The 62404-nt window shown below is 43.0% G+C and overlaps 2 protein-coding genes across 5 annotated transcripts; one reads left to right on the top strand and one right to left on the bottom strand.

The window, feature by feature from the left end:
• The first annotated feature begins 21568 nt into the window (after positions 1-21568).
• Positions 21569-41740, top strand: PCNX4 (pecanex 4). 4 transcript variants are annotated; one of them, XM_087747978.1, is made up of 14 exons: positions 21569-21993; positions 22497-22768; positions 24747-24799; positions 25496-26222; positions 27868-28047; positions 28139-28653; positions 29492-29592; positions 29741-29863; positions 30121-30484; positions 33193-33296; positions 33743-34779; positions 35349-35535; positions 36349-39268; positions 41204-41740. In XM_087747978.1, exons 4-13 carry the CDS (start codon positions 25534-25536, stop codon positions 36598-36600), a joined length of 3552 nt encoding a protein of 1183 aa, XP_087604104.1. In that variant the 5' UTR covers positions 21569-21993; positions 22497-22768; positions 24747-24799; positions 25496-25533; the 3' UTR covers positions 36601-39268; positions 41204-41740. The 4 variants fall into 4 exon arrangements, with proteins under 4 accessions (XP_087604104.1, XP_087604102.1, XP_087604106.1 ...); XM_087747976.1 differs by lacking the exon at positions 22497-22768; XM_087747980.1 differs by lacking the exon at positions 22497-22768 and having other exon boundaries at positions 21571-21993; positions 28514-28653.
• On the bottom strand, positions 40798-61836 carry DHRS7 (dehydrogenase/reductase 7). The gene is made up of 7 exons (XM_087747984.1): positions 61619-61836; positions 56540-56692; positions 50377-50483; positions 49132-49371; positions 43440-43562; positions 41751-41966; positions 40798-41005 (listed from the first exon to the last, which is right to left on the bottom strand). The coding sequence occupies exons 1-7, from the start codon at positions 61752-61754 to the stop codon at positions 40970-40972; spliced, it is 1011 nt and encodes a 336-aa protein (XP_087604110.1). The 5' UTR covers positions 61755-61836; the 3' UTR covers positions 40798-40969.
• Positions 61837-62404: the final 568 nt, after the last annotated feature.

Below are 62404 nucleotides of genomic sequence, written 5' to 3'. Positions count from 1 at the left end.
GTTAATGTCTCAACATTTTATTCCTCAAAATGTTTTACACATGCTTTTTCTAGTCTCATAAGTAGCAAACAAGTATCTATCAGTAGCATTTTTAAATTTCAGTTCTTATTCCTTCTCATCAATTTGGCTGAAAACAGGTATTTGCAAACACTGGTAGCCTAATTTCTTATGGCCTTTCATTTTTTATGAAGTGTTTTCAAAGACTTCAATCAACCTTAATGGTGCGTTTTTAGTTAAGGACACAGAATGGAGAGAAGTCAATTTAAGCTCCCCAATGAACAAGCGTGTACAGAAAAAAAGCCATAAATGGGTTTAGAAAACAGAGCCGGTACAAGCAAAATGCAGTGAGCGGAGCGCTCAGGGAAGCGAAGATATAATGGAAAGAGTAAAATACTGCAGAGCTTTTTAAACTATATACAATTGGAACAATGGACTGGGCCCAGACATCTATGTTAAACTGTTAGAAGATAGGTGAAAAGCAAGCTGCAATTCTGTAACCGGGGCTAGAGAATGCTAGAATGGAAGGGCTTAAAGCTGAAGCAAATGAATGTGGGGTAGTTTAACAGCACAGAAATCAAGCCAAAATTGGCATATTTCACTGTTTAATGTACCATGTGAAGAACCATCTCCTGGCTTTCTGTATTAAAGGACTATTAGTGCCAGCCTCCTTAATGAAGCTGCTTTTATGCCACCTGTGAAATAATAATACCTTTTTTTGCACACCTATTTTTACCCAAATACTTTAAAAGCACTGGGTAATTAAGTAATGTAGCCTCTGTGAGAAGACATTATACATCTACAAAATACATAAAATAGAAATACACCTGGGAAACTATTACCCAGTGATTGTTTAATTGTCTCCCATTATTTAAACACGGCATTAATAATACATATAACATATTTTTCCAAAGCATCACAACCTCACTGGTAAAAGGGTAACTACATAAATATTAAAAATCCAAAGACTAAAATAATTCAGTCCTGCTAAACCAGGTTGATGCAAGCTCTCAGTTGCCTGGGCCCCACCACCTCTTCGAAACAAGGTACTGTACAGGGTACCGGCGCTTATTATCACTGTCTCGTAGCGTTATCAGTTTATACTTCGCTTTTATGCATGCTTACAGTTGAGTGCAATTGTTTTCAGTGTCTGCTTTACAATAGGATTCAATCCATTTGGGTAGCTTAATGCAAAGGTTTCGTAATGTACGCAGGGATGAGTAGCACTAAGGCAACGAACATAGTACTCATTATTCTTTTAACGGGAATGTCAACAAGAAGGGGAATTAGAGAGGAAATCGTTGTAACTCCAAAAGAACATCTGACTAACCACTACAGATGACATGTTTTTTTCCCTTTTTATCCTCTTCATGATCCATAAAGCAGGATTTTTCCAAAACAATTAATTTGGTTGCCAAACCCTTCTTAATTCTAAGGAGATTTAAAACTCATCTACTTGGAGTCTGTCTCATGGAGCTAGACCCACAACCGGATTACAAGCTATTCCATCATATGGCTGTTGTTAGCCCAGTTGCTGCTATGTGGTACATAATTGGACTGTTTAAAAAAAAAAAAAAGAAGGAAGACACATAAACCTCCAAGTCTTCTTTACGCTAAGCCCACTGGCACCTCTGCATTTTATTATTTGTGTTACTTTCTCCTCAAAATAAAAGCTCAGCAGCCTGAGAGAAAAAGGGTTCCCAAAAACTTCTAAGTGGCCTTGGTATACAGTCCCCAAAATAAACATCAGTACTCTAAACAAACCAATCAACAGCAACGTACACTCCAATCCTACAGCAAAACTGAGGTTTAAGTTAGTAGAATGGCTCTTCTTTGTGTCTAGCCTTGGCGAGCATATGGCAAATTTCCACTTAACAAGAATCTTGGTTTGCAACACAACCTAAGTCCCGTGTTAATTCTTTTAATTATTGTGTGATGTGTTTGCACGCACACAAGTACGTGTTGTTTTGTTTCTTTAGAGAGAATCAGTGACCTTAAAAAAGCCAAGGCAGACTTAAATCCAGATCCACCCCTTTGTAACATCACTGACTTAGAGCTGGGGTCATGGTGATGCTTTCTTTCTCTCTGCTGGTGGCGCGCAATGCTCTGCGCTTCATCTTTGCAAGCCAAGATAGGGCCAACAGTTAGGTAATGTCTCCACTGACAGCCGTGGTCTTGGCCTCTGATGATCCAAATCAGAGCCCTCCTGAATACAACGCAACCACCACCTAGCCTTTGTGCATGCTACCTTCGTGTGAGAGCTATAGAGGCCACGGAAGATGGAGGAACGTCCCAAAGTCTTGTCCCGAGATGGCACTAGAAGTGTTCGTGGGTCAGCTGGTTTAGAGATACTGTTGAAGTCCTCAGTTTAGCATTTCAGCCTAAAGTATAAACAATTCGATTGGTTTGCTGATGGCCTCATACCCTTTATGTTCCTTCGTTGTATTTATTTTATTTAGGCATGTACTGTACGGATATAATTGTTATTAAGCTTGTAAGCATAATCTGTAGAAGCCCAAGAAGTGCAGCTGCATGCCCATCTCAATGCAAAATTAACAGGAGCTGGTTGTCTCTGATAGAACCACAAAGGCCTCAGGCAAGTGCGTTAATGGAAAAGTGTTTCTTCTTCCATGAACTTAAAAAAAATATGTAATATGCTAGTATTTATTAAAGGTACTGCTTTAAATTTTTTCTTAGCCATCAAAATACACTCCTGGAGTGTTAGTTTGTAATTGCCACATGCATGGCCCCACTCAGATCCCACAACATTAACCTGATCATATGGATGCGTGAGAACAAAAGTTTCAGATAAGTAAATATACTCCTTTCTTCTGCAGAGAGCAACAAGGGTGTCTGCTTTCTGTTATCCCTTTAGTGCACCCAACGAGATGAACCCAGCAATAGATCAGTGCTCCTAGTTGGTAATAGTTTTCTGATTCAGCAAATCTAAACCACTTCCAAAAATGAGGTGCTTGTGCCCTTTATCAGTCCCTTCACTCATCCTGACCCTTTCTAACCCAGTTTGTGACTGGACATGATATTGAATGCACTGGATGCATTCTCTTTTTTTTTTCTTGTATTCACCTTTTATGACTGTTATTGCCAGGTTAAATATAAGTTGAGTTCACAACAGGAGTAACACAAACGAGTAACCTGGGATGACTCTAGACCTGACTTTCCAATATGCATCAACAGTGGCAAACCCATGAGGCAACCCAGGATTTTGAAAGAAATAATGAATAAATTACAGAAAATGGAGTAGAAGTGGTGTTTAAAATGCGGCTTGGACTGATTATTAGAGGACGGACTATAGCACAGTCTGGACAGAGCATCTGCCTGGGAAGACCCCATCCATTTTGCAAACAGAAGGGATGAAGAATTGTAAGTCAAAGGGATGCTGATGCACATGAGGACCAATCCTTCAAATTCCTATATAGCAGCCCCATTTTTACTTAGGGTTGACTAATTTAATTTAACTGTCTGAAGTTTGGTGTGCCAGGAAAGAAACTGCTTAACATTAAATATATAAATTCAGATAATCGCTTTTAAACTATTTTCTTCAGAAACAAAATGCATTGGCATCAGATCCTCACCTTTGGGTTTCAGTTTTTCAGCTTGTAAGTCAAGAGTCCAAGTTTATCCTGCCTAGTAAATGCTACCCTTGTCCCAGGAAAGGAGTTGTCCCGCAATGCCCCTACCCCGACTCTGATCCTCTTTGGAGAGGAAGGCTGAAGTGTGAGTTTATGATGAATTCCAGCTTCTGAATCCAAGGTGAGATTTCTCCTCCCCGTCTCTAACGAGCAGCTTTGGCACTCCCTCTGCTGCTCTGCTCAGCAGCGTGTGGGATCTGTTTTGCCCTGCCACAGAAAAGCACAGGGAAATTCCATTACCATTCCTCATCCTTGCTCTCTCCAGGGCTCAGAGGGAATGCCCCTTCTTCGCTTCCTTCTTTTTGTACAGCTCAAGCCAACATTATCACCGTTAAAAAACAATACCCCTTCTTATCCCTGGTTTGCTCGGTATGTTACGTCATCTAGAACCAAACAAACTGCGGCATTTCCTAAAACATAATTTCTTTTTTTAAAAAATGCAGCCTGGACAGCTGTTTGCAGTCTCCCAGCTGGGACTGCTGCCTTCAGAATCCACACTCGATGCTCCTGCATGGTCTCTGTGTCGCTCACCAATCTGTCCATCTGTCTGCATGGCGCGTCGCCAGCTCTTAAGTTGGCCTGATCTTTATCCGGGGTACCAGAGCCACGTGGATTTGGACTGACAGGCTCCGTAACTGCAAGTGTCACTTCTTCTGCTACAAGTCCCTCTGCAGTGACAGCATTGCTTTTCTTGCTAGACTGCTATCTCAGGTTGGTATTTCGTTCCCGTTGGCCTTTGGGCTCTGTTTCAGAAAATGACAGAGAGATATATATGCAGAGCCATACAGTTACTAGTAAATATAAAATAATAATCATTGTATTTTTATATATGCCATTTTTTTGTACATAAATATGTTCCTTCCAGTTAGGAATTACATATTTGAGGTACATGAAAATGTAAGAAAAGTTAATTGTCGTATAATATAGAAACTAAGTCACAAAACTCCCACTGGTCTTATTGTGACCTATTTGGCCCTAAATATATTTTTGCTAAAGCTGTTTTAAAACAAGCAGGTTGCAATCATTAGTCGAGTAGTGCTGTGCTCCAGGGAAGTCCCACTGAAATGGATAAGATTTCTGCTAGAGCCATTACCCATCATGACTGTGAGTACCGGGATAAGGTTCTGAGAGCAGTGAATATGGTTTTTCAGTGTTTTTCTTTCTTTTGCGCAGTTCCATATGTGAATGATGTAGCTGGACTTGCTTTCTGACACCACATCGGGAAAGGCTTCTTGTTGGGGTCATCACAATTTATAAATGACTCCTACGATCCCTGGCTCAGAGGCAGCCTGTTTCCTTTACAAAGTCCTCTTAATTTCATGGGCCTATTTGCTCTGCAGCCCTCACAAATCACCGAGGCATTGCTTTTGGTTTTTTTCAAAGATCTAGGTAGTTTATCTACTGGATTGAGGAGAGCAAGAACCAGGTTGTCATTGTAACCGTAATTTATCTCTCAGTCAATTATTATATAGTGAAAAGTAAAAGTTTAAATCTTTAATCTGGAAATAATTGATTTACGTTCTTGTTTTCTAAGACCACCTGGTTTGTGCACAGTTGGTTGTATCCGAGTGGAAAGATCTTATATTAACCTTCTATTAATTGGCATTTTAATTAAACATTTCCATTTAGAGCCTTCTTCATTTCAAAAAAATCTTTAAAATAAAAAAGTGCCTTATGCAAAGAAAACACAGTAAGGTGAGACTGACAGAGACTTGCTTGGGAAAACTGCTGGAAGGCAGAGCTTGCATCCCTGCTCCGTACACACCACCGTCCCTCCATCTTATGCTTCTCATGACAGCGAGCAGAGAAGCCAGGGCCGGTTGAGGGAAGGCTGATGGGGCACCGCACGGGCCAAAGCGCAGCATCCAACACCAACACCTGCCGGGGCAGCAGCCGCGGCTGGGCCACCGCTCGCTCGGCCGGCAGCTGCAGCTGAAGGCAGAGCGGCTACACGGAGGCCGGGGGCAGCAAGAGGCGCTTGGGGCACCCTGTGGGCTCAGGCTCTCCCAGGGATTTTTTAACAGTCTGTCTTGCATATCTATTGCATTAAAAAGCACTGATGTTCTAGCAAGTAACCAAATTCAGTATGTTCCTCTTACTTCCCAATTACTACTTACTCATAACTAAGAGGATAAACACCAGCAAAAGTTATTGTATTACACAAATGACATGCAGACAAGCCTTTGCACCAGGGGAAACTTCGTCACTTAAATCGGTATTTAAGCATGTTTAAAAACTAAGGTGCCCATTTCTAGGCACCATAGCATATTATGACAAACCAAAACATCTACAAGAGCTCTGAAAGCTCACTGTACTCCTGTCTTTGCAAAGAAGGCTACAAAAGTCAGGCCACTTCAGCACGTCAGGAAATTTCTGAATTGCGTACTCAAACCTTTCCGTGCTTACCAGAAAGTTCTTGAAAAAGTATCACTCATGGGCTGTGCATTCTGCGTAGGGATAGGGTTATAATTAGACATGGATAATTATTTCCAAATTTCCCTATTTTCATTCTTTCCATTTTTAATGGTTTTTTTTTTTTAGCTTCCTTGTATTTTCTGCTCTGTTGTTATTACGCAGTCTCACTAAGGTTCTTCATCAGATTGAGCTTTAAGAGAAAATACATGCACAGCATAGCACGCGTTTTCTCTACTGTGCAGAGAAACAACATGAAATCTGCAGTGGCAGAGAGCCATCCTAAACTACCTCCGTACTCACGCTGGTATTCAGGCTCTGTCAGGCTTCTTCAGGGGCTGTAATAACATTATAATGGGACCAGGAGACAAAACTGTCAAATTCTTTCCAAGGCAATCTTCCCGGCTCATCAGCATAGACAATCATTCCTTTCACTTCTGGAGTAATAGGAAGATTTTAAGCAATATCTTTTGATTTGAGTTGGACTTGAAAAATGACATAGCTGGGGGGCCTTATTTGAAATGCAACGAGACTGAAATGTAAAGCGCAATTTCCCATGCAGTCTGCGGAGAGAATGAGGCACTTGTCCCAGTTCTCTTAATTGTCTCTGATTGCTGTTTGTGTAGCACAGTCACCTCCTCGTCTTCGAAATCACCTTCAAGGGCTCCAACATTTTTCACTTCACTGTTTTAAATCAAGAAGGGCTAAACACCCACCCATTCAACCATTATGGCTCTTTTATGTTATTTATGTGGTTTATGCTATTAGGCTTTAAAATTTAGTTTATTTAATTGGCCTTAACAAGTACTTAAGTAACAGGTTTGAGGACACATCAGTGGGACTCGGCACATGTTGATTAAGGTGTGCTTAACCTGACAGTTAATATTTTGTACCATTTTCCCAGCAGCCGTTACTGTTATGGAAGTAGTGCTAATTTTCCAGAAATGGTTAGAGCTTGATTATTATGTTGGTTCTTTATTCACATGGCTTCATTATTTTGTTGGCGCTGCTCTGTGGGAGATGAAGTAGAGCTATTATTTCTACTCGCAACTCCTTTCAGTCTCTTGCAATCATTTAGGCACATGAGTGACATTACTCAGATAAGCAATTCTGTTTGCCTTCAATGAGACTGGGCAGATGAATACACCCCGTAAAGCAAGCTGCTCACCTTCAGGAGTGACCACAGTATTTTCTGGCCTATACCTGGGGAGGTGAACAAGAAACAGTGAACATACGTTCCATCAAATCTTCATTTAAGTAAACAGCTTTCACTCACAAGAGAAGTTCTGCCAGCTGGAAGCCTTAGAGCCTCTCGTTTTTTGAGGAGCCCGAAGCAGCCAGGTAGTTAAAGGAGGGAAAGGTAAGGTATTGGAAATCTCCAAGAAGGGCTGCAGGTGAGTGGAAGCCAGAGAGGCCATTTTGGCCTCTAAAACTAGAAAGGGTGTTTCGGTCTGTGGCTGGAATATTAGAAGCCGGTACTCCCAAGTTATCCGACACAGCAGAAGTTAAACTTAGCTTTTTACATCAAATTATTCATGAAAGTCAGCAGGAGCTGGAGATAAACTATTCATTCTGTGCAGATCTATGTGAAAGGAACTCTCTGGAGAGATCCTCAAGGTCCTGCCAAGAAAACAACTGGAAACGTTTTAAGAATGGGAGGAAGCATTTATAATTGAAATCACCGACAGCGTATTTTGATTCGTTAATTCTACCAGAATAAAGATGCCACCTTTCCTTCAATGAGTGGGTGGCACGAAGGAGAGCAGAGGAGGGTATGAGGGCTGGAGGAAATGTGACTATCACCCCCGCGTATTCTGCCAGCCTGTTTTAAACAGGACACCACTGGCCCTCTGCGGCCCTGATGCTCAAGACATCCTGACCCGACCAGAGAGCACCCAGGTACACCCGCCACCTCTCTCCTTCCTTGCTTCCCTAGTTGCCAAGATAATACTACTTGTTGTCATACCACTGTCAGCTTCTCATGCAGATGCACCCAAAACAACTCCTCCTCCACCCTAATACTCATCCAAAGGGTTTCCAAGACCGTGTATTGAGTAGCCTCAGGTTCCCTAACAGCACAGTTGCAAATGAAAGGCGGGACTGTAGACAGAAGCTGTCTCTCTTTTGCCTTTCTTCACTGAAGAGGTAGAAAGTTGAAATGCTAATTGAATGTTGTCTTATTTTTCCATGGCTTTTGGTTGTTATTATTCACATTATCAGAGCAATTCTGTCCAGTCGTGGATCTGAATGTGCTGCACATGTTTCCTGCCCCAAGGAGCTATCAACAACAGGGCGAGAGACCACGGATGGGCAGAGCCCAGCAGGCCACAGGGAAGGAAACAACCAAATAAGCCAGGTTAGCACATGTTTGGGGGACTCAGAACACCTGCACTTTCATCTTAAAGAAAATAAGACTCCAGTAATATTAAAGACAATGCCAGTTTCAGACCATTTCAGTTAACTTTGTTTTTTTCTCACAAAAAGAAAGTTAATGCCACATAAAATGTGAATTTTCTTTAAAGCCCCTAGTTTAGCAACAGGGAAAGAGAATAAAGTATGTTTTTTAAATGGAAGCTTTTGCTTTAAATACAGCATTCAAAATGAAAAGTATTAACTGTTTTTCATTCTTTATCTTTAATAACATGTTGAGGGGTTTCTTAGCAGGACTTGTGACAGTGGGAATAAGTCAGGGTTAACTTGGCAGAAACCCCAAACCACACTTAGCTGTTCCCTATTGTAACAGTGAACAAAGGTTTTATTAACATCTTACCCCTTGTTGGGCCCAAGAGTCCCTCTTTTCAACACAACAGGAGCTTTGAGTCTTCAATTTGCAGCTCTGCGGAGGGGATTTATGCCTTCAGATTCAGCATGTTGTTCAGCATTTCTTTACATTTATTTCCAAATGTCCCCATCAAAAGTTAGCTATGAGAAGCAGAGACATTTAAAAAAAGAAGTCTTTTTAAAATGTATCCAATACGGGCACAAAATCAACACATGAAAAGCCTTCCAAGCTCCAAAACTGACCTGCACATACAAGACCGGATGGAGGAGGGGCTGTAGTTCATTTAGTCCGCAGTCTGTAATAGCAGCAGAGGAAAATCAGAGCAAAAAACCCTTCATTGAGAAAAATCTTGTTCCCCGGGTGCCTCCTGGTTCAGGTGCCTCAGAAAATCCCAGCTGTCGTGCTATCAGGAGGAGAAAAGGTGTCACACCGCTTGCTAAGACAACCAAGTAGAGTGGCATTCGTCACCCCACCGTGTTGGTGGGCCTCGTGGGTGCACAGGCGCTGGGTGCAATCACCTCCACGGCGTGCCACAGCCTCTGCTGCTCCCAGGTCTGGACGTAAGCCCGTACCGAGCACTCTGTGCTCACCTAGTCTGAAGGGTGCGTCGGAAACAAAGAAACAGAGGTTTTGGTCAAATGGAGATATCAGACTTCATCGTGACTGCTGCTGTTGGGGCACCTGGAAGGGCAGGAGGTCTGAAAGGACTCAGGGTTCAACGAAATACAGCCGGCAATTGCCTCCTGTGTCTGTTCTCCTGAAACCCCCATTGAAGGGGATCAGATAGAAACAGCCTGGAGGGACTCAGTAGGATCCTGCGTAACGGTGAAGGCAGAGGCTGCACAGTGAGGTTAAATATATCCTACTCAGCTGTAAGGGGACCACTAATAAATCAGCGTGCACCTGTAGCGTGCTCATCGCTCAAACAGCCTGTGCTTGCCCCAAACACTCAGCATCAACCCTATCCCCGTCCAAAACAGAAGGGATTCATTCACTGACTCTTGAGGACCCACCATACTGCCAATCCTTGTTCCTTGTTGGATTTAGGATGAGGCATTTTTGGAAGGACACTCTGCTGTCACCTAGCAAGAGATATTTCAAGACCAAGCATCTCATAGTCACTTTCAAAGAGAAACCTACAGCTTGCAGTCCTCCACAGTAAGGTGGTGATCACATCCAAGGTGTCTGGCTTCCCTCGAACCAGGAGGGACAGGCACCTCGCTCACAGACGAGCACAATACGCTCTATTTGAGCTGAGCCCAAAGGCCTTCCTAAGGTTTCCTAATCCACTTTAGGATCCAAACATGTCAGCATTTCCTACGGCATTTTGTGCTAAACTTCAAGGGCACAAGAGCACGGTGTGGGAAATGCATTCCCTTCCTGCGTGGAAACAGCCGGCCTTTAACCTTGCAATGATCTGCTGGCTCGCGCTCCGGGGAAATGCACCTTTGTGGCCTCAAGGCACTGCAAGCATCCCCTACGCTTTTTGTGTCCTTTCCAGTGGAAAAGCTGGAGGCAAAGGGATTGGCGTGCTTTTTTAAATGGGAATCCAAAAAAAACCACTGACTTTGCATGGAGTTATAGCAAATTTAATTTGTTTTTCAAAGCAAAGAGCAGTTTCTCAGCTTCTTCTTCACCAGGGTCTGTGCTTCCAGCTTGTGTTCCAGCTTCCATGAAACAGCAAATAAAATGGGCTGCTCTTCTACCTCGAGAGGGCACCACGAGACAGTTGAAAAAAGGAATGGACGAAAACAAGCTTTACCTCAGTCACCAAATATTCCTGTCATGAGGATGTTCAATTACAGTAATTAGCAATAATCACATAAGCAACAGGAGCTTCCCTTACCTCCCTTCACCCCTCCGAAGAATGGAATCTCCTTCATTAAAACCTCCGCTTCCTCCTTAATCCCAAGGACCCGTTCGTGGGTGCTTCCTTCAGAGACCCGAGGACCTGGATTCACCACCGCGGCTTCCCAGTGCCGCTGCCGAGATGCCAGGTCAACGCGTTAGCTGCAAAAGGATTATCCTGATCATCTGACTCCAAAATGGAAATTTTAAAGGGGGAAAAAAGTCTTAAATGTTAACAGGACCTATTAAACAAACCAGAGCCTATTGTTAGTATGACTACCACTACGTCTTCTGTAACTACTCTGACCTACTTACAAGAGATGAGCTCTGTCTATGAAGCAGGATTTGGGTTTTTTTTTTAAATAATTATGTTTTCCCTCCTACCACCTGGTATCCAGCCAACTTTGCCTGACAGTACCTAATTTGCAGGGGAAAAGCTGAAGTTAGCAGATTTACTGAAGGTCAGATGAAACCACAGTTATTTAAAGAAAATAATTTTCCACTTTTTTAGCCTGGAAGCATCTCAACCCAGTAACTTAAACACAAGCTCATTCTCCCACCCTCCGAATCGAAGCGTCCCAGCGGGGAGGCGCGGAGCACTCCATTTGCAGGGCACGCAGACAGCAAGGCAGCCCCAGGCAAGGCACTGGGCTCCGTCCAGCCACACAGGGAATGGAGCTGAGGGGTTAATATCTGCAGCCCAGACCACCGTGAACCCATACTACCATGCCATGAAGACCCTACGCCCTGACCTGCTCCAACAGTGAAGTTAGGAGTGAGCAGATCAATTGTAAATATCCTAAATGAATTTTAACAACATTTCTACTTCCTTTCTTTGCTACATCAACTTTATAACATTGTTATTCTGGTTGCACACCTTCTTGACAAATTTCATTTTTGATGCTATTGATAAATTTGCAGCATAAAACCTGAAGGAAACCAAAGAAATGTCAAACCAAAGAAGTAAATTTTAAAAGTAAATAAACTATGTTTATCTGTTAAAAATTACTCAGTGAGTTTGGGTAAAGAAAGGTAGCTAGAGGGTTTTGAATGTGCTTAAATTTCTCCATGTGGATGAAAGAACAGGCCTGGGTACTCCTGACCTCCAAATGGGTTGAAAATACAGGCTGCCTCCAACACAAAGGCATAGTCGTTATTGACTCCCCAGAAACCAGGATTATGCTCCTGATACCCTTAATGCATTGTCTGAGCCATCCATTATAGACCGGAAAGTCGGGATTCAAGGTAGGGCCCAAAGTAACAAATCTTCACAGTTGGGTGTAAATCCATGTCGTGAATCGATGGCCGTCCAAAGTGAACGGCAAAGGTCAAGGAAGAAGCCAAGAGCTCTATCAGACTGCTCCATGAAGCTCTAGGTCCCTTCTACCCCCAAAATAACAGGCCACATGATAAAGGCAAAGAAAAAATTGGACACATTCAAGACATTTGGCAATCTGATGGCGATTCCAGTCGGTGACGTTTCACAGCCAGCATTTCGCTGTATTTCGTATACTCGGGAAATAACATGGACACTCTGCTTCCTCACCATAGGTGAGCTGAGGGCAGAGGCGGTGAGGCCTTGTTGTTGGAAAGAGCAACCTTGCAGAAAAAACACAGTATACAGAGGAAACGATGAATTTCAGTTATATAAATATACAGGAAATAAGTGGTTCATTCATAACCAAAAAGCTTCCATTTACACAAATTTATTTTGGGGCAGAATTCCTGTAGTTAAAACAGAAATGCTATAAATACAAAATTTTAGGACTCAGATTACAACACGGAGAATTAAATACCTGCAGTTCCTCTTTCTGTATAAACTTACAAAGCTAATCATTGTATGGATTGCTTTTGTCCTCGTTTCAGATTTCTGACAGCTTCCAGAGGTCAGGATGATGACTTGGTCTTATAGATGTGAGAGTCACGAGGAAAAAAATTAGATAACTAATGATGTGGATTTTGTGGGAATCAAGATCCTTAAATCTCCATCCCTCCAGTTCTGTCCCAAGTGGTTCTTTATAAAGACTTACAACAGTAATTTCATCAAGTTCAACAAAGAGAATTGCAAAGTCCTGCACCCAGAGATGAATAACCCCAAGTACCAGGACAGGCTGAGGCCACCCGGTTGGAAAGCAGCTTTGCAAGAAGGGTCTTGGGGGTCCTGGTGGACACCAAGCTGGCCACGAGCCAGCAATGTGACCTTGCAGCAAAGAAGGCCAACAGCCTCCAGGGCTGCATAAGGACAAGCATCTCCAGCACGTCAAGGGAGGTGATCCTTCCCCTCTCTTCAGCACCGGTGAGGCCACATCTGCAGTGCTGGGTCTGGTCCTGGGCTCTCCAGTACAAAAGAGACATGGACATACTGCAATGAGTCCAGCAAAGGGCTACTAAGATGGTTAATGGACTGGAGAATCTGTCATATGAGGAGAGACTGAAGGAGCTGGCACTGCTTCACCTGGAAAAGCTCAGGAAGATCTTATCAACGTGTATAAACACCTGATGTGAAGGAGTAAGAAGGTGGAGGCATACTCTTCTTGGTGGTGCCCAGTGAGAGGACAAGAGGCAATGGACATGCATTGAAATACAGGAAACCCCATTTAAACAGAAAAAGTTTTTACTGGGGTGGAGGTCAAACACTGGAACAGGTTGCCCAGAGAGGCTGTGGAGTCTCCATCCTTGGAGATACTCAAAAGCTAACTGGACGCAGCCCTGAGCAACCTGCTGTAGCTGACCCTGCTTTGAGCAAGGCTTGGACTACGTGACTTCCAAAGGTCTCTTCCCACCTCAACGCTCTGTGATTCTGTGACTGCCTAGCCAGTTTTTTTCCAAGTTATTGATGTGTTTTTCAACAGGAAGAGCAACAAGCTGTACCAACAAACTCTCGCCACTGGTAAAGCTGAATTAATTGCTAGAATCACACCAGCCAGCTGGAGTGAATGGGAGTTTCTGTTCGAAGGCCTGCCAACATAAACATTATTGTTGCAGAATCTGAGCTCTAGCTGTGGGCTATACGCCAGATTTCTGGATGTGCTTCAGGAACACAGACATCGTTAGCCACAGTATTAGCGCCCTGATAAGAGCTGCACGTGATGGCAATGGGAGGGGCTGGCTGAAGTGGGGATTGAGCCTGTGCCGCAGGCTCTGCTGCACCAAAAGGGCTACGGATGCCTTAGCCTGGCCAGAACACCATCCTGTGACAAACATATGCCAGATATAGGAAAGAACTATGAAGATGGTTACAGTGCACCCAACAGAGAAGCCTAGGAGAGCTGACCTTCTTGTACTCCAGAGAAAACTGTCAGTGACCCCCAGATCCTCCTGTCCACGCCTAGTCTTCTACCCAGCCCCTGGAGGAGAAGCATTTCACGAACATTCATTTAAACAGAAATATTGTGCTGCTCCATGACTGCGGGTGGAGCGGGAGTCATGGCCAGGCACCAGAGCAGAAAGAGATGAGGAATAAGCAAGACTGAATGCTGCTGGGAAGGGGCGGGCTGGCAGCCATGCGTACGTTTACCGTGGCAGGAGAGCGAGAGGACGAAGCGGGCAGTTGACTCTTGTCAACGCTGCGTGGTGCAGTGGGCACGGAGGACTGTGTCCTGGGCGACAGCCACATCACCGTGTAGCCATTCCCCACCACCATTCAGCTTGCCCCGTCCAGCCTCGCAGGCCGGTACAGGACATTGTCCCAGCCTGAACGCAGCTGAGCCTCGGGGTGGAACCATCCAAACCTCTCTGTGCATGGAAAACTGGAATGGAGAGAGAATGGTCCTTCCCTTCCATTTCCCGGTTAAACAATGAGCTGCTTGGTGGAGATAGGGGAGATTTCATTGCAAACCTTCCGTATTTGGCAGAAGGCTTTTTTAAGCTCCAGTTCCTGGAATACATTTAAGCTTTCATTTTTTCAGACCTAATGATTTCAGAAAAAGAAATGTAAATGTAATTCCTAAAGACACAAAGCAGAGAAGCAATACTCCTCCCATCTCAAAATCATTCAGCCTAGTTTTTAAGTCCGTCACACAAGTTAGGAGAAGAGGTCTGCCTCATTATTTACTGAGCATCTGCAGATGAAAATACTATTCTAAAGTACATCAAGTGTATTCCAAAGCCCAATTTTAGGCCTAATAGTGTGGTCTGTTACATCAATCACAGGAGGTTATTTTAACATGAATGTGGTTTTAGGTTTTATACATTTAATTGCGATGCTTGCCTGCCCCCTTCTATACAGATGTCATGACATGAAACATACTGGAGCTAGATACTAAGGAATGATTTATTCTGAAAAATGATTGCACATTTTTAATATCAAGTTTGACATGGTTGTTTAAATAGACCTGTTCAGGAACAAAATTAATCTCTAGGCTGGCTTTATTTTTCATTTTGTAGTATATTATGTCTCTAACTGTTGAACTATACTTTGTTTCTAACCATACTGGTGTTTTTGTTGTACACTCAATAAATCAGCATCTGAGAAAGCACGTCCTCTGCATTTTGTAACTGCTCAAGCAATTTTCACTCCAAACCCTGCTATTCTTTACTCTTTGCTTTCTTGTCCAGTTCTGCACATCCCATGTCTATAATTGCCATCCTCCAAATTGCAAATACAGCCCGTTTATTCCTCACATCCAAAACAGGAGCACAAGAATAAAGGTTGACTAAGACCAGCATAATTATTGCTCACTAGAACAATCCCCCAGGATCCTAACCTAGCAAAGTCTGTAAGCATATATTTAATTTAAAACGTGTTAGTATTTCCATTGCCTTTGAAAGTATACCTTTTATGTTAAGGCTTCTATAGAAATTCTCATACTTCAATTATGCACAGGCCAAAGAACTTCACTGGACAGAGGTCGGAGCACCCTGCAAGCTGAGCAGACCTGTGACACTAAATGCAACCCTCTTTGTCTTTCAGAAACTAAATTCCTCTGTTGTCTTTATCCTGTAACAAACTCAAACTTCAATTTAAGATTTAGAATGGATAACAGAAATATGACATACATATTAAGTGAAATTTCAGATATAAGGTTTTTTAATTTGCAAAAACAGCTTCGCTGGAAGTGGGTCATTCTTAGCACATTACCTGTGACAAGTCAGAATTTCACTGATAAGCCTCTCAAATACTACATCTTCTGTTCAGAGGAGTATCTAAAAACTCATCATGCCCAGTCCTTGACGAAGAACAAGAATTCAATTCAAACTGAAAAGAGGCAGTGCTAGGAGAGGTTCTGACATTCAGAAAGGGTAGGAGGATAAAAGAAAGAGAAAAATGACAGACTCAGTCTGCACCATTACTAAAATTAGATAATTTCTTTTGTTCTCCTGAACCTTCTGCTCTATTTGCCAGGAATCATATTAGCAACAGAAACTGTGAGAATCTGTCCAACCTTATTAGAGGAGCTGGACACAAAGAAATTATGAAAATCGTTTTTAAATGTACTTGCACATACAAAGAAAAAAGGCAGAGTTTTAGAATTCTGCAAGATTAGATCAAAACCCGTGTCAGAAAAACTGACATCAAACTAACAAAGCTTAATTAACAGTATTGCAGTGTGCTCAGCACCAGCACAGAACAGTACTTTACCATTTGTGTCTCTATATATATAGTTTTACTACTCAGGACAGACCTGGACAGGCTTAAACAGAGGCACACTCACAAGTTCTTCCCAAGAGCAACCAGTTCACCCAAAATATCCTCTACCGTCTAAGCATACCATTCAATATTGCCACCTAAAAGAGCTCTGAAGGGCCAGCTCTGCTCCTGGAAGCATTTTGATGGCTGGCAGTGAATCTCTTCTCCGCGTGTGAGATTCCTCAGCAGACCTAACAGCCTGTAATGCTGCAGGAGCGAGTGATGATTCTGGTGCATACCAAGACACCATGGCTGAACTCCTCAATATTGTGGAAATTTCATGTGAGAATCTTCCCATGGAGATCTTCCCTCACTGGTCTGCTTTTTTGAAGACATAATTAGAAGCAACAGGTAAGGACTAATTAGTACTTTACGTCAAGCACACAAGGGAAATGCTCGCCCTTGGGTGATGGGATCAGGCTCTAGTCTGATTTTACTAGAATAGCAGATAATGGCTCTTCCACGGTCTTGTCTGTAGTCTCATGGTTAGTACACCTTTTACGGTGCGGCACAGTGACTTGGACTCTTTCAGGCTAAGAAGGTCCTTGGCCTCCATCCTCTTGGGGTGGGCAGCCACGAGCCTACTCTGCAAAGGCAGTTCCTGCCACCGTACCACTGCCTTTTAGTCCTTCTTAAGCAGGTACCGGCCCTGCCCGGGGCATCACTGCTCCGAGTGGATCGAGGCACTTTATGCACAACCAGGAATCGGATGCACTCAGAGCAGCTCAGACCTGCTCCTGGAGTGATGTTTCCCAACAGCTAATGTCGGCAGCTCTCCAAGTAGTCAGCACCGAACTCCCCTCCAGAGACACCTACTTTGCTCTGTTCCCAATCTTGCACAAAGCCCAAATGTCTCACTGTCCTGGTTTCAGCTGGGATAGAGTTAATTTTCTTCATGGTAGCTGGTAGAGCGCTGTGTTTTGGATTTAGGATGAGAATAATGTTGATGACACACTGATGTTTTGGTTCTTGCTGAGTAGAGTTTACACCAGCCAAGGACTTTTCAGCTTCCCATGCTCTGCCAGGTGCATAAGAAGCTGGGAGGGAGCACAGCCAGAACAGCTGACCCAGACTGGCCAAAGGGCTGTTCCATACCATGTGGCTTCATGCCCAGTATGGAAACTGGGGGAAGAAGAAGGAAATGGGGGACGTTCAGAGCGATGGCGTTTGTCTTCCCAAGTAACCATTACACGTGATGGAGCCCTGCTTTCCTGGGGATGGCTGAACACCTGCCTGCCCATGGGAAGTAGGGAATGAATTCCTTGCTTTGCTTTGCTTGCGTGCGCAGCTTTTGCTTTACCCATTAAACTGCCTTTATCTCAACCCCTGAGTTTTCTCACTTTTACTCTTTTGATTCTCTCCCCTGTCCCACCGGGGCGGGGTGAGCGAGTGGCGGCGTGGTGCTTAGTTGCCGGCTGCGGTTAAACCATGACACTCACTTAGATGCCTGAATTAATTTTTTGGGTCAAGAATATTTTTTTAAGTCGTTGCAAAGTTGGATGCCTGATGGCGATCCGAACCTAGTCTTTAACAACTAGCACATGTGAATATGACCATTCTTAATTGGGTGAAGTGCTCGAGGACAGAGGATACACTGCCGTGCATGTTGGAGGGGGTACAAACTTCAATACTGCTGGGGCAGCTACAAATGGTCCTTAAGCTGTAGCAGCAGAAGGTTGTGTGTCACTGGAGTGGAGCGTCTCACACACGACCTGTCTCCATTTATAACCACAGCATCTGCGTGGCCACGGACTGTGGTATAAATGACAACTGTGAAGTCTGCGTGGCCACAGGACTGTTGCGCCCTGTCAGACTAAAGATGCAGAATATCCCACAGTCAATCCTGGGCTGTCACTTATGATTCTAGTAGTACACAAATTTGCAATTTGTAATTCTTTCTCTGTCCCTTTCTCCTCAGATCAGTGATAGATTCTCAAAACACAGCAATTGAAAGAGACTTCCAAGGCAAATGAGTCTTTCCCAAAATGTAAAATATTTAACCAGATTGCTTCCATAATCAAGACGTTTTCAGCATTAACTGCAAGCAGGAAAAAAAAAAAACCCTTGCTTTGTTAAACAACAAAAAGAATTCAGCTCACAGTTCCTGATTTTAAGAACACCCTATACAAACTAAAAGATAAGGGCATCTGCAAACTCGCAGATGGTTTTGTCCTTCACTGGCAGCAATATTGGAAGAACACGGTTCTCATAAAATCCAAACTACATTATATGCAAAGTTAAATTGATAAGAAATACTTTTATATTGCTTTAAAATCATAATAAATAGCTAGATATTAATTCTGAAATGACTTGAGGCATATGCTTAGCTGCCATACAGGAAGGGTAGCTGAATGGGAGTTGATACTTCAGCTGATAAAACCCAGGACGTGGATGACTTACCCTTGAACTCTTCACGGCAGCTCAGAAATGTCATCAGAAGCCTTTGCCTTCAGGAAAACAGAGATATCTTTCACACGTAGGAAGGGAGTACTTTTTCGTAAAGTTTATTTTAAAGGGATAAAGTCATCCAGAAAGAAGCAAGCTCCCTAGTATGTTTTTCTGCCAGCCTAAGGCCATATTGTCGAAAGGCATTACTTCCAAGGGAGCCGCAGAAAAGGAGTCACGGATAACACACATCCAGCATACGCAGCTTTCCAGAAAGCTACACAGATAAGCGCAAGCATCCCTATGGGATGCAGAACAAAAAGACTGAATAAAATGAGGAGTCAGATTTCACTCTGACATCTTCTGTTTGGGAATGCCAGCCTACAGACCTCAATATATCAAGAATTAACTTTGGGCATCCGAAAAAAGAGAATAAATAACTTCCATGATGTGATTTGAAAGTAGTAACCATTTTTTTACCTAGCACTAATTCTCTTTAAAAGAGAAATTTCCTACAAGCCCTGTCTTCCTTAATAGTCAGTAAATGCAAGAAAGCATCTGTTTCTCCCACCCTTATAGCTGTATATAAAGATGCATTCCAAAACAAAAATCACTTTTTTGGTTTATCTTTAAAGAGGAGAAAGGTCAGTTAGAAAAATATTTGCTACTGCATGCATCATTCTAAACAAAGTAAACACTAAAAATACGGAAATATGCAAAATGATTATTTGGGGAGTCGGGACTAATAGCCTTTTCACAAACTAAAAAGAAGCAAGCCAAAAACCAAGTCCCAAGTCTGCAGATAGTTTATGTGTATCTTAATTTTAAGCAGATGAGGAGTCCTATTAATTTCAGTGGGACTGTTCACATGCTTGCAGTTACACATTGTGCGATATCTGCAAAAGACAGCTGGAGGTTGACAGAATTCACCTAGAACAGTTTACTCTGTTAGCAGGCTTTATTTTATATAGCCAAGAAAATTCTTAGAACTCTTAAGAGAAATAAATTGGTATGCTCCCTTCTCCAGGAAAGAGCTTGGAGCTTGCACTGACTGAAATTCTGATTTATTCTTTTGAGCAAAGGAGAAATCATAGGAAATGAGGACAGGCAAGAAGCCTTCTCTGAGTTTTGAAAGAGAAGCAGCAGAGCTTGCAAAGAAATAAAGCTAATGTCTGCTTCTCCCCTGCAATTTTTATTTAGGATTTACATATTCCAGAAAAGAATCATCATCCTTACAAAATCGTAAACTGAATTGGTAAACTGGGACAGGATGAAACCTGTCAACCAAAAAGTAAATGCCTGCTGCTGACCTTTAGTGAATTATACAGAGATGCTCTTTACCTTGGAACATCTATGAGACATATGAATGCTTAATTCTAATAGGATTGCAAAAGATATACTTGAAGAACAGGGTGAGTAAATCTTAAGTGATGGATCCTGAAAAAAAAAAAAAAGACCGTTTGCGATACTTCTATCTGTTTTCCAGCAGGCTGGACTCCAGTATCATTTGTGCCGTTGAACTTCATTCCAAAGAAACTCAGTAAAGGTAAATGAGCATTTTTCTTTGGTAGCATTTCCAAGGTTTTACACTGGATACCCCAGTCTACCTGCCCTTATATTAGCTCTGAAGAATAAAGATTAACAGACCTACAAAAAGGTTCTGATGCTTCTGATAAGAATTAAATTGATTACAGTAATTCTTTTAGTGTATCTAAAATTCCAAGCATATGCCTGTGTGTTAAATTTTATTAGGGATTCAGATCAAAATGGATGTAACTGTTTGTAAGGATTTATATGGTGATTGTTGTAACATCATATTACGGTAGACATATGCATGCCCTGGTGCTCTAATGAATACAGTGAGTTATACGTTTTAGCATTATTAGATATAAATTATATTAAGCATGCTCACTCTATTAAATATTGTCACTGTTTAATGGGTGTAATTTGAAGTGGTAAGTAGCATTGCAGTATTTGGATTTACGTTTCAATTTGCCAGTGAATGCTCAAGTTTATTTAACCTAAAAGAAAACTGAGAATGCATTTGCCTCTACCTGAGGCTAGAACCAGTGTTCTCATCCTGAATTAGTTGAACAGAGGAAGACCGTTAACATTGAAGATTAAGGAAACTTCTAAAAGCATTTTAATATCATGTCAGAATGCTGTAGATTGAGTATTTGTGCTACATGTTTTAATGTAATACTACAATGTCGTGCGTTGAATGTTGTATGTTGTAATAATTAAAGAAACAGACTAATTTGGTTCATTTTGCACTTTTAATGTGGGAAGATTATGAAAACGGCTAAACAAAGTGATGAAAAACCAGCCTCTGACATTTCCATGCCAGCACTCAGAGGGACAGAAAGAAACTTGAGGAAACCAAAGCCGTCTGGGTGACAAATTCATCAGCTGAAGAGGGACCTGCCTTGAAAAGCGGCACTGCTGGAAAGTGGGATATGGACTTATGTGGACAGAGGAGCCCCAGGAGCCCAAGGCCCGGCTCATGGCTGGCAATGGCTGCCACAGGTAGCCCCCGCCTGCCTTGCCACAGCTCCTCAGCAGGCTGAGGGGTTTTCTTCACCCCTCTTTTCACTTCGGGAAGCTGCTGGCAGGCCACAGAGAGAGAGCTGCCTCACACCTCATTTTACAACAGACGGACGACAGTTACGTGTGGAGAGCACAGCTGGAAACACCCGCGCTGCTGAGGGAAGCGCGGGCGGGCAGGGCGGCGGGCGGCCGCCGGGCTGGGGCCACCAGCCTGCCGTGGGGGCTACCCCGCCGCGGGGGAGCGGGAGGGCGACCGCCTTCCCCGCCGCTCGCAGCTCTTGTGCCCACCCCGCCAAAAAGACGCCCGGAGAAGCCCCCACTCCCGCCACCAGCCCGCAGGCCCGGGCCATTTGCCGCAAGCAGCGCGTACCCCCGCGGCGCCCGGCCGCCACCGGCTGCCTCAGGCGGGCAAAATGGCGGCGGTGGCCGAGGGGAGGGAAGAGAGGGCGGGGAGAGGAGGGGGCTGCCGCGGCGAGGCCGGGCCTCGCCGCCGCCGTTAGCCACCGCCTCCCCCTTCCCCTTCCCCGCCGACCTCAGCAACAGCGCCGGGGCGGAGGGGCACCACCGGCGGGGAGGAGCGCCCGGCTGCAGCCTGCGCCGTTCACACTCCCTCAGGCCAGCCTTGGGGCGGGCGGGGGGAGCGCTCCGCCATCCTCCCTCCTCCTCCCGCCGCAGGCTCAGCCCCGTTCCCCTTCTCCCCCCGCCCCGCAAAGCCCCTGACCTGCTCCGAGCCCGGGCCAGAGGTAGGTGCCCGCCTCGCAGAGGCTCTTTACCGCGGCTGCCTCTGCGGACACCCCCCGGGGGCGGCAGCAGCCGGGGCTCCGCGGGGCCCTCCGCTGGAGCAGGCAGAGGCTCCAGGGCCTCCCCCAAGCGGGGAGGCGGCGGTGCGGGGCCGGTCGGGGGAGGCAGCGCGTCCCGCCTGGCTCTGCCTGGCCGGCCTTGCCCTCCCCTGGGTTTGCCCACCGGCCGTGTCTCGGCGGGCCCGATGGCTCCCTGGCTCCCCTCCGGAGTTAAAAACAGCAGGGGCTTTATTTTTGGTCGCTTGGTTGATGATGGTCGCAGAAGATCGGCGTGGGGGAGAGGTGGCTAGGTAGAAAGTGTGGTGGCTCTGGTGGGAGCCCGTCTGGTCAGGTGCAGAGGTGTCCCGGGAAGAAGGTGCTGTGCAGCCCTTCCCAAAGCGGTCCCGAGATGCTCTTCCCGTAACTGGAGCGCCTGGGCCTAAGATGTTTCGTCCCCGGTCTCACAGGGGGATGGCATCGACGCTGCTGAGGAGAGGCCCCCAGCCTGCTCCGCCTGGCTCCCGGGCTGGAAGCGGGCCTGCAGCACAACCTTGAACCGTGGAGCGGAGGCGCGGGTGCCTGGGCACGCAGGCGGGCACGGGGCGAGTCTGGGTTTGCCTGGACAGGGGCTGTCCGCAGCTCCCCTGCGCCTCCGCGCCAGCGTTCCTCCCTCCTGTGCTGGCAGGTGGTTTGTAACCATTACTTAGTCTCGCGTGAAAAGACCTCGAAGACCACTGAGGTGAGTATTTTTAAGCCTTACGTGCCAGCGGCTTAGATGGCTGAGAGCTGTACACGTGTTCTTCTGTAATCTTCTTGAAATAAAACCAAACCGGACTGAGCTGATCCACCATCAGTGGACGTGCAGGATGATGGTCATTTAGACAAAAATTCATACCGTCCTGTGAGTTTCTGCCTGAATTTGACCAAGTTTTGCATTGTTTCCTTTTGTCATAAGGACATAGAGAGAATGTTGTGGGGGGAGGAAAATGTTAAATGACTTTATGGTGTTAACGTCCTTTTACCATCCTTGTTATGATAGTATCTAAGTCGCATGGATCCCCGCTGGTGATGACAAACTATTGTGGTGCAGGTTGTTTGGGTAACCAGGCAAGTTGTCAAAGTCAGGCCAGGCCTGTATGTTAGGAATGTATATTGAAGCCAAGTCCTGTAAACACGCACTGATGTGTGGAGTCTTGTTGCTAGGACTTTGCACAGAAATAATGAGACGCACACGAGTGCCTCTTTGAAGTCCTGATGTGCTACCTGGCTATTCGGAAGCCAAGAGGATAGTCGAGGGTATCGTTTCCATAGTTTGTGAGCTTTGTTTTTGGGATTTTCATTTATTTATAAATTCACTGCTTTTTATGGCTAGTTTTGGAGTGTAGCCAAGTAGAACTATATTGTTTATGTGCGTAGATTTTTGTGTCTCACACAAAGATATCTGTTGTTTACACAGAAACTGTAAGAGGGATGTTTTGTTAACATTGTTAGCAATATAAACTGACAAACACAAATGCAGACTAGAACTTCAAACAAAAGTAGCCCTTCTTAGAGCAGAAAAACACAGCTGCCAGAAAACTGTTTTTCAAGGAAAACTATGCACCTTTTCGTTCTATGTTTTCATTCTATGTTTCTCTTAAAACTCAGCTTCTGTCATTTATGTGCCTATAAATCTTGTACTGCATGTATTTTCACAGCAACTTAGTTTCATGCCTATGTAGCCCTCTAAATAGTGTTTCTTTTTCTAAACAAGATTGGCTGAATTGTGATTTTTTTTTTTGTTATTACATTTGAAATTTGGTTTTAGTTGGGTGTGTCCCTGTTACATTTTCAAATTCCTGAACTGACTGCAATGAATTCCCATTCATTGTCAACATGTGTCTTTTCCATTAACACTGACTGCTGCCTTCTCCATCCCTTAAGAAACTTCCAATGGCTTGAAATAAGATGACCAAAAAACCTCTACGTTTTCAGTATTCCATGTTCAGTATGCTATGTGTAAAAATTCCAAATTGGAATTCCAATTAAAAAAAATTTTAAAAAATAAATAATTAAAAAAAAAAAATCATTCCACAGCCTACATGGAGAGTAGTTATAGAGCCTGTGGGGTCCTGCTTTTCGTTGTGGAGTGTATTGAAATGGCTTTTAGTCTCTCTCATTTGCACTGTTTCTAACTTAGTCCTGTGATGACTGCTATCTACCCACAGTCAAGTGATTGATTTCTGTTTAAATGTAAGGAGTACATTGTTCTCAGAAGCACCTAAAAGCATTTGGTATTGTAGAAAGAAGAGATCACAGTAGTTTGGAAACTCCATGGCAGCCGAGTATTTCATTTTTACTATATCAGCAGTGATGGCTAATAGGTATCCGTCGGATTATACAGATCCAGTAGAAGAAAGTCAGAATTTCAGTACTTGCACATCTCCTAATGCACATCAACATCTCTTTTTTAGAATTATTATTATTAATGAAGTGCTTTGGTACTGCACATTTGTGCTCTTTCTTCACTCTATTTCTTAGCTTGACTATTTCTACCTGTCATTCATGGATTCTTGCTTTTGTGACTAGTAGCATAAAATTATATTTGAATATCATAGTTACCGTCTTACGTTCATTATTTCTACATTGCCTGATCCTCTCTAAATGAGTGTTCATATCTGATTTCTATTAGATGATTCATTGTAAATGTTTACAGGTATCTTTTTTCCTTTTTTCAGCTTTCTCCATTGACATACAGAAGAATATATGCCGATTCTGCTACAACTCACAAGTATTGTGTTTATTTTGTTTATTTTATATGTTTTAGGAAGCAGAAAGTGAACTGTTTATTTTATGTCTTGTGTAGTGCTCAGTACAGTGAGATCCTGTTCTGCAGCTAGGCTGTGTAGGGAGGACAGTAAAAATGCTGATGTGGAAAACAATTTTTAATGCTTCTACTAATTTTTGTACAGTTAAGTTTATTTCATAAGGCTTTGATTTTTACAGGGACCTTGGTGTGACTGTATCCTTGCACTTATATGGCTATTCACTGAAGTCACGGACTCTTCTGTTTTTATATGGAGATCCTTAACAGGATTAATGGGAATTAGAAGTCTGTGGCAAGATGTGATTGGAATCAGACCGGATGGGAAAAAATTTCCGTTTTAGGAAGGTGTTCTGGTGTAGACATGAGTTAGTTTTATCATCTCCCAAGAACAGATTATATGTTTTATTTGTTGCCTAAAGCTTCAGATCACGAACATAATCTTTATTTTAAAATAGATAGTCTTTTTCCATTTTAGGTGTTTGCTTAGTAGTTGTATTCTAGCAGATTCTGTGGGTGCTTTAGGATGACATTTACTAACACTAACATGTCAGAATTTCAGTGTAACTTCACAAATGAAAACAGGACAAAAGAATTCCCTGGCTAAGTTCTGAGTTCCAGATTCAGTAATGTTTCCGTCTTTTTCTTTCTGTTCTCTTACAGGAAAAATGATACTCATCCAGCATTCCTGAATAATAAGAATGGGTCCAGATGTACCTCTGCTGAATGATTACAAACAGGAGTTCTTCTTGAAGCGCTTTCCACAGACTGTGCTGGGAGGTCCCCGGTTTAAATTAGGCTATTGTGCCCCTCCTTACATATATGTGAATCAGATTATTTTGTTCTTGACGCCATGGGTTTTGGGAGGAGTAGGAACACTTTTGTACCAATTAGGCATTATGAAAGACTATTATACCGCAGCACTTTCAGGAGGACTGATGTTTGTTACTGCACTTATTCTTCAGATGACAAATGTATATGCAAGACAGAAAACAGTAAGAGTAGAAAGAATGCAAATTCAGAATACCCTAACAGATGAAGATGAGTTTGAATTTTCCAGCTGTGTAGGTTCAGAGACAGTAAAATTTATTATTCCTGGCAAGAAGTATATAATCAACACTGTATTTCATTCCCTTCTGGCAGGGGTATTGTGTGGGCTGGGAACTTGGTATTTGCTGCCAAACAGAATAACCTTGCTGTATAGCAACATTGGAGGAACTGTTATGATCTTTGTATTTGGATGGGTGACTATATGTATAGGAGAGTATTCGTTAATCATAAATACAGCTACCGAAACAGCTGCTTTCCAGGCACTGGATACTTATGAAATCACTGCTCTGATGAGACCGTTCTATATTTTTGTCTTTATTGCAGTGGATCTTGTACACAGGTAAACCTAATATGGCATTTAGCTAATATAAGTAATGGTTATTCTATATGTTTTTGATGAGAAAGATGAAATGATTCTGAGGAGGAGAATTTATTTTGAGATTTTAATCAACTGTAGGAACTCAAAAGAAAGAAGCTAGAAGAGTGTATGGTAAAAATTGATGCTCTATGCTGTGCATAAAAGGTTGTTAAATTTTTATAGCATTCCATGTAAATTAGGAAGAGCAGTTTCTAAGTAAGGGACAGCTAAAATTATCTTCTAGTGTCAATTTCAGTATTTTTGTACAAGAGTATTTGCATCAGCGTCCTTTTAAAGGGTAAGTTTTCAAAAAACATGTTCCTGATCTGGAGCCATAGATCTAAATGCTGCAAACTTCAGGAGCACTGGATTTATATCCAGATCTCATTCTGGAATATTTTCTAATTTAATCTCTGCAAACTGATTGCAGAGGGTTATAAATTACAGGCAAAAAAGGACCATGCATTTGGTTTTAATGAGTGGATAAGCAAATGTGAAGGTTGCCATATCTTTGTTTTGAACTTGGATTTTTAAATGCTTTTGTAATACAAAAGAACTATGTCAGTCTACAAATAGGAGACTTTGATATTTCCACTTTTCAGATAAGTGTCTTAGCTAAAGTATTTGTAGAATCTCTTAAAGCAAGATGTTTTTGGATTTTCTTTATGCATTCTTTCTCCCTGTCGGGTGATATTTATATCACTTTATCATGTGTACATATTTTATGGTTGGGGTACTTCAAATGCTTTTGGGAAAAAAAAAAGAAGCATGTTTGATTTTACTAGTTTTGCACTTGCAGATGTCTTTCTTAATGATTTACCCTAGTTGCCTCTTCAGTTGTGATGTGAAAATTATACTCGTGGTCTTGGACCCCAAATTCTTCTGTCTAATTTCCTGAGGAGAAAATTTGGACATTCTTTAAATTCCTGACAAAATTGCTCTGAAGCTTACTTACTTATTTAGTAAGAAGTAGAGAAAAACCAAATATCTTAGCAATCCATCTTTAACTTAATTAGCTAGCTGGTGAACTACATATGGCTCAGAATTTATGCAGATTTCTAATACTGATCTTTGTATTTTTCCAGGAAGATGTTAATGCTTTTATGTAGAAAATAACATTTTGTATTCCTAGAGAGAGTTTATCTCCTGGTGTACAGGCAACATGCCAGTTCTTTCAGTGTTAAGTCTTACATCTTGGGTCTTGGACTTGCATAAAGTTTCACTTTTGTAATTCTGAAAAAATACTTAGCGTTTTTTTGTTAAACGGTTGAGGTCTTAGACCCTGTGGACCTTTCTTTTTGCATAAGTATTTTTGAGTGCATTGTCACAACAGTATCAAAACAATTAGGATACTTGGGTCATTTGATTCATCTGCATAATCTGAAGGCTACAGATCTTTTGAATGAAAAATTACCTTGTGTTCTGATGTTCTAATTAGTGTATTACTGCCCCAAGCATAAATGTATGTCCTTATTTTTCCTTCTAAAAGATACTAGTTGAGGTTTTGTAGATTGAATATGTAATGTTTATACTTCTGGATTTGCTGCAGGAGTTAAACAAAAAGTCTTTCCACACATCAGTTATCTTTGCCTTCACAGAAGTCAAACACGTTTCTTCTTTTATCCAGGTTTGCTGTCAACACAGCCATTCTAGAACAGACAAACCAGATTTTGCACATCATATTTCTTTTTCTGCCGTTCTTATGGGCAATGGGAATTCTGCCCCCGCTTGACGCACTTTTTCTGTGGGGAATGGAACAACTGTTGGAGTTTGGACTAGGAGGTTCACCTATGTCAAGTAACACAAAGTAAATGTTGTTTATATAATCGTAAAATATATCAATATTGTTCATAACCTTTTTCTTTTCAAGCAAATCTTTTTTATTTTCTCCTTCACAGGTTATTAGTAATGTTTCTCATTTCTGCTGGAACAGCAATAGCATCGTATTTCATTCCCAGCACTCTTGGTGTGATCCTCTTCATGACTGGATTTGGGTTCATACTGAGTCTTAACCTAAGCGAGATTGGTTTTGCCTTCAAACACACCATGATCAGCCATTTAGCCTCCAGCAAATCTAAAAATATGCACAGAGGTCTTAGAATACAATCTGGGTGGAGGGAATTTATTTTTTATTTGACTGTGTTGACATTTGCTCTCATAGAAGCTAGCCTGCTGCACCAATTTGCAGGCTTTTCGTCATTTTCCAAAGCCAGTCCTCAGGCTATAGCAAGTTACATTCTGATCATTTTACTTATAATTATGTGGATTCTTAGAGAGATTCAGAGAGTGTACTTGTTTGGAGTCTTCCGAAACCCCTTTTATCCAAAGGATGTCAGGACTGTGACTGTGTTCATGGAGCAGCAAAGAAGGCTAATGAAAGTTGGTGTTGTCAGGAGGATTTTACTAACACTAGGTAGGAATACGCACTGTCTTGTTGTTTGTTAGATGATACTTGTAGGAAGATTGAAACAACGCTAGAATTACTGTATGTGCGAGATGCTATGAATGAACTAAGAAAAACGAAGTAGCTGGAAATATTTGTTGATGTTTTGCTAAATTGTGCATTGAGGTCAAAATTACTGGTTCAGAATATTTGGAAGTGATTAGTGATTTTTATTTATTTCCTTTTTAGGGGTAAACCTAAAAAGTTGAGCTTTTTAAAAGTCTAGCTCAGAAAGCAAGGCCTGTTAAAGGATTTTAGTTGTAACATCAGTACTCGCTTTTGAAAAAATGGCTCGTGTAGATTTTTTAAAAGGTACTCAGAAACAAAAGTGAGCTGAGAGTCTTCAAGCTGACTAAATATTTGCTTCTTACAACTTGCTAGTAAAGGGAACAGTCTCCCTAACTCCTGGTAGGTTAGGGACAAATGTATCTACTTTGGGGGAACCAAAATTTGATCTAAGTTATTTAATTTTATAAAGAAGCATCAGTTTGGGGAAGTGGATTGATGAGTGCTATTTCCCTGTTTACTTATTTGAGTATTTCCATTCTCTTGGGGAAACAAGCAAATAACAAAAAAGTAATCGCAAGTGACAACTAAGCATCGACATAAATGTTTGCCATCTTGGGTCATTAGTGCAAACACGCTGTTTTGATATCCTGGAAGTGTACAAAGTGGAGTTTGTAATAATGAAGGGAAGAATAATCTCTTTTTACGCCAAGATTTCCATTCTGCAATAAGACTGCTTACCTCTGTAGACTTTAATTATGTTTTTGAAAGGAAATCAATGATTCTTTTATTTCAATTACAGTGTCTCCGTTTGCTATGATAGCATTCCTGTCGCTAGACCATTCGCTACAAAATCTTCATTCTGTGTCTGTTTGCATTGGATTCACAAGAATATTTAGGATGGTAATTTGAATTTTAAATATGTTAGCCTAAGAAATTCTCTTCTACGTGATTTAAGCATTAAGATGACTTGGAAGAAATATTCCAGGTCATGGAAGCAGAAATAGATAAATACATTTTTAAATGTATGTCTAACATACCTCTATTTTAGGTCTGGCAGAATACAGAAAATGCCCTGCTGGACATAGTGGTTGTGTCAATAGCACAAATGTTGGTGTTTAATCCAGACCTCTGGTGGAACAGGAGCCTTGATACAGGAATCAGACTCTTGCTGGTAATTGTCATCATGTAAATTTAAGCAGATAGTTGTCACTTAAAGTCTTTGTTTCCTTCCCTGTGAGAGAATTCCAGAGCCCAGGACCTAGCAAGTAGAAGCTAAAAAACTGTGTACTAAGATATACGCTCTCATACCAGTCAAGGATAATCACACTTCATTTTCTTAAAATTATTGTAGATAAGGCAGCTTTGGCAGTGCTGAATACGATACGATACAGGTTACGAATAAACGTGCTTGTTGTATGTATCTTGCAGGTTGGTATCCTACGGGATCGACTGCTTCAGTTTCTCTCAAAGTTGCAGTTTGCCATAGCTATTCTTTTGACATCGTGGACAGAGAAAAAACAACGTCGTAAATCTACCGCCACTTTAATCACACTCAATGTCGTTTTCTTCCCGATCCTGCTGACCTTCATCGCCATCTCTGCACTCCTTTCTTCCCCCTTGCTGCCGCTTTTCACGCTACCGATATTTTTGATTGGGTTTCCTCGGCCTATCCGAAGCTGGCCAGGGCCTGTGGGTGCCGCAGCGTGTGTTTGTTCCGATACGGTGTACTACCAGCAGATGGTTCCGAGTCTGGCTGTTGCTCTGCAGTCTGCACTAGCAGCTGGTAGCTTAGGTAGGTACAATAGCAACACTGTGAAGAAATGTAGCTAACTATTTTAGGAAATGTGATTTTGCTGGAGAACAGGAGAATCACAGCATCTGATTTAAGACACGTTTCACGGCACAGGTTAAATCTGATATTCAGAGACTGTTCAGTTGAGGAGAAAGTCATTACTTTTATCCTTCTCATCTGTACTTGTTACATTCTTGTATAAAAGTCATTCTGGTTTGTTATCTTTAAAATAAGGAGAAACTAAATGGTGATGAAACAGCATGAATCCTAATCTTTTTATACTGAACAAAAAAGGATGGTATGCGTTCATCCCACCTAATTGGAGGCAATAGATTGAGGCGTTCTCTTGACAGTCAGTGGAGAGAAGGAGTTGTGTCACGCTGTTATTCATTGTGGTGTGTGTGTCTTCCTCTGCATCAGTCCCATTACGCAGGATCCAGAAAGTGACTTTGCTAATTTGGCTATGTTAATTAGGTATGGTAAATACGGACTGGGTGTTTGTAAAATACATGATGTATCCGAACTAGCAGTTAACAGTTGAGAACAGAACCAGTTGGTAAGACTTAATGTCATGTCTTGTGCAGGCAGTTAGGGTAGGGTTCTAACAGGACTTGTGGTCTTAAAGCCTGTGAAAGACATCAGGGTGGGCATTTCGCAGAATTATATCAACAGAGGTGAAGAAATGCCGAGTCTTTTTCCTGGCTGGAGACAGAATAACTGTTAAAATTGCAAGCTTGTTTTCTTGAGAAGCAGTCTTTGTGTAACCTAAATAATCAAAAGCTCGTTGCCCTTAGAGAAGAGGCAAATATTTACACAGGCTCTTAGAAAATGGCTTATGACTAGAAAAAATGGACTAAGATTTGAAGACAGTGGAAGTCAACCTTAATCACACTTTTCTGAAAACTATATGCAAGTGTTTTACTAGGAAACATTTGCTGTACTTTTAGTACTGGTGTTGAGAGAGGTATTAAAAAAATAAAAGTAGGAAGCTTTTTTCCTGTAAAGAAGAGAGATGCTTCAGTTTGTCTCCTGCATCAGCCTATGTATGTCTTATAGATATAATACATATAACAGATCGATATAAATATATATCTGTTATAGCTATCTATTTTATATCTACACATTTATATATATATTTCCGCATTGCCATCATGACTGTGGTGGCATGTATGCCTCAGATTAAATAATTTAAAACACTAGTCTTGAGGGGGGGAAAGTCTCCTCTTTAATGGGAAAAGCTGTGAATTAATGTCTTCAAGCAAGAAAAAATGTGGTGTTCTCAGATGAGTTCAAAATGAAGAGGTACCACTTTGTCTGTCTCTTAATTGAAAACCATACTTTTTTCTGTGTATAGGACTTTTAGTCGCTTTAACAGCTAGCAAGAGAAGAATTAAAATCTTTGCAAAATGTTAGCAAGAAAATGCACTTCATTAGCTCAGTGGGGTATAAAAGGTTACTTAAATTTTAACTACAGCTTAATGGTTGGTTTCACTGATTTCATCTTACAACGTTCTAAAACTAAAATTCTCTGTGCAAGTGAGTGGTCACTCGGACGTGAGTCACAGCAGAAGCAGGTCATAAGCACGACATTTGCTGCCAGTTTAAGGACAGCACCATTGCATTGGAGAAGCTGACAGTAGGCTATAACTTAAAAGAAATACAGTATAACCACCAGTTGCTAGGAAGTTTGGCATTGCACTTTTTATTGAAATAGGTAGAAGAGAGAAAAGGTACCATTTTTTCTGGACATGTGTCATCCAGTCTTTAAAGCGAGAGCCAGGTTGTGGGATTTTTGAGTACTAATTACTTCGATGTGTGATCTGAAGTTGATCAGGACTTGATTTTCCAATTCCAGTTTATTTTGTGTGGCTGTATTTTTCGTGGGATTTTCCCACTGTATTTTAATACAGTGGGATCAGATTTATTCCACACACACAGAGGTATTTCAGAAAGACTACAGATGATTTCCACTGTGTCTACTGTTAGTGTTCAACGTGTACGATACTGATTCACAAATCTGTAAAGATGCTCTGCCTCTATTTATGTAGCTGTAAAATGGGTGTGATATTATGTCATTGGTAACCTGACGCTTGAGCAGAATCGTTTACGCTCTGGATTTCGCATCCTAAGGGATATTTTCTAATCATTCTGGAATACAAACAAGTCAATTTAGAAACTGGTAGTACAGGTAAAAACTCCTGTTGAGCTACATTTTTATTTCTCCCATAAAAAATAAACTTCGTACTCCACAGCAAATAGGGCCATTAAGGTACTCATGTGCTAGCTGATGATTCTGTAATGCATTCGGCAGTCATTTTAGATCTCCAGGTGACATCAGTGGGAACTGTGCGGTCGGAAATGCAGCCGCAGATGATCCTTAATCATGAAAGTTGTCTCTACAAAGGGAATTGAGGGTAGGGTTGCTTAACCCTGGCCCAGTATGAATATTGTCGTCCTGCAGTTGTGAGGGTTTCCCGGTTTTCCCCAGCTTTTTCAAAGATTGCACTACAATTTCAAGATGTAGCTTTGCAGCTAGTTTCTTTAGGATTCTAGGGTACTAGTTAGCCAGTTTTAAATGGTTTTGATGCTGGTGGAGAAATGTTTTGGTTTTGCAGTTGAATTCCTCAGTTGGCACGTAGAAAAGATTTTCATCAATGTAATACCATGGGTTTGGTTTGGTTTCTTTTGGTTTTGTTTTTCTTGTCTAGGTCTCTCCCTGCCTGGATCACATTACTTGTGCCGTTTTCAGGATAGACTGATGTGGATATTGGTGCTAGAAAAAGGCTTCACTTACTGTGGTGTTAACATTAAGGTAACTGCATGCTAAGGACTGATGTGTTAATGTTTTGAAATCATGCAAACGTTTTGCTGTGTAACATTTCAGCAGTATAACTAATTTACCTGATGTTACAGTCAATTTTTAAAATTAGTGTTATTACTATACTAACTAGTCTTGCAACTAACATGCTTGGCAGATGTGAAATTTATTATCTAGCCATCTTTAATAAGCTGGCTAATAAGATCTGTATGAGGCAAAGATTTTTTTTTTAAGACATTGATCTGTGTCTAGTATTGTAGTGAGTGCTTTGCTTTTACTATTATCTCTAGTTAGATTTGTAGATTCAGTTGTGGAAATATTGACAACGGAACGTACCTTTATTTGCTCAGAAAAATTCTGTTGCAAGAAAACAGCTTGCTAGCATTTAAGGATTTGTACTGGTGAAGATTAAAACCAAATTGTTTTCACTTATGCTTCAGGGGCTAGAATTGCAGGAAACATCCTGTCATGCTGCTGAAGCTCACAGAGTTGATGAAATTTTTGAAATGGCCTTCGAACATCAGGAGCACACAAAGATTCTCTCTCCTAATCACCATTTCGGACACATTTTGACTCCTTGTACTGTTCTACCTGTGCGGCTGTATTCCGATGCCAGAAATGTGTTATCTGGAATAATTGACTCTCATGAGAATTTAAAACATCTGAAAGATGATTTCATTAAAGTGCTTGTATGGATGCTTGTCCAGTATTGTTACAAAAAATCAAAAACATTGGAAAGCCCGGGCAATGCCGACAAGAACAAAAAAGGATCATTTCTAGAAAATCAGCATGGTGGTGCAGTAGAAAGATCCAGGCCTCTGAGGGAAGAAGATAGCTTTAGTGTTGATACAATTGAGGACTGGACTGATGAGAGTGACATTTTTGATCTTGAACCCAGTGGCAGAATGAAAGACAGAAAAGACCCCGGACAGTTGGCAGCTACACCAAAAGTGCATCTGTCTATTCCAGGATCTGTAGAAACACAGAGCCAAGGCGTCCCACAGGAAATGTCACCAGAAGATAAATTACACAGGGCTGTTGTGCTTGGGCTGCCTGCGGTAGACAAAGGGAAACAGCAAGAAGTTTTACCTCAGGTTGAATTTAGTTGCTGTTACTCAGAGCTACTGAGCATCCCTGAAGAATGGAGAACAGCCCCGGTGCCTGCTTCCAAAGTCAACGAAATGAGGCAGAGGTTTCCAGAAGAATGGTACCATTTCATCTTGAGTCAACTGGACTTTTTTCATCTGAAAGAAAAGCCTTCCAATTTACTTGAAGACCTTATGAAAGATAAAGCTTTGAAAGACTTATACATCCATGGAGTATTGTCATGTTGTTTTGGTCTGTTTGGCCTGGATAACACCGTGCCTGCCCCGAGCCATGTGTTCAGAGCGTACACTGGTGGTATTCCATGGTCTGTTGGTTTGGACTGGCTAACCGGCAAACCGGAGCTATTCCAGCTTGCATTAAAAGCCTTCAGGTAAAAGAAAAATATTCCCTTAGATTATAAAAATGATATAGAGTCCTCTACTTTGAAAGTAAGTATCGCTTCACTAAGAGTAGTTCATGTTAAAACCATATCATTTAAATATATTTGTAGCTTCTTCCTGCACAAATATTGCCTGTAACCCCAGGCAATGAAGACTGTGATACGGAGATTCCTCCCCTCTTCCCTTTCCCACAGCAGCTGCCTCCCGCACTGGAAATCCACTGGGTTAAGTGGGGAAAAACCAACCCATTTTCATTGTCCCCATAATCAAAGAGAACTGTGATGGAGTTAGATGTTTGGCGCTTTCCATTGTCAGGCAGCAGTAACAGCGTTTGAGGTGAACGAAATCTGTTTAAGCTAATGATGTGTTTTACGTCTGGGTGAGCTAAAATCCTACCCGTACTAACTTCTAGTGAACTCAGCCGACAAGCGATAACTTACAAAGCTGCTAGCGCTTGGTAACATTGGATGGTGCCTTCCTGCTTTTTCTAGCCTGAAGGGGGTTTCTTCCTCCTGTCTGTTGCTGCACTCCTCACTGTATGGCTTTTTGCACCTTCCAGATACACTTTTAAACTCATGGTTGACAAAGCAAGCCTGGGTCCGGTTGAGAACTTCAAAGAGCTGGTTAACTACCTGGAAGAATATGAAAACGATTGGTACATTGGGTTGGTATCAGATCTTGAGTGGCAGCAAGCAGTTCTTGAGGAAAAGCCATACCTTTTCTCACTGGGCCACGATCCAAACATGGTAAGAAATAAAATTCCTAGTAAGCAAGATCAAACTTTGGGTTTCTTTTCCACTGCTTTTTTTCTTTTTAGTTTGTGTTGCGAAACGAAGGCTGTGCAACCAAAGTTTATGTTTGTACTAGGCAGGAGCTGGCATCACTGCTGTTGAAAATCACACCGTTAATCACACTGTTCTTCAGATGCAGCAGTATTTCCTGACTCTCTTCCTAGATGGAAGAATTGATCCAAGGAGACTAGTTTATACACTTTGCCATTTTTAAAGGGATGAAAGCTGGTGAAGGGTGTAGAGCACAGGCCTTACCAGGAGCGGCTGAGGGAGCTGGGGGTGTTTAGTTTGGAGAAGAGGAGGCTGAGGGGAGACCTTATCGCTCTCTACAGCTACCTGACAGGAAGCTGTAGCAAGGTGGGGGTCGGTCTCTTCTCCCCAGTAACGAGTGATAGGAGGAGAGGAAACGGCCTCAAGCTGCACCAGGGGAGGTTTAGGTTGGATATTAGGAAAAACTTCTTCACCGAAAGGGCTGTCAGGCCCTGGCACAGGCTGCCCAGGGAAGTGGTTGAGTCCCCATCCCTGGAGGTATTTAAAAGAAGGGCAGATGTGGTGCTTAGGGACATGGTTTAGTGGTGGGCTTGGCAGTGCTGGGTTAACGGTTGGACTCGATGATCTTAAGGGTCTTTTCCAACCTTAACGATTCTATGATTCTATGAAATATTCATAGTATGTAGCCCCCAAACTTCATTTAGTGCTTTGTAACCAAAATGCTATTGTATCATCGCAGAGAATGTACTGAACGTCTTGATCTGTTTGTTCTTAAAGGGAATTTACACTGGGCGAGTCCTCACTCTTCAGGAATTGTTAGTACAAGTGGGAAAACTTAATGACGAAGCTGTCCGAGGTCAGTGGGCGAATCTGTCCTGGGAGCTGCTGTACGCTACAAACGATGATGAAGAACGCTACAGCATCCAGGCGCACCCCGTGCTTCTGCGAAACCTTACTGTGCAAGCTGCAGACCCGCCTCTTGGCTACCCCATTTATTCATCGGAACTTCTGCATCTGCCTTTGTTCTAGAATGTCCGTAGCACTTTTTTTTTATTATTATTATTATTTTGTATTTTCTATCTGCATGCTGGGAATCAAATGCTCATGCTACATTTATACAGAACAAATAAGATTTTACTCTCAAAATGGCGTTGGGTGGCAGTGCCAAGCCAGCGTACGTAATTTGCACAGAAATGGTGCTAGCCAGAACCTGCAGCAGGCAGGAAGGTTTGAACTGTGTCCTTGCTGCTGGAATGTGGGAGACACCATTGCCTGTGTGGCTGACGAGCCAGGAGATGCTGGAATTCTCTTCTCCAGGTTAGAGAAGAGCAGCATAATTCTGATCATTAACTCTTTTTGGTGCGTTCTGATTTTTTTTTTTTCTTTTTAATAGTTGGACAGGTGACTTGCACTGACAGTCAGGTTACAGCTCACTGTAGTACCGTCGACCGCGGAGTCGGTAACCAAAGTGTACATACGACTATTTATATGATTTATTTTTTTTTTTTTATTCTGGCCATTTTATATTGGACTGAGTTCAATTTTAGCATTTGTTATATTATATGACTTCAGCTGCTCTTCCTTAGTTGTAGTAAGTTACCAGCTATGCTTTAACAAAGTTGTAAGGGGCGATTTTTACCAAAGTACTTGTTTTGGGGGCAAAGAGAATTTATATAAACCAGTGTGCATTCTGACACATGAATAACCTGTGTGACCTACTGATGAAAGTAACCCTGTAATTAGGGGAGAGGAGGAATTTAAGCCCAAACGGATTAATTTTATTTCCTTCTTCCAATATCCGTATATTTTATATATATAAATATACATTGGTTTTTGCAACCTATGTCCACATCAACCAGTCTTCCAGAAATACCGTGAGAGCTTGATGATGGGGGGGGGTGAGGAGGGGGGGTGAATGCAGCTGCCCCTGCCAGAATTCATTTATTTTTTTTAGCCTTACCAGAGGTTAGAACAGAATTTGGCACTTGGTTTGTAACCTTACGGCTCTCCTTGAAAACAGGTCCGGGTCATCTCTCCAGGGCTTGTTTATCCTGGCCGTTACCACCAGGCATTAGCACATAAATGTGTTTTCCCTGTCGATCCGTAGTTACAGCGTGGTCGCTGCTGGCGTACGCCGGACAGGGGGTAGGGAATTGTCTGTCTTTCACCCGTAGAATCAATTTAAATCAGATCTGCTCCCTAAGAGAATTTGTTCTGGTTTAGATCACCCAGAGTTGTATAATCTGGAGCTTGTTTATTACTTTTTACTCCTCACCTTTAAGACCTTTTCGTATCAGGTAAAATTTGTCACAGGCCTGTGTACTGTGTATTTGGCTATTAGCCGTTTCTTTTGATCAGTGACCGTAAATGATTTTTAAAAAAAATACGCAACCCTTGCAGTGGAATTCGGAGGTGGTAAGGAAACACCCGTCAGACGCCATGGTATAACACTTTACGTACAGGCTGAAATTCACACAGAACAGTAAGGGAAGCAGCTTTTAGAAGGGGATTGTTTGGTGTGCGGGAGCGTACGTCACAAAGTGCTGATAACCGAACATCGCCTTGCTTGGCCACGAACTGGGTCTGGAAACAGAGTCATGGAAACTGATCTGGAAGGGGCTTTCAGAGAGCACCTATGTCAGCTCCCTCTCAAAAGGAGCTACCGGCAAGCATTTAATCTGATTTAAAACTTTCGGTACCAGGAGTGTCATGAACTCAGCAAGTCGTTCGCTCCACTGCTTTGCTGTTCTTGCAGCAGTTGCAAAGTTTGGGTTTTTTCCTAAATCTAATGAAACCTCCCTGCCTCACTGTAAGCCTCTTACGACTTGACTTCCATGTGGTCACTGAAAATTTAACTACCTTCTTTTTCGCAGCAGCAGTCTTTTATTTGAAGGTGGCTGTAATTTCTGCCCCCATTCTTTGTCTTCTGTAAAGCGAATAAAGTAGTTGAGAAAAAGCTGGAGCGAGCTGTGATCCTTTTCCTCTTGCTTTCCTCTGGTTCTCTCCGTCTGGCGCTCAGCCTTCTTGCAAAGCGTTGCTGTAGCGGGCCCTGGTGTCCCAGCAGGGATCTCCACGGGTACCAGGCGGAGGGACAGAACTAGCGATGTGCGGAATTCCGCTTTGTGCGCAGGAACGCGGAGCTGCGCTGGAACGCGCGGTGCCGCCCTGTGCCCCGCTGTCGCAGGCAGCGTGCCCTACAGCCCCGTCTCCCTTCAGGCCCTCAGCCACTTCGCGCACCCCGGTACGTTTTGCAACGGCCCCGATTCGCATTACAATTTTCTGTCACCCTCTTCAGATTCCGTTTTTGGCAGACCCACCCGTTACAGGCTCTCGTTCTGTATCACAGATGTGCGCAGCCAAGCGCCCCCGTTAAGCCTGTTGGTTCGTTTGCGTGCTCTTGAACTGCGTCCTGTTTGTTTTGGAGCATTTCTCTGATTTCTCAGGCATTCAGAGCACCTTCAAGCCTGGTCTTGTCTGCAGCTCTCAAGCATGTAACAGACGCTGCTGGTCAGATTGCGACGGAATACCAGGATGGACGGAATATCTAGGACTGAGCTTAGGAGAGGCCACCACGCCATTTTCCTGTGCGAGCACCCAGAGCTGCTCTGCGTTTCCTAACGAGCTGCGTGCACCGGCTTCACCGCAATTCTCATCAACGCCTACTTGCTTTACAGATTGCAATCTTCGTCACACAAAGGTAAGCCTAAGACTTGCATCATGGCTTTGGAGAAGAACCTTTACTTAACAACATCGGTTTTAAAGTGGTTTTCTAGCAAATGTTTGGTGCTTACTAGAGGATTTTCACCCCCTTTTCTTGAGCCTTTACAAAAAATGTTAAGTCCCGAGACTGCCTCTGTCCCATTCATGTCCCGTAAATCAACAGGATTCAGTTTAATGGAACGAAGCGTTGGGGAAGCGAAGTTTTCAAACGGCAAATGCTTTGTCCTTTTTGGAACGACTCTACTTTCTGCATTTTCCTTGAACGCCAGCTTCCTCTCTGGAAGAGGTAATTTGTCGCCACCCAGTCCCTGTCATCTCTACCGTCGCTCCTTCCGCGCTGTTCCGTTGTGCGCCGGTGGCAGGAACAGCACGGTCCGGGAAGGAGGGTCTGGGTTTACACGTCCAGCAGCAACTGCCCGTAGCTCAGGCCAGGGAAGCGAACTCCTCCTTGAGCACACAGGCTTATGCTGCTTTTGGTAGAAAAAAAAGCAGAGAAACCCGCCTATAAACGGGAGCGCGAGCCTTCTGCTGTGCGCGACACTGCCAGATCGTCTGCGGGCCAGAGGATGGAAGCTAAAGCATCCTGTGAACATCATCTGCGCCTGGGGTGTATTAAGAGTAGCTGCGTTTTGTCACGCAGGCTTACTGCTGCCTTGAGCTGTGGCTTAGTGAAATGTGCTCTAGGAGCTGGCGTGTCAGCGAGCGGAGTGAACCTTCCCTTCTTCCAGAACAGCGCGGGAGCAGACGCTTGTCGTCATTTCATCAGTCTGTTTTTTTTCCCAGACAGCAGTTTCCATCTTTGTTAAATGTCATGTTAAAAACGTCACTTTTCTGTGGCTGGAAAGTTTCAATAATTTATAAATGGGTTGTTATTCTTCTACTACCACTCAATAATATAAGTAAGAATTTTTTTCTTCACTGGATAGCGTGTGGCCTGAGGTACATCCAAACATTTCTGAGGCCTTTGTCACCAGCAGGAAGGTCTCCAAGCTTGTCAGCACGGAGGAGTTACCGCTAGAGAGGTGCTTCTAGCTAATGGTTGAATTGGGTGTCCATGGGATGGGAAACAGGTTAAAAAGTACAGTCCTCAGTGCCTCCTGGCTGCTGCTGCCCAGCCCTCAAGATTAAGTACTTCTAAACGTTGTGCCAGAAATTAAGGGATTTAGCCCTAAGTACGCATGATGATGACGACACACATTTTGCTCTCAGAGCACCTGATGATGAAATATAACCTCTTTTTCCCAAAGGAACACTTACAAACACAGACTGTACCTCCTTACCCTTTATACCACAAGCTTCTACGTGTTTGGGGTTTTTTTCCTCAACATCCATTAGGAATGAAAGTGAGGGAAACGGTATCCTGTGGGTAAATAATTTTTAGCCTGCTCACCAAGTATTTGCCAATGTCATAGCAGCAGAAAAAGAAAATAATAGCACCTCGCCTCTTCTGTCTCAATTCTGTAAGCTTAAAAATTCAGCCTATGGGAGTTTGGCATGAAACAGGTATGTTTAGAAAGCGATTTTTATTTAGTCAAGTGTGTATACAGCTTCATAGATTTGTCAAGTTACATGATGACAAAGGTACAACAGATAAAAAAAAAAAGCTTTTGTTTGCAGTCACGCAATATGAAAAAGTTTCTCAGCCTTAGCACAAGCAGGATTTTGTACACGCTTGTCCTTACTTCTTCTTTCTTGAGTATGAGACATCGGCATCCTGCAGTGAGAGGACATTAAATCAGTATTTCCCCCCCCTTACTTAAGTCTTTCACCCACAGTGTCCTTTTGCTTAAAACAGCTTGTAACAGTGAGCAGTTACAGCGTGGCAGTAGGAAGTTTTAAGTTGCATGTGCCACCCTTATTTTTGCATTTCCTGCTTTTGGAAAATTAATTTTTTTTTTTTTTTTAAATCAAGTTCAACAAAACCACAGTCAGAAAAAGACCATCTCCCAAGCAGTACTGCAAGAACAGAGCACTGCACTGCACATCTGCTTTCTGGGAAGTGAACGTGAGTGAAGAGCCCCGACAGACAGCAGTATTCCTTAGCGTAATTCGGGGAGGTGCTCGGATTACCTGCCTGATAGAAAAGCTAGACAGAACCAAGGGAGAGATTTTCAACAGCCTTAATTCCAAGCTGCATTAATAATCTACGCTGGTGACTTATAGCTCAGCTCCGCGTTAATGCCGAGTTCTGAACTCGCAGCCCATGTGATGAAGATGAGAGCAGACCTGTGGCACTACCATTCCGGGATGTGACCACGCAGCAGTTGTAGACGGCCAGGCACGCAGCGATGGAGCCCGGCCTGGCATCAGCTGCTAGGAAAGCGAGGAGGGAAAAAGGAAACGGATCCAAAATGCAATCCCAACATTCCCGTGGCTAAAGAGTCTGTCAGCAGAGTAAAAAAAAAAAAATAAAAAAAAAAATAAAAACAAGCAAGCGGAGGAGAGAGGAACAAACTTACCACTCCGCTCTTAAAGTTCTGTATCCTCTTCTTGCCCATTTTGTTCATCAGCCACCAAGCCCAAGTGGGTGCATACTGCCAGAGGTAGCAAACGGCCAGGTAGGGGTGGTCGCTGATCCAAGCCTCCTTCAGGTCGTTGGCTGCACTCACCAGGGTGAGCCGGACGCAGCGGTCGGTTGGCATCTTGTGGGACTGATCGCCGCTGTTCTCTATGGACTGGAGGGGAGAGGGAGCGAGGAGGGATTAGAACCGGTTTGTGGGAGAGAAAGGGCCAGACTCTGCGCGACAGACATCCTCCTCCCAGTTTCTACACCATGCACAATGAGAACAACCCAGCCAGTACAGCAGAGGTGGGCTGGGGAACCCGCCCCTCGCTCTGCTAATCCTCTAGTGTTCACTGCGGGAACACTTGCCACCTTTAGCGCGTGTGCTTAAGTAAAGCACCCTTTTAATCAAGGCCTCGACTGATGGGTCAAAGGAGGTTAAAAAAAATGGATCTCCAAACTCTGTCCTGCTTCAGCATGGCTTCTACTTTATTGTGAAACACATCTATCAGAACAAGTTACCCGTTCCGCAGCTGAGGGCTCTGAGAAATGAGAGCCTTCCTGTTCCCAGCTCCCTACCCCACTACATACTACAAGTTACCCAGTAACCAAGTTAGCAGATGAGGCCACGTTCCCCATTAACGTAAATGTTCCTGCCAGCTCTGCTCTGCGGGCAGCCATCTCGAGCAAGAGAAAAGCACCAGGCTGCTTCAGTGGCCAGGATGTCTGAAATCTCATTCACGTGTATCGCTTAGTGAATGTAAGCCACAGTCCTGTGACTTTATACGCATTTCATTCCAGCAATAACAGACTGCTCTATCCATCTCTTCTATTTCCCAGAGCAAAAGCAATTCTGGCCTAGACTCAGCCTTCCTCCTAGGTCTTTTGCCACGCTGAAATCGGAGGAATTTGTTTTGCAAGCTTCCCAGATTGCGCAAAAAGTACATCTTTTCTTTCACGGAAATATGAAGTTCTGCAAGCCAAAAATCCTTTCAGAACTTGATTCAACAATGGGAGATTTCCCCCACACACACACTGGTGGGTTATCCTGAGCTTTAAATCGATTGAATTTAGGACAGATACATTGTGCTGTATCATAGTAACAATTTTTGCCAGCTGCTTTGTCAGACAGCCTTTATTAAAAGCAATTGTGCAGTTGGAAGGGTTTGCCTTTTCTCCTTGAACAATCGCTAACAGGAAAAGAATGCATGCCTCGCGTCAGCTGACCCCAGCGGCTTTGCCAACAACAGCGTCAACCGAACAGGGGCCATCGTGACTAGGGCAAACAAAAAGCTACCTGTGCAGAAAGGACGGTATTTTGCATGCAGAATTGTGTCCAGAAAATCCTGGCCTTTCCCCCAGAAGTGCAGCAGCGTGGCTGTGCAGTAAATTTTATTAGACTTGGACTGTATGTGAGGAAGAGAGAAAGCATAACAATTCTCAAACCTTATTTTCATTTGATACTGACTTGATACCACAAAGAATTACAAGGCTATACATAGTTCTGCACCAATCAAAGCATTTCGTGGTAGGAAGATGAGGTTAGTGTTTGCTAGGAGGAGAAAAAGAAAAGAAAACCACGAAAGGATCACTGGGCCTGCAGCAAAAGTTGGATTTATCACAGAGAACAGAATCGAGTCCTTACCTTTGCAAGATTCTCCGTAAAGACATTTTGTATGATCTTAGACTGTACAGGCCCTGGGCATATGTTGATAATGCTTATCTCAGGGTAGTCAGTCAGCTCAGTCCGAAGAGAATTAAAAAAACCCTAGAAGAAAAGACTAGAATGTAATCGTCCTTTGCCATATTTCCTCACATAGTACGGTTTAACTGACTACATATTTTCATTCTAATTCTATGCTGTAAAGATAACGGTATTCCACTAAAAGCAATTCCTACTACTTTGTTTGACTTTTCACATTCAATGGCTAATTTAAAATTTTATCTGCAATTATAGACACGGATATATAAATCACTGAGGAATCTATCCTTGACTGCTCAAATACACAATAATTTCTCTGAACTACAGCCAGATCCTGCTGTCTCTGCACTGAGGACGAGCCTCACTGTTTTGGTAGTGGTAGTGCCACCAATTTTAAGAACCGCAGTATCGTGGAAATTATCTTTTGCAGGTGAACTGCTCTTTGTGGTGACATTAAAGATCTTAAGTTGTTTCTGTTGAGTAAGTGGCACTGGTTATATATAAGAGGAGACAAACTTTTCAGCATATTAAGTCAAAGGTGCACCCTGCCATTTTAGGGGGTAATTCTGCACCACTGAATTCAATACAGAGTTTGAAATTTGCATCCACATAGATACAAATCTCATTTCAGCTCAGGAATATGCTACCAGTGTACGTTAAGTTAAACTACAATTACAAAAGCTGTATGCTACCAGTGTACGTTAAGTTAAACTACAATTACAAAAGCTGTAAGTATTTCTTTTCTTTAAGCTAACAGGATACAAGGTTTTTTAATCTCTGTAGCAACTCACATTTAGACAGCAACTATTATGGGGAACGTGATCAATTCAGGAAGGTGCTTCCTACCAAAGTTGCTGGTCAAGCACTGTAGAGCTATGATTTAGCAAACACCACATCATGTCTTATCTTTGACCTGGTTAACAACAGTTCCCTGTATTTATGCTAACATGTAATTTTGTGTCACCAGAGAGACAGAGTGAGCACAGGCTGATAAACTCCTCCCACTGTAGTAAAAATTCATAATTTGTACTCCCATCCAGCTTCGCAAGAGGGCTGGCTGACCCAGAGCTCTGAACTAAATTGCAACACAGGGCTAAAAAAGAAAAAAATCAGTCAGATAGGCTCCTGTGATGACACAGTCCCCCAGTCAACCGGGGCAATCCAGCAATGAGGTACACACCTATGACCAAGAACACGGGCTCTAATTTCCCGATTGCTGGTGACTAATTCCAGCATATAGATTGCATACGGGCTTTGCAGTGATGTTCTGTAAAAGCACTGACCATGTATTTCAAGTTATAAGTACCTGCAGGCCCCATAACCAGTATCAGATCTTCACAGCATGTTATCAAAGCCTGGAGATGTGTAACTTCTAGAGGAGTAAGTGTCTTTCTTTATGTTAGAACTTACATGCCCAGAAGTCTGCTTCTGGACACATTGGGAAGCATCTCAGATCTGCCAACCACCCAGTTCTTTCGGACCAAAAACCCGGGCCCTCCCTTAGATTACCTCCTGCCCTGACAGGAGCCTCCTTCGCCCCGGTGCGCACCTTCAGATGTGGCACCGACATGCCTGTGCTTTATCCACCGCTCTAAGCTCATGCGACAGCCCAGACCTGCACTTTCCACATCCCCTCCTTTCCCCCAGGGGTCCTGAGCCCACTTATCTCAGAAAAGCTCCTTAACCCCCAAGCTGCGCAGTCCTGTCACAAAAGTTGTGCCGTCAGTCCAGCTGAGGAAAAAGTAACAAGTAAAAAGATGCTACACCCCAAAGGGGAGAAGGTGGCAGGGTGTCATGAGCATGGCTGCTTGGGTGAGGGGATGATGTGCTCCTTGTTCACATCAGTGCTTTGTATCCTGTTCACTCAGCAACTACTGGAAGTCCAGGCTCTCCTAGAAACACAACCTGAACAGCAGCCGACGCAGCTGTCTTCCCTCCTTTGGGCAATCAGTAGTTACTCCAACACCGAACTGCGTGAGCAGGACTAAGCCAGAGCCCTCCCAGCCCACACTCACTTTTCACTCCCTGGTGATTTAGTGAGGAACAGAACTGACTCCCGTTTTGCCTGAAGGAGACAAACTCAAGGCGTACTTCCAGAAGTCAAGGAGGTGGAAGGGTGTGTGTCTGGGAACGCTGCAGTAGAAAGGAAGCCAGAAACATTGCTCGGTCACTTGTGACAAAGCACCTACACCAGCTTAAATGCTAGGAGGCTTCTGGGATACAAATTCTACCTAGAAATGGGCACCTGCCCGCAGTCCTGAGTAGGCACATGAAGGCACAGAACAGTAGCCAGCTCTGTAGGCAACTTCAGGCACCTCACTGCAGAGGGCACTGGCTCCGGCACCCTCCACTCTCAGACTGCTGCTGCTCTCCCCAAGTATTACAGAGGGAGCCCTGCTGACCTGGGCAAGCTGCAAGGTACCAAAAGCCGAGCGTTGGTCCAGTGAGCTTAGGTTATCTTTGATCCTGTCCACACAGTAGCCAACCACAGGGCTGCTGAGGCTTTTTTCAGAGTGCTGTTTGAGTAGCGCTGTCAAAGTCAGTGCTACTTCATTAAAGGGCTGCACAGCCTGTAAACATGAAATGCACGTAGCCAGAGACCATAGCGAGCTCCTGTTTCTGCTCTGTGGCCATTCTGCTATCCCCCTCCGTCTCAAGGGGTTTGTGTGCCCCCTCCTCCCTAGTGCTGCAGTTCCAAGTTTTTACACCATGGAAGAGGTGCAGTCTTCACCAGCAACACAGGACAGCCAGGGCACTGGCTCAGCTGAAATCCTGGCTGACACACGCTGAACAGAGCCTCTTGAAGACCAGAGTCTTACATACTCTCAGTCCCCCCGGAGGCTCTATCTACAGTACCTACAGGTTCTCTTAATTCCAGCACTTAGCTATCCAAAAGCAGGTGGTATGAAATTCCTCCACTTCCTCCCAGAAGAGAAGCTTAAAATTCCTAAGTAAGAAAAGAAAGTGCTCTCATCTTTAAATTCAGGCAGGAGCAGACCCAGATTTGGGAGCAGTAAAGGAACTCAAGTGCCAGGGGAAGAATCTGAGTGTTCCCACCAAGCCCAGACTGAAGCCAGCTCTGACATACAGACACAGGGTGTGGGGAACAGGAACTGCTTTAAGCCATCTCTGGGCCTTTCCAGCTTAGTGACCAAATCCTAGAAGATGCTGAAGAAGACAAGGCTGAACTGACTTCTACTATGACAGAAACATTTAGAAATTCCCCTAATGACCAGAGACTGAACAGAGTAGTGGTTGCTGCTCAGTGCAGCCCATGTGCTTACCAGACAAGATCCTGATTAAGGAACATTTTGAAGGCCACCATTTCTGATTTTGAAGGCCACCAATTATCTGAATTACAAGTAGGTGGATGGCACATGATCTCCATGAGCAGCATCACACAAGGCGAGAAACCGCATCGGTCAGATGCGGACTCCCGTGGACTTACTCATGCTCTTACAGCACTCCCAGAAACAAAATAAAGGGTAATTTAATCAGTAAAACACTGGTATGAAGAATTCCAATTGGCATGAATCAAAGCGTGACTGTTTCAAGAACAGATTTTAATTCTTAGCAGAATTCCTTCCTTCCTCCTCCAACTGCCATTTAAAAGAAATTAAAAAAAAAAAAAACAAAAAACCCAACAGAACAAGAGGAGGGGCTTTTTCAAAAAGAAGTATAATTAAGATTGCAGTATTAACTGTGTCAGCTGTGAATTTAAAAAAAAAAAAAACAAAAACCATAATAGATTAACTATGTGAGCCTATCTGACATGAATTAATAACTGGTGGCCAAAATGCAATCTTCATTTCACGAAGATCTTAGAGTACAGGTTGATACATGCTGGGAAAACACAACAGGAAAAACATCACTTCAGGCTTCATCTTATTTTTCCCCTACCCTCTCTCTAGCCATTTCTTCTTGGTCATTGTCAGAGATGGGCTGCTGGGATATCTGCAGAGGACTGCCATTCCTACCGACTTCCTTTACCTGAACCGTACCAGTGAAGTTTGATATTTCAAAAAAGCTTTTCTAGTTTTTCAGGGTTTCATGCCCACACCTAGCCATAACTCCAGACTGATAAGAGACTCTCAGACAAAGTCTTTTCGAAATCTATATTGCAAATCACATGTTTTAACACCTGCAATTAGTATTCACAGAATTACTGTGAAAGAAACAAGAAAGGAGGTTTGGAGCCTGGCCTGGTTATTGAGCAGAGGTAGAAGCTAACAAAGATATAAGGAGTTCAGTTAGTTTACTAAAATTTCTGAATAAACCAAAAATAAGCTCTCTCTTTAAAGCTTCTTCCATGTTCTTGGTCTTAACATGAGATTCAGCGTTCCAAAAATTTTTAAAGCAACACGTGAATTCCTTGTGCTCTGCAACTAATCAGCCATGCTCAGACCAACGACACCACACCCAAAAGATAATTCAACTGAAAGAACACTTAATAAAGGAGTATAAAGGGAATTCATGCTTCTGCTCGTTGCATTCTTCTAATTTAAATCTACTAGACTTAAACCAAAAGCTGGCCTCTAATGGGCAATTTCATCGCTGCCACTCAAATGCAGAGCAGCAGGTCTCTCCCCATCACTAACTGAAAACCTTTTATTAGCAGAGGCCTGTCACTGTCTTCTACGCCTTCGTTCTTTCAAGTGTCTAGTGGCTTTGCAGTGTCAGCCACTTGTTACATTTTTGTTGTTGTTAGTCAAATTGTCAAAAAGATATTGATCCCATAGCTCAAGCAGTTATTTACCCCGTTTATGTGCTTAAATCCAGCAGGGCGTAAGAAGGTGCTGGTTTTTTAAACCATCACTGAGCACAGCTGAAGTTTATTTTACTGAGATCAAAGTGTACATTAGCAGAAAGTCAAACAGTGGTGAAAGACAAGTATGTCTAAATTTACTAGTCAAACAAATGATTCCTCAATGATGCAGGCTTTCTTTTTTCCCCAGATACTTTTCTGAGCTCTTCTTTTATGTTTTTCTACACAAGTGAGACTACTTTCAAAAACTCTTTCCAACCAATACTGGGAGTTAAGTGTTACACAGAAGATAACTTCCTAAGATACTATGAGCTGCCAGTTCTTCACATCACAGCAAGATTCAGAACTGCTGGGAAGACTCGTTCAGATGTTCCCAGCTAGATCAGGAATTCTCATTTCTCTGAGTAGTCTGCTTTACCACTCACTGTTCTCACTTTACAGTCCTAAAGATTTCCTGTAGCCTTAAAACTCTCACCAGTGACTTCTCCCCCCCTAACTGAACTAAGATGAGAACATTAGGGCTTCTACATGCCACAGAAAAATCCTCTGATTTAGGTATTCCTTCATCTGAAGGCCAGAGGCTAAGGTCTAGTGTTTCACATTGGAAGTTAACTACATAGTGGTTGGGACCAACTAAGATGGTATTTGAAATTTAGTCAGGAAAATAAATGTACGCTGGGAGCTGAGATATTTCACATTTCAGAGCAAATTAATTTTAAAGGACTTTCAAAACCTGAGAAAGCTACATATTCTGTGTGCAATTTCAGGTGAGACTTGTTTTCTGCACAGAATAAAGTCCTCTGCTACAGTACTAACTGCTGCTGGTCTATTACACAACAAGACTTAATTAATCTCAGAAATTTAACTTACCTGCAGAGCATGCTTGCTGGCACAGTACCCAGAGGCAAGAGGAGCTCCCATGATACCCATCACACTGCTCACAGTAACAATCTTTCCTTTTTTCCTTTGGATCATGTGATTCAGGACATGTTTTGTTAAAGAGATTGTACCTAGGTAGTTGAGTTCCATTATGGCACTGTAGACATCCAGGTTTGTATCCACAAACAGAGAGCGTTGGGAACGTCCACCGTTGTTGACCAAAACATCAATCTCAGGAAAGATACAATGATAAATTAATATAACACATTTCCTTTAATATTTGCACTTCCTCAGGCAATTGTTAACTGAATATTCTCTCCCCTCTAGCGTCATCTCTGCCCTACACAAGTAAGATGTCTCAGCTGCTGAAGTTTAAGCAGTTGCTCTCCCCTACTAGACTTCCCCTTTGAATTGAAGGCTGGCTAATCTTGAGCTGAGTCAACAAACAGGAATACAGTGTTTGATGCCAAACAAGGTTAACCTCCAGTACAGGAACAGTGGTGGCTGCAAAGCTGTTTTCCACACAACATTTTAACTCTACCACCCTGTAACACATAACACTTAATACTCAGGTCCTGCAAGGTGACCTCTGAAAATACCTTTTGTGCAAAAACAGAAACCAGCTAGAGTAAAGAACAGAAGAAACAAATCTGTTACCAATATTTTCACTGAGAAACCAAAACACAAAGGGACTAAAGGCTTAGCTTGAAGCTTTGCACGTTGTACTTGACATTAGTTGCACCTGACTGCTATCTTCTTAACTACATACTCTGGACTAGCAATCTAGAAAACTATGCACAAAACAAGGAAAACAATTGTGCCTGGTGTCCAGTTTTGTCCCACATGGCTCTGAACCCAAATTCCATGCATTACTGAAACTACAAAATAAAGGTTCTGACTTCCATACACAATTTTAAGCCCTAAATATACAGCTGAGGATTGTTCCAGTTGGTCCAGAAATTCAGTGACATCAAGCAAGTGAATTTTTAGTTCTTGGTAATGACCAGTGATTATTTGTTCATTGCGGCATCTCTGTAAAGCCTGCTGAAACCCAGAAGCAAGCAACAGAAGGGATGAAAATTCAGGTACTTTTTGGCAAGTTTAATATTGAAACTTAGGAAAGGTGCAGACACTGGTGAATTTATCATACAATAGAATAAAAGTGAAATACAAATATAAATGCAGGGATAGGAGATGGAGAAGAAAAAGAAATTTAACCCCAGAAGCACACCTTACCTTGCCAAAATACTTAAGAACATTGTTGGTTGCAGCTTCATGAGAGCTTCTATCAGTCAAGTCAAGACGCAGGACAAGGATATCCTTTTCACTCAAGCTGCTAATCTCTAAAAACAACGATAAAATGAATGGGAACCAATAAGATTGCTGACAAAACAATTGTGGGAAAGGTAATCTGCTTTTAAACACCAAATTTTCACTAAAAAGACACCAAGAAACCATAACATTAAGTTGAAAATAAAATGCTTGCTTTGTTTTCATCTTCATCTCCACATTTTTAATCTGTTCCTATTAAGTCTTTCTTTTCTCATCATTATGTTTTTGCTTGTGAAAAGCATGACTTTATGAAATGGGCTTGTGTAGCACAATACAGATAATTCAAGTCTCTAAATGCATTGCAATAGTTGGGAGTAACGTGCAACAGGATTATTTGATACTGAAATTTTTCACTGAGCCATTCAGAAGCGCAGTGTATTGACAACATTGACACTTTGCTCATATGTTAACTGGTCAAGTATGTTTATTCCTGACAATAGGACTAGTACAATTTAGGCCCAAAACACAACATATATACATGAGTAGCTATGAGGCAAAGTCTAGAGAAGTTAGATTATTGGAGGAGGCAGAAGGAGAAAGGTTTTGTTTAACTGACAGCTTTTAATAGATCCATCTCCTGAAATAAGTCAGCTGTCATCCAGTTCAAGCCTTCACGTTGAGTGTCTCTACCACCGTCTCTTCAGAGCAACTGACTTTTTTCACAGAAAGTATTTCTTGAGCAGTGATTTGTTACCCTGAGGTTTTGGGGCAGATGACTCACAAAAATAAAATCTTCAATGTTAATCTTTTCATTTTTTTTTTGTTTTTTTTAACTACATATAACATGATTTTTTTACCTTCTTTATATTAGTTTGATAGTGCTATTTGTTTCTAAATTGATTTCTAGCCACAACTAAGTGTACCTGCTCCCCTTTAAGCAGCTGCGCTCGTTAGAGGCCTTAAGGCTCTGATATTTTAATTACTACCTCTTCCATACACAGGTAAGGTTGAACTTTGTCTTTACAGGAGGTTACTTAAACCCCTAAGTTGCCTCTGTTCAAAGGTCACTAGTATTTAGACTACTGGTTGTAGTAAACCCATCTGTCTGGTTTAAAGCTACCAGTATTTCCATGTATTGCTCCTTCCAACCTCTCCATGTGCATTTTCCCCTCCATTTCTTCCAGAAAGACAGCAGGAAAATCCATGTAGTTTAAACCACCCCCTCAGAGACACACTCTACCTCACGCTTCCTCAAGCAGATTTGCGCAGTTGAAGCCTGCTGCGGTGTGGAGTGTTTCTGCCATGGATTAACAAGACCACATGGTCAACCCAGCCAAGAAAGCTACACAGGGGAAAAGAAAAAGCAGAGGAAGAGACACAGACTGCTGATAAGGAAGGAATTGCTCTTTTATATGATATAAGAAACTTCTGACTTCAGGAAATATCAAACCAGAGGCCTAGTTCTTGTTTTGGTGCAATCAGCAGTCCAGTCTGATTTCCACCCCCTAAATCACTCAGACCACACATCTCTATCAGCCTCCTTACTTCTTTTCTATGGTGAGGAATCCTTGTCTAGTCACTCCTCAGGCAGCTTTTACAAAACTTCAAACATTCTTGTTACCCTTTTTCTTCTACCACCCACCCATCCCCTTGTTTTTCTGGCAGACGACTAGAACTGTGCAGGTGTCGAAGGCATGTGCATGTCCCAATTTATATATTGTTGGAATGACGCTCTCCATTCCTTTTACTACTAATAACCCCTAAGATTCCACTTCCTTTTTTGCTGGCTACCAAACTGATGTTTTTAAGGGAACAAAAATGATAACCCAGAAAAACACTTGCTCCCAAGTGGGAGACCTCAGTTTAGAGTTCATCATCTTACACAACTGCTAACATACATTAGTTAACATCCTTTAGTGAAGAGTCTCCAGGTGCAAAGTGAATTGCACACAGCCACCAGCATTCAGATGCAATCTGAAACTGAGCACTCAAAGCTCAGTCTACCTAGAAGAAAGGCCATTTTCAGAGAGCTGTGTGTTTTCTGGAGGTCTTTCTGGAAGTCTCCTTACATTGCAGCTTTACGCTGCATGGCTTCTCATCAGGATCAAAGCGCTCAACCACCAAGCAGCAGGTCTTCTGACAGACATTTTCCTATCAAGCAATCATGGGCTGCCTCTTCCTTGTTGATAGTTCATTAAGTTTTAAGTTACTTTTTAACTAAAACATGGTTACAATCACCCAAAGCCAACTTGTTTTTTGAAAGACAGCTGCACAAGTAATGCTGACTTAGCATAATATTTTGTTACGGCCTCAAGTGTACATCTCCTTCCCTTAGGATCCTCTAGAGGATTTCAGATCAACAACTCTTTTCAATACGTGTTAATCTAAGATAGCAGTTTCTTGTAACACAACAAATGCTGTCACTCAGCACAGCACCTTTATTTTCCAGCTCTTCAGCACTTCCTCTTCTAATTCTGTCTTGCACAATACCCTTTAACAGAACATGAGCTTTTAGCAGTGGCTGAACAACATGACCTCCTGAGGTCCATTACAACCTCAATTACTGTATAATTCTATAATTTATAGGTTGTCTGTCATTCATTTGGCCTATCTATATTTCAATCATATTTGAGCTTTGTCAAACCAAGAAACACACCCCTCATCTAGTTTTTTTTTTTCCTTTTTAGGACTTTTGAGAGAAAACAGCCTCCAGAATTACTGGTGAAATTCAACTCATGTTGCAGAGAGTGGTTGGGGGAAATACAGAAGCCACTTGCAAGAACCATGTAAGTTACACAAGTTGTTTTCTCTCCCTCCTGCAGAGAAGCGTTGAGTTAGCATTCACATGACTCAACAGGTATTACCATAGCTTTTACGGTACTTTCCTTCTCTCTCTCTCTCCTTCAGCTTTTAAACAGGGTAGAATGCATAAACGTGTATCATAGGGTGGTGTCCCTGAATTTTGAAGAAGATAAATATGCTTGCTCCTGACATTAATATGAAAATTACCTAGTTAAGTTGCTGCTGTGTATAGCATCTACAGCTGGCATGTTAAAGCCTATTAGCTCCAATTATGCCATAGAATTCAGCCAAATTCAAGTTGATGTTACATGTTGTAGCTCAATCTTAATCTATTCCACGCTACTCAAACCTTACACAATACTCTTGAACTCAATTGCAAAAAGAAAACATGCAGGTGGAAGCAGGGACAAACCGCCCAGGAAGCACGTGGACCCACCGCCCAAGCATGCAGGGATGGAATGAGGAAGATCCAACACTCAGACGGAGCTGAAACTGGTGAGGAATGTGAACGGCAACAAGGGCTTCATAGGTACAGCACCAACAAAAGGAAGACCAAAGACAGAGTGAGCTCACTGCCAAACAGTGATGGCGATGAAGTGATGAAGGGCACAGAAAAACATGAGGTACTCATTGCGTTCTTTGCCTTAGTCTTCACCGGCAAGATCTCCTCTCAGGTCTCCCACACTCCTGAGGCTAGACTCTGGGGGAAAGAAATACTACCAACGTCAGAGGAAGACCAAGTTTGGTACAAATTGCACATATAAGCAGGGCAATATATACATCCAAGATTTACAAGAGCTGATCAATGTCACTCATCTTTGGAAGATACTTGCTAAGTGGAGTAACTCCGCAGTGATCTGAGGAAACCAAATGTCACACAGCCTAACCTCAGTCCTTGGGAAAATTATGTGGCAATTCCTCCCGAAAGCAATTTCCAAGTACATGAAGGACAAGAAGGTGACTGGGAAAAGCCAGCACAGATTTAGCATGGACATATACTGCCTGGACAACTTAATTGCTTTTTGTGATGAGATGACTGGCTCTGTGGACAAGAGGAGAGCAGTGGATGTTGTTTACCTTGACTATGTAGCTTTCTATGTTGTCTTCCATAGCATCCTTGAAGCTATATTGGGGGAATATAAGGCATCTAGATGAGTGGGTTACAATTGCATGTGAAAAGCAGGCTGGATCACCGGGCCCGAAAAATAGCAACCAACCATTCAAATTCTAACTCGTGGACAGTTATAAGTGGTATCCCTCCATGATCAATATATTTTACTATCTTCATTAATGACTCAGATGATGGGAAAGAACACAAGTTTTCAGTTAACATCAAGTTCAAAGGAACAGTTGCTATGCTGGAGGGGAGGACTGCCATTCAGAGGCATGTTAACAAGCTCTAAGAACGGTATGACAAACCTCAGTAAGCTCAAAGTCAAATGCAAAATTTCACACCTGTGACAGAATAATGCTATGTAGCACTGCCAGCCAACATCCAAATGGCTAGGTATCAGCTCTCCAAACAAGACCGGAGGTCCTGATGGAAGGACAACAGCAAGCTGAACATAAGTCAGCAATGAGCTCTGGCAATTACAAATGCTAGTGGGCTGCACTAGCAAGAGCACACTGAGGGAAGTGACTTTTAAGTGCCTGCACTTAAAAACTGCACCTAGAGTACAGTGTCCAATTTTGCACACTCCTAGTTCAAAATGAATACTGATAAAGTGGAGATAGTGTAGCACAGGGCCACTAAGATGGCTAGGGGGTCCAGCACACGCGATAATGAAGAAAAGGGGTGGAAAGCTAGGTTTACATAGCCTTGAGAAAAGAAAGATAAGAGGGGAAGGGGGCCCAATTACTCTCTTCCACTGCTTAAGGTCTGGCTATAGAAAATATCGAGTAACTGTTCCCAAAGAGTTGCAATAATCCTACTAATCTGACCTATAGTTAAAATAAAGTTCAGTAGCATATATTTGCAAAACACATGGCTACGTAAGACTTTAAAGCTAGTATCTACCACAGTTAAGACATTCACAGGGTTACTTCAAGTTGGCAGAGCCAGAAATTATCTTACATAATCGTCTTACTCTTGGTTCACATCAATTGAAATAATCTTTCTGAATGTTCCTTAGCACATCGCACTCTCATACAAGTGTTGCCTGAAAAACGATATCCAGGATTATGGCTCCTGCCAGCCTGTCTAGCGTTATCAGTTTTGCAATGACAACAAACGGCCACAGACGCAAATGTACTTGCATACTTTTACTGACCACTAAACATTGCATCACCTGGCACTGCAATTTTGCCGTGATTACCACTTAACCACACTGTCATCTTATGTCCCTTTCTTCCTTTTGGAGATATCTATTTAAGTGACTGATTTTTTGAAGCATCAGAAAACAGAAATAAGGAGTCATGCATTTTTGAAGCTCCTTGACAGATTTTCATAGTAGCCTGCTGCAACTTTTAGACTTCTAGAAATGTTTAGGTGCTAAGCCAAGACAAACATTTCATTATTCACCAGCACTCATTCCAAGCAAACTGTGGACATTCTGTCAACATTACCAGGAACGAACTGTCAATGTCATAACATACGCAGTATAAAATACTGTGTACTGAGCTACAGAGGATATATAGTCTGAAAAAGACATAATGTTAATCATGTTCAAAACTTCTGTTTATCAACATGAATTAACTGTCTATCCTGCTCGCTATCAAGCCAGAAAACAGGAGGGAAAAAGAGAAATGGGGAATGGCACCAGACTGCTGACTCAGCAGGCGTATGAAAGATAACCGTAATAGTTAAACATCACGCTTCACATTTGTTTCTCTTGATCTACAGGAGATCCTCTTTCTTGCACTTGCTCAGAACAACTTTTTCCCGAACATTTCTATTCATTCCTTTTCCAAAGAGGAAAGCCAGTTGTCAGTCTGCCTGTAACATGCACAAACCTGAAGGAAGAAGACTTCTTAGTAGCGTGCAGCTACATGGTTTGGTTCTTAATAGTATGATACCCCTCAGATTGTTTCCTCCATTCCCCAGTATTCATTCCTTTTTCTTAATCTAGTATCTTACAAGACCATTTGCAATTGATGACGAGATTTTTAGGTAACATTGGCTTATGAAGGAACTCAGAAGCCTTTGTATAAGCTTGCGTTATCACTCACAAAAAGAAAATACCAGCTTCAAATGTACGGTGAAGCTATGTATAAAGTTTACCTTCACCATGAAATTTATTCTTGTGATATGTGGGTTAGTATTTCTGTGACAACTCCATCACAGCAAGAGCAGAACTGCTCGTACGAAGTAGCAAGTTGTACTTACGAAGGCATTTCTTTTTCACTCGTTCCAGCTCATCCTCTCTTCTTGCTGAGATGACAAGCAAGGCTCCGATCTTTGACAGCTGGTAAGCCAATTCTTCTCCAATTCCACTTGAAGCTCCTGTCACCCAGACAACTTTGCCACGCAGTTCATTTTCTATCAAAAGAATCAAGACAGTAGTTCACACATCGCCAATGCTAGGATAAGCATTTAAGTCATAGCAGGGGTATAATCTGATACTGTTTTTAAGAAATATGCTCAATTTTTTTGGCTATTACAAAATCCTGACTTCTTTATTTTTTGGTCACGTGCAGTTGTGAAATCATTCATAGCTGTTCTGTCGCCACTTGAACTTTGTTCCAAGGCTAATCTGAATAAACACTGATTATCTACCTGATGGAAGAAATTTGATTGCATTTCTGCAAGCCATCCACACATAGCGTTTCCACTAACCTCATCAAAAAGGGCTTCAGAGGAAAAGGGAGAAGAGAATTCTTGGAAAGGACAGGAAACGGTTACTGTATTGCAAATCTAAACAAAAGCCTAAGCAAACCTTTCCCAATAATGTTCTACCTCAAAAATGTTCCTAAGTAATTGTCGACAGAAGACAATTCTCTGAACAAAGACAGCTAAATCATAACAAACCAAATGGGTGTCCATCCACTCTGTTTTGTATCTGATGCAGGTTAATTCCTGCATTGGCTGGAGTACAGTGCACAGAGCTGCCAAGGTGTAAGCTCACATGTGAATTTCCGGTGTACTCGTAGTTCCTGCCCAGGCATGCTTTTTTAAACTGTAGTAAAAATAACAGCATCTTATGCCTTTTACTCCTCTGCTTATATGCCTGTTCCCCCTTGTTTGCGATCATCCCCACTGCATGATACACCTGGGTACTGGGAAAAGGCTTAGCTTTCCAGACATATCTCCAAAACCATCAAATACAACAGATGGGTCAAAATCACCCATTTAATTCTAGAACATGATTTAAGGATGAATGATCACTAACATTCTGGAAAGTGCTCAGATATATCATTGCCTAACACTTGTATGTTTTCTTCAAAATTAGTCTTAGTGAAAATCAAGTACTCAGAGCACTGCTGACAGGAGCTCTTCCTTCTATTTCTCAAGCTTGTACAGAAGAGTATTCCAACAATGTCTAGCCAACCAAGAAAGATTTCATGGTATAATTTAAATAGAGTCAAATGCAGTTCCTAAGACTTAAAGCAAGTTCTATTCTGAAAAAGGCCAGAATAGCATTCTTCAGCTTACTGAAACCTACCCGCTCATTTAATTTAGCAAAAGTACGTTTTCACTGCAGCCAATGGCTGGGCTGCTTTTACCTCCTGCTTACTTCAGTAATCAGTTCCTACACCACAGTGTTTCAAATGTCTACCTTCAGCGTCTTAATGACATAAAGCCCATGAAGAGATCAGCACCAAAACCTTGGACCCTTCTGACAAGAGCAGAGAGCACTCAAAACTATCAGAGCTCAGCTCAAGTCTCTGGGACTGGCAGTGAGTATTATTTGTCTGTTTTTAAGCTGACTGTATTTTAGTCAAAGAAAAATCCCTCCTAAACCCAAGTTTTGGTGGTGTTGGGTTGTTTGGGGTTTTTTGTTTGCTTTTAAAAACAGTAACAACAGCAGCAAAACCAGTCACTTTCCAAAGCAGAGATGTATTCTAAGGTTATGAACTTGGGAGGTAGAAGAGGTGTTGCTGCAGTTGTAGGAATAACCACTGCATTAATCATACCAAACAGCTGCTGACTGTAAAGCTTATTCACGCTTTTTTCCTACAGTTTTATTGCAATGTTACCAATTCATTGAATTAACTGCAAGAAACATGGGGGTTCATCTCTGCTATTACAGTTCTTTTGGCAGAAAACCTGTATAGACATACACCACACAAACAAAAGAACACACGGACATACTTTCAACCCTGCTTACCACACTCATCTCTTCTTGCTACTGAAAACAAATCCGCTTCCTCCTACCACTTAGTTTCCCTGTTCCCAACCTGTCTTGGACAGCTTCACTGCAGTTATTCAGGATCTTGTTCTGTGGACAGAATAATTAGTTCAGATAAGGAAAGTTTTCCACTGATTCCTCAGTGCTGATAGTTACCAAGCACTGAGCTACTGGGAGTTAACATAATGGAAAACCTAGCTCCAATGCTGTTGTAGAACAAGCATCAAACCACCAGTTTGCTCTAGAATAAATGTCCTGTTGTTACTGGAAATAAGTTTAAAAATTAAACCATGCCAAATTAAAAAATAAAAGCAGATTATACTATTACTAACCATTAACTACGTGTTACAAGGCATAACAAATGAGAGGTTGAACAAAGTCGTACTGCAAGTAATCCAAGAAGTGCTTTTGCAGTTCTATTTAGGTTTTTCCCCCAATATTTTATAGCTCCTATAGCACAAGGTTGCCATATCATTTCATTCATGAAAAAAAATTGGGGTGGGGAGGTTTAAAGCAGAACATCCTTCCCACACCACTAGAGAATCACACCATTATTCCCAGTTTTAAGAGTGGGCTGTCAGATACGCAGGCTTCCATACGTAAAAGGATCCTCCTTAGCTTGATAATATTACGCTGCCTGCAAAAAGGACACCATTTAGAGTAACTGCTGCTCAGCTAATGAAACACAACACATAAGGAAAGTCATCCAGCACCCAGTAACCATTGTCTCCCGACCACATAAATACTTAGAAGATAGGAAGCAATCCAGCACCTTCCAATGACAACAAGCAGAAGTGAATTCTCCCTATAGAATTGAATCATTGAAATGGAACCGATCTTGCCTATATTAAGGTCTTTCTTTGTAATTATAGTTCACAGCACAAGAGAAAGAAACATACGAGATCAGCCTGCTTGTTGGTAAGTATTTTTATCTCCAAAAACTTCAACATCCACAATGAAGTTGTAGAAGTGATAGCACAATATAATGACTGAAAGAGTGGCAGCTCTTGTAACAGCTTTAAATAAAGATCAAGGGTTTTTTCCATGGGATCCACACGTTACTTACCTAGGCACACTACATCACGTGCACAATATGGGGAGGAGGAAGAGGAAAGGGGGAACATATTTAAAGAAACATCTTTTCTAGTGTTTGTCACTTCTGCTTTCCTACCTGAACAGTTAGGATCAGCACTGTGGCACCACCATCCCACATGTGTATGACAGAACTATCAGCAAAATGCCCCTTAAAATGCTACCATTTCAGCTACATATTTTATTTAACTACAAGCACTGAGGCTGCAAGGCAGGGGTAGGGGGGATACACAGCTCACCTCTTTGCAGAGCAAAGGAGCTTATGTTGACAAAATTCTGCCTGATTCTTCTTACCTTACATGTTGAAACAACTACATCAGGAAACTACTACATTGCTCTTTTTATGGGAACTTTTAGAGACTAGTTAAAAGCTTTCCAGGCTTCCAATAAGACCGAAGGCTACATTCAAATAACACCATGTCTTCCTGAGAGCTCCTACATCTTGATGTGCGTTGCACATAGATCCTTCAGGACAAAGTTTCAATTCTGTTTGTATTAGTCAAGATGGATCTTGTTTCTCTGCCCTGAGTCTTTCCATGATCTTTGTGGAGTCCGCACATGAAGGTTTTTTTCTAGTTTTCTTATAGTACGGGAACTACCTGATGGAGTTACTATAAAACTTTCGGCTGCATATCTAAAGAGTTACAGAAGATTGCACACACACATTTAAATTTAGTATTTCTTAGAGTTTTATTACTTGTGTATGCTTTTCTGTTCTCTTTTCCAATATATGGACTAGCACTTTTGCAGTAAGCTTCTACTGAAAGCAAAATACAAAAATACCTCAACAAGTTTGTCCTGCTCTTCTCTCAAGCCCTTCCTAATGCTGACCTTCACCCACGCCACCATCCCTACCAAATCATGGTCTCAAGCCCAAACCCTTACTCCACTGTTCCCCCCCAGTCACACACTGCTGATCCGTCTTCATTCGATGCAGTTCTATCTCCCTATCTCAGCCCAACATCCCGTTTCATTTCCCACATGAGACAGGCTTATAGTGTCCCTCGTCCCATCTTCTTTCAGATCAGCTTCTTCCCCGGAGTGGTCAAATGCCAGGAGAGCTCCCTGCTTTCACCTCAGCCACCTGCACCCAGCACAGCCCACAGCAGCCCCGAATCGCCACTGTGGGCTACGCTGAGGGGCTATTCAGAAATTTGTGGCTTTTCTGATCAAAAATCTCTATTAAGCAAATAAAACCTATGATTTTTAAAGATCTTTGTCCAGAAGTAGGCAGAATTGCAGTCAAACTAGAAAGATCAGCTTGCACAAGCGTTGAAAATCCCTGTCTGATGGCGTTTTATTGAACCTTTGTACCCACAGGTGTCAAAAGCAGCACCTTGCAGAAAAGCGGTGTAAAGCCACAGACGGCAATCGTGTGCTGCTCCCCCATGCCTCTCAGGGCACAATTCTCAGAAAAGAAAACCCATTTAACCTGAAAATTAATATTCATGTTTACTATGTTGTAAACACCTTCAGCACTACCGTGAAACTGAAATCTGCTTGAAGATATAAGAACAAACCAAAACCTAAACAGACTGCAAAGCACCTCGCCCTGGCCACCGACCCTCCTTCGACGCCCCCCGAACCGCAGGCTCCCCGGCAGCCTCAGCACCCCGCACGCCAATGTCAGAACTGGACACCTGCCCAGAAATGCTGCAAAACAACTGGGTTTGGGCCAAACGAGCCAGCCCTCACCACAGACCTGCTGGAGCTCACCGCTGCTGCCAAGCTGCTCTTAGACAGCTCCTTTATTGGCATGAGGGGCACCCTGCCTTGCTGGATACGGGCAAGAAAACTATGCTTTTGGGGTTATTCTTACTGATCTCCAGCCAAGCCCGCGGGGCAGCTGCCGAGGGCCGGGTCCTGAGGCGACCGCAGCCCTGCCCTCCTCTCCTCCCCACACGCCGCCATGCCCCCTTCCCTCACGGAGCGCCCCAAACCCGCCACCGGCGACACCGCGCCCCGGAGCCCCGCCGCCACCGCCACCCTCCCGGCGGTCGGCGGCTGCTGGTGGGCGGCTTTACCTGGCTTCTTCCCCCGCCACTCGGCCCACAGCAGCGTGAGGTCGCCGTCCGCCCGCAGCCAGCGAAACAGCTGCGCCAGCAGCGCTAGGAGGGCTCCGCCCGCCAGCGCCAGGCAGAAAGCACAGCCCCACGCCATGGCGGCCCACCGCCACCCGCGGCTCCCGCCGCCCCTTTATCAGGGCCGCGGCGCGGCGGGAGCCGCCCCCGCTGCCTGAAGCCAGCGCCTGCCCCACGGCAGCGCAGCGCCGGCCTCCTCCCCGCCTCCCGCCTCCCTTTCCACCCCCTTTCCCCGCCGGGCAGGGGTGGGCAGCTCCGCTCCCCTCGCCGCGGCCCGCCCCGCGCCCCGCGGCCCTGAGGCGGCCCCGGTGGGAGCGCCGCGGCGGGAGCCCCGCAGCGGCCGGGCTGGGGGTGACTCCGGGGCCGGGGCTGGCGCAGTCAAGGCTGCGGCGATAGGCGCTGGGTTTGCAGAGGAGAGGCCACGCATGTGACAGTGGGTGAAGGTCGGCTTCTGGGAGCGGGGCCCTCTTTCCTTTCCCCCCCTCGATGTGCCCCCGAGGGGAGAGGAGGCCTGCCCGCCCTTTTCCTGCTCGTAAACAACGCTGGCCGATGCACGTCCTGGGGCATTGGGCGAGCGTTTGGGGCGGTTTGGCTTAGGTGTTTAGAGATCAAAACCCGCTGCCCGTTATCCTGAGGGGAGCCTCACGGCTGTCCCTTGGGGACGCTGGTGATTCCCCCCGGCGGCCCCCAGCCCAGCTGCAGTCACCCCTCTGCTCCTGTCACAGGCCA

The sequence above is a fragment of the Nipponia nippon genome, unplaced genomic scaffold (genome assembly GCF_047370975.1).
Source record: "Nipponia nippon isolate SJK-2023a ecotype South Korea unplaced genomic scaffold, ASM4737097v1 scaffold_11, whole genome shotgun sequence".
NCBI lineage: Eukaryota > Metazoa > Chordata > Aves > Pelecaniformes > Threskiornithidae > Nipponia > Nipponia nippon.
Note: the sequence above shows the minus strand (reverse complement) of the source record. Positions and strands in the feature narration are given on the sequence as shown.

Coding starts and splice junctions, on each gene's coding strand:
- PCNX4 (XM_087747976.1), top strand. CDS start 25,534: ATGGGTCCAGATGTACCTCTGCTGAATGATTACAAACAGGAGTTCTTC. Junction 28,048..28,138: donor CCTATGTCAAGTAACACAAA/GTAAATGTTGTT, acceptor TCTCCTTCACAG/GTTATTAGTAATGTTTCTCA. Junction 33,297..33,742: donor ACTGTGGTGTTAACATTAAG/GTAACTGCATGC, acceptor CTTATGCTTCAG/GGGCTAGAATTGCAGGAAAC.
- DHRS7 (XM_087747984.1), bottom strand. CDS start 61,754: ATGGCGTGGGGCTGTGCTTTCTGCCTGGCGCTGGCGGGCGGAGCCCTC. Junction 49,372..50,376: donor TTCTTAAGTATTTTGGCAAG/GTAAGGTGTGCT, acceptor ATCTTTCCTGAG/ATTGATGTTTTGGTCAACAA. Junction 41,006..41,750: donor AGAACTTTAAGAGCGGAGTG/GTAAGTTTGTTC, acceptor CTCTCACTGCAG/GATGCCGATGTCTCATACTC.